At 35.5% G+C, this 72,089-nt stretch overlaps 4 protein-coding genes across 4 annotated transcripts; 2 read left to right on the top strand and 2 right to left on the bottom strand.

Moving 5' to 3' along the window:
• Positions 1-15,442: 15,442 nt before the first annotated feature.
• LOC131621984 (uncharacterized) lies at positions 15,443-17,824 on the top strand. Its single transcript, XM_058893040.1, has 2 exons — positions 15,443-16,264; positions 17,765-17,824. Exons 1-2 carry the CDS (start codon positions 15,443-15,445, stop codon positions 17,822-17,824), a joined length of 882 nt encoding a protein of 293 aa, XP_058749023.1.
• An 8,373-nt stretch (positions 17,825-26,197) lies between these two features.
• On the bottom strand, positions 26,198-28,326 carry LOC131621983 (F-box/LRR-repeat protein At1g67190-like). Its single transcript, XM_058893039.1, has 2 exons — positions 28,205-28,326; positions 26,198-27,950 (listed from the first exon to the last, which is right to left on the bottom strand). Exon 2 carries the CDS (start codon positions 27,882-27,884, stop codon positions 26,625-26,627), a length of 1,260 nt encoding a protein of 419 aa, XP_058749022.1. The 5' UTR covers positions 27,885-27,950; positions 28,205-28,326; the 3' UTR covers positions 26,198-26,624.
• Positions 28,327-46,742: 18,416 nt separating this feature from the next.
• Positions 46,743-50,025, top strand: LOC131621985 (transmembrane 9 superfamily member 5). Its single transcript, XM_058893041.1, has 7 exons — positions 46,743-46,966; positions 47,046-47,086; positions 47,169-47,760; positions 47,869-47,997; positions 48,535-48,691; positions 48,791-49,275; positions 49,362-50,025. Exons 1-7 carry the CDS (start codon positions 46,809-46,811, stop codon positions 49,576-49,578), a joined length of 1,779 nt encoding a protein of 592 aa, XP_058749024.1. The 5' UTR covers positions 46,743-46,808; the 3' UTR covers positions 49,579-50,025.
• Positions 50,026-50,158: 133 nt separating this feature from the next.
• LOC131621986 (uncharacterized) lies at positions 50,159-53,917 on the bottom strand. The gene is made up of 6 exons (XM_058893042.1): positions 53,753-53,917; positions 53,611-53,661; positions 53,477-53,528; positions 52,385-52,443; positions 50,919-50,964; positions 50,159-50,496 (listed from the first exon to the last, which is right to left on the bottom strand). Exons 1-6 carry the CDS (start codon positions 53,828-53,830, stop codon positions 50,381-50,383), a joined length of 402 nt encoding a protein of 133 aa, XP_058749025.1. The 5' UTR covers positions 53,831-53,917; the 3' UTR covers positions 50,159-50,380.
• Positions 53,918-72,089: the final 18,172 nt, after the last annotated feature.

Genomic DNA, 72,089 nt, shown 5'->3' with positions numbered 1-72,089 from the left:
TAGCAGATTATGTGTGTAATGCCTTCGATGATTCATATGATCCAACATCTTCAGGTACTCCTTACCCTATTTTGGATTTTCATTCCTTTTCCCATTTGTCTCCTGCACATCATGCTTTTTCTAGATCTATCACACAGTGTACTGAACCTAAATCTTATAAGGAAGCTAGTATGTTTGAATGTTGGTTAATAGATATGAGGTATGAGTTAGAGGCATTATAGAAGAATGGCACTTGGAAAATTGTAGATTTTCCATCCCATATCAAACCCATAGGAAATAAATGGGTCTTCAAGGTTAAACATAGGGTTGATGGAACCATTGAACGATATAAGGCATGATTAGTAGCCAAAATGAAGGAATTGATTTTTTTTTTACACTTTCAGTCCAACAGCAAAACTGACAACTGTTAGAATGTTACTTGCTCTTGCTTCTATTCATAATTGGCACCTCCATCAATTAGATGTCAATAATGCATTTCTTCATGGATATTTGCAAGAGGATGTTTATATGACAACTCTTGATGGTGTTCATTGTGATAAAACAAATAAAGTTTGTAAATTACTTAAGAGTCTTTATGGTCTTAAACAGTCTAGCATGAAATGGTATGAGAAGTTGACCTCACTTCTAATCAAGGAAGGTTATAAACAATCCACTTCTGACTACTCCGTGTTTACACTAAAATCTAACTCTGAACTTATTGCACTCTTAGTATATGTAGATGGCATAATCATGGCAGGTACTTCACTTGTTGAATTCAAAAGAATCAAAAGTATTCTTAACCATCACTTTAAGATCAAATATTTAGGAATACTCAAATATTTCTTGGGTTTGGAGGTGGCTCATTTTAAATGTGGTATCACAATTTCACAAAGAAAGTACTATCTTGATTTACTTAATGACTCGGGCCTTTTGGGATCCAAGCCTGCTCCCAGTCCCCTTGACCCGTCTGTGAAGCTTCACCAAGACAATGGCAAACCCTTTACAGATATAGCAGCATACGGAAGAGTAATTAGGCGTTTGTTATACCTCAACACCACCCAGCCTGACATTAGTTTTGCCACTCAGAAACTGAGACAGTTTTTGCATGCCCCTACTGTCATACCCCAAAATTTGCCCACTATAGTTGAAGACAATTTTTCTCCTCATGCAAGGTTTTCACTAGATAAAGGCGTCTCCTAGGTGACATGGCCCAAAATTAGGGTTGTAATTCTTTTTAAGGAAACTGAACTTCTAAGGCCTCAAATGGATTTCATGGTATATTATAGGACCCAGGGTACCCTCATCTCATTTCTCAAACCTCGATTCACAAAGTTTCTCGATCAATGGCTCAAAAAGTCAACAGTCGACTATGTTAGGTTAAAAGTCAACTATGATCAAATCACAGTCAAAACTTCTGATTTTTGATCAGCATCAATATTTTGAAGTCGCGTTCATCATTTGATCAAGGGTTGGTCATGACTCATCAAGGAAAGCTCAAAAATCAACAAAGGTCCAAGTTACTAAATTAGGGTTTTGAGGAGAAAGTCAACTGAACTTTGGCTGATCATATCTCCCACATGGTTCATCATAAATTCCCCAACCAAAGCTCATTCTCAAGGAAATTCAATTCTCTACAACTTTGATGTTGGGCCCAAGATCAAGAAATGCTTCCGCATAAGAGATATGGGCCAAAACATTACAGGTCCTTCTAGAAGCTCGCAAAAAGCAATTTTCTCGCACGAGCCATATCATCAAGATAAAATCACCAAATGCAAAAAAGCTTCCAAAGTGGCTTGTAGAGGACGTCTTGAGCTTTCCAAAAAGTCCTTGAACACCTTCATCGGATAAAATTTGAATGAGTTATGATTGGTACAAGTTGGGCGAAATTTGAGAAATGCATAATGCCTTAATTGACAATTTTCATGTTTTTGAGTAATGGGCCATAAATTTTGAATCACCCACGAAATTTCAAGCTTATTAAGGGCCCATTTATCATTGGATATTTATTTTATGATTTTATTACATTTATTTTTGGATTTATTCATTTAAATTCAATATAAATCAAATAAAATCAAAATCAAATCAAATCAAATGGTACAAACTCTAACATTCATTGAACTTAGACCTAATTCTCAATCCAAAGGCCATTTACACGTGAAAAAAAAGGGGATCAAAATAGGATCAATTGGAAAAAGGAAGGTTTTCATGCATATTCAAAACAAAATATTTTCCAATAAAATCTCTTGATTCTTTCCATTCTTTTTCAACCCTAATTTCGTGCCATATATATACATACACTTTGCAGCCTCCAAACTCACGAAACCCTAGCCTCCACAAGTGCTTCAAGCTTACAAAAATCTCAAAGAATTCAAAAATTTCGTATTCCTAGTTGGAGGCTTTTCCAGGATCAAACAACCGTCACAATTTCTTTATCAGGTAACATATATTATCCATGGATGATTAATGCAGCCCCATGACGTATAGAACAATGGATTCACGTTCCTTCCACTTTCATGCATTGTATTTTTGTTTATCGTGTTTTCATGAATATTAACTGAATCTAATGATTTATACAAGTTTGTTGTGATGTTTAAGAAGGATTGGAACCATTAAAACCAAGCTTGTCCGTAAGAATATGAAGAAGCCATGGTTAGGGCATATTCACCATTCACGCTCGTTTCCTATGATAGGGACCGTGTCATGCCAAAATAACGCCACCATTGCGCTTGTCGGCCCCCATTTAATAATTCTGGGCTGCCTTTTTGTTCTTATTATTCGAATTTCGCAGGTTTGAAAAATGTGGATATTTGCTACGGGATACACATGCAGGAATCGTAGCAGAGCTATAGTTTTTTCGTAGCTAATTTATATGCAGGTTTTTAAAAGTGAAAAGGTTGAAGAAGATAAACGCGTGGCATTCTGGCTATTTCTGATTCGCTGTCCGTCGCACGCGGGGCCCATGCAGACTGCCTTTTGACTTTTCAAAATCCATGCGCGTTTTACTATTTAATTATTGATGCGCGACTTTCTAACAGGCAATTGCTGCAGCTTGTTTGGCCAAGAGATGTATTGGTAACTTTATTTTGAGCGCTTCTTTTTTGCTTAACTTATTTTGCTTCTTTTCTAATTAACCTTATAATTAATATCTAACCTTTTTTTTAAATCATTAATAATTCATATTAGGTAAATAACATAGATAATTTGGTCTAAGAATTAGGAGTAATTTTTTATTTATCTTAATTAATTAGTTAATTGATTCTAAGTTAGTAATTAGATTAATTGATTTATTTAATTAGTATAATTTAATTTAATAAAATTTTTAATGTTTTAGAATTTAATTGATGAGATATTTACGATTAATTTAAATTAATCTAAGATTAATTTCAATTAAAATTAATTTTTCACATAATTAACCATCATTTTAATTGTCCCCGATTTCTTCTCTCATCTCAAAATCCCGTGTATGGCGCATGATTGGTTTATTTTATTTAAGATATTAGACTGTACATAGGTGAAAAAATGTAAATATCATAGTGAATATCTTTATGTTTCTGCACTTTTAAATTCCTGTATTTTATTGTATATATTGTGTTAGATGTATGTTTAAACTAGGGCGTGTATGATAAGACAGAATCAAACGCTAGCTCACTAAAAAATACAAGATAAACTATAAATCGAATCGAACACACTTGCACCCACTCATCCCTAGAGTACGCCCCTCTTGGTTGCCTTCGATTAAAAGGTCGAGTCCCTCAAATGTAGAGGTACCTATTAGAAAAAGTCCCTCGATTAAAAATCATCGCAAAGATCATAAGTCCCTCGATGACCCACGATGTTGCCTACGATAATATGATCTAGTCCCTCGAATGGTTGCCTACGAAACGATGATTGTCCCTCCGAATATTGCTAAAGGTACTTCCACTTGTTGCCTTCAAACGACCTCGATGACCCTTCGATGACCCACACGTCCAATATAAACAAGGATTTCCTACTTCTATATAGTATGGATAATCCTAGGAACTTTGAAAAGTATAGAAAAAGACCAACTATTTCGGGTAGTGCTTTAATCTGTCTAGCTCAATAAAAAACATCTTTTCAATACTCTTTCAAAAACTAAGGCTACGCATTTACGCTAAAGTCCTTACGCCCCTTTTTCAACTCAAAACAAACAAACATGAGCTAAGCAAATTAAGAGCCCGTAGATAACTACGGATGAAAAGGGTGCTTACACCTTCCCTTTTCATAACTTACCCCCTGAGCCCGTTTTCTTTCAAAAGGTCTTTTTCTGTACTTTTTACCTTTCCTAACATTGGACAAAATAAAAGTCGGTGGCGACTCATGCTCACCGTAATATTGTTGCATATTAAAAATAAAAGTCAGTTCACCGAGTTACAGAACTGGCGACTCTGCTGGGGAGTCTTTAAGAGGGGTTTACCTTAGGGCTTAGTTCATTATAAATGTTTTTAATTATTTGTTTGTATGCTTTATTCTTAAAGGTTGTTTGGGATTGTTCTGTGTGAAAGATCCTAACCCGGATCTGAGTACCTTAGGAAAATGGCATGAGATCAAGGAGACTGCACAGCGTATACTGATGTGGTTGATCTGATGGTCATCGTTAGTGTGACACATTGGTTTGTCCTGGTGTTCCTTGGGATCCGACTCGAGGAAATGCTTGGCTACTGCGTGGTGTCATTAAGCATTAATTCGCCCCTAGAACCTTAGTTGAATAAAACTTTGGCCTTTTAGAAAGTAGCGAGATGGCTGGTTTTGGTTCCGACTGAAGTTGGTTGATACTCGAAGCTACACTCATATGGACTGGACTTTCGGGACCTTTTAGGTTGGTGATTCGATCGCCGAACTGAGATAAGCGCCTTCGAGAAAGGTCAATGATATGAGCTCCCTAGAACCCGATCTTTTATAGGACAGATTGAGCCAACTAAACTTCAGTGGGAGGGTATGTACCTAATAAACCTCATGCAAGCCTTAAACCTAAGGTTCTTGTGTGACTTGTTTGTGTTTATTATCTACTTGACATCATGACATCATGCGCATATCATTTCACTAACTATTTCAAGGACCGAGGAATTTATCTTTGTTCTCTTTTTGTAGGGTCATGGAAACCAGAAATACTATCCGAGTCAACTTTGTGAAAGTACCTTCCGAGCTGAAAGAATTGGTATCAAAGGTTCCTGGAAATTCTCGTTTCAGCGAAAGACATGGTCATATACTCGATTTGGTTACCTCAGGTTTTGAAGAAGAAATGATGAGTGTGTTGTTTCAATTCTTTGACCCCGAGCATCATTGCTTCACGTTCCCCGATTATCAGTTGGTACCCACTATGGAAGAATTTTCTGAGACGCTTCAGATCCCTATTGGAAATCAATTACCATTCACTGGTTTAGAGAAGATTCTGAAGCCTGAAGTCATTGCCGCTGCTTTACATCTGAAGAAGTCTGAAATTGAGAATAACTGGGAAACAAGGAGTGGGGTCAAGGGCTTCCTCGCTAAGTTCTTAATTGATAAGGCTCGATCATTCTCGGATTCCATGAGTTATCATGCTTTCGAAGACATTTTGGCTTTGCTCGTCTATGGTTTGGTGTTGTTTCCAAATCCTGACCAGTTCATAGACGTGCACGCCATCAAGATATTTTTGACTCACAATCCTGTGCCTACTTTGCTTGGAGATATTCTACACTCACTTCACACTCGTACGATGAAGAAGCGGGGAAATCTCATGTGTTGTATACCTTTGCTGTCTAGGTGGTTTATTTCGCACCTTCCTCGATCGGTAATGAGGAATGACCAAGGCCAGAAGTGGCATCGGAGAATAATGTCGCTTTCTCACTCTGATATTCTTTGGTGTTCTCTGTCCAAGGAAAATGTTGTTATCATCGACCGTTGTGGGCGATACCATAATGTGCCACTCCTTGGCATAAGGGGGGGTATTACCTATAATCCCTCATTGGCCCTACGCCAGTTCGGTTATGCTCGAAGAGATGGTATTCATCATATGCTTATACAAGGCATTGTGTTCAACTATGAGGAGGATCCTCAAGGCCACCATCAGAAGTTTATACGTGCTTGGGACATGGTGAATAGGATTGACAGCAAGAGTTTGGGGCAAAAGAACTCCATTCCTTTAGAGGCTTACCTCAGATGGGTGCGCACTCGCGCTCAATGTTTTGTCATGCCATATCCACATGTCAGACCTGTGATTGTGGAGCCCGAGTATGAATAAGATGTTCCTCAGGTTATTGCTCATCCCGACATGCCTACCGATCTTGAGGAACTGAAGAGATCTTGGATCCAATTGAAGGAAGAAAGGGACACCTTTGAAGCTCAATTCCGCGCCAAAGAAAAGAAAGTATTAGAGCTCACAAAGCAACTTCAGGACGAACAGAGCATCAACATATTCCTTGGGGCAAAGCGAAAGCGTCCATGGGAGACTTGAAGACCTTTTTTATGCTTTTATTTTGCTATTTCAGTTCTTTTCTTTGTAAAGCCTAAAAATGGCAAACAATTTTATGTTTTTTTACATTATTAATGAGAGTTTCTTTCTTGTTTGGTTTAAGCAAATTTAAATTTCGAGGTCCTTGAAAACATTGCATAATCACGCATATCATCCATAAACATTGCATAACAGGTTTCTATGACAAGGTACTCATATTCTCGCTGTTTATTTCAGCTAAGAAAATGAATCCTCTCGAACAATCAGTTAAGGATTTGCAAGTACATAACGCTGAGTTCCAAGCCCTGATCTTGAACCTGGCTAAAGGGCAGGAAGAGCTGAAGACACTCCTTACTAAGAAGGAGAAGAAGGCAAAGAAGCCTGTGGGTGTTCTCAATTTGGGAAGAAGATTCCGAGGCCCTCTTAGAAAGGTCAAAGAAATCGAAGAGGAGACTGAACAAGAGGAAGGTGCTAGTGGCAAGACTGATCAAACGAGCAACAACGGTTCTGGCAAGCAAGACGAGGAAGAGGAGGAGTACTATGATGACGAAGAGTATCCGGAGGATAAGTACAGACAGTTGGAGGAACGAATGAGGGCTGTGGAAATCCAGAAGATACCAGGGCTAGACTTTGAGGAACTAGGGCTCATCTCAGGAGTCGTGATCCCTCCAAAGTTCAAAACTCCGACCTTTGCAAAGTATGATGGAGTCTCTTGTCCCAAACTGCACCTAAAATCATATGTGAGGAAGATCCAACCTCACACCGCTGACAAGATGCTGTGGATCCACTTGTTCCAAGAGAGTTTGTCAGGAACTCAACTCGAATGGTACTATCAGTTGGAGGGTACCAATATTCGTACTTGGGAGGACTTAGTTGTTGCTTTCTACAAGTAATACCAATATAATTCTGATCTCGCACCGACTCGTACACAACTGCAGAGCATGTCCATGGGTCCGAGAGAAAGTTTCAAGGAGTATGCTCAAAAGTGGAGAGACTTGGCTGGCAGAGTTCAACCTTCTCTAACTGATAGGGAGCTGGTAGATATGTTCATGGGTACTTTGACTGGTCCATTTTATAGTTATTTGCTGGGAAGCTCATCAGCTGGTTTTACTGACTTGATATTGACTGGGGAACGTGTTGAAAGTGGCATCCGAAGTGGGAAGATTCAGGTGGCAACTTCTTCTGGCGTTAAAAAGAAGCCCTATAGCGGAAGAACTGAAGCTAATGCTGTGCATGGCCAGAAGGTTCGCAATAAAAATGATAATAGCCAATCTGTTGGAGCCGTCCTAATCTCTACACCAACACCTCGACCAAATCAACAGCAGGGATACCAGCGTAGACAAGATGCGCCCAGAAGGAATTTCACCAAAATCAACATGCCATTATCCCAAGCATTACAATACTTATTAAAGGCAAGTCTGATCATTGTGAGGGACCCTCCAAGGACCACTAATACTACTGCTCCTGGTTATAACCCCAATGCGAAGTGTGCATACCATTCTGATAGCCCGGGACATGACACAAATAGTTGCTGGACTCTGAAAAATAAGATTCAAGACATGATAGATGCTGGAGAAATTGAGTTCGATCCTCCAGAAACTCCCAATGTTATTACTTCTCCTATGCCGAAGCATGACAGAGCAGTCAATGCTGTTGACCAAGAATCTTATGTTACTAATGTGATGAGCCTGACTACTCCACTCCCTGTTATCAAGAAGAAGCTGTTGCAAGCCGGTTTATTTCCGGGTTGTGTCAAAGACTGTTACTACTGCTCGTCTCAGTCAAATGGTTGTGCAATGTTGAAGACTGGCATTCAACACTTGATGGATAATCGAATGATCTTGTTTGAAAGAATGCCTTCTGTGGAAAATGTGTGTGAAGATCTAGCTCAGAATTTGAAATTCGAAGACGTGTCCGTGATCTCTAAGACTCCTGTGAGAATCCCAACCAAGGGCCCCATAAGGATCACTGCTGATCCCAAGGTAGCTCCCTTGATCATTACCAAGCCTGGTCCAATCCCGTACTCCTCTGACAAGGCTGTCCCCTGGAGTTATGGTAATGATGTGTACATCCATGGTGTGAAACAAAAAGCTTTGAATGATGATCCCGTTAAAATTCCCAATCCCGACGTTGACAATATCGTGGGGACCAGTAAGGTTACAAGAAGTGGAAGAATTTTCTCCCCGGAAATTTCTCCAGATGCCAATACCTCAACCCAAGTTCCTATTTCTGATTCAACTGTTGATGTGAGAGGAAAGAGACCATTGCTGGAACCAGTTCAGACACCAGTCGAAGCTACTACTGAAGAAGTCTCCCAGAAAGAAATGGATGAAATTCTAAAGATCATCCGGAAAAGTGATTATGATGTGATTGAACAGTTGGGGCACACTTCCTCCAAGATATCCATGCTATCATTGTTACCTGTTCTAAGGCTCATGCTAAGGCTCTAATGAAGTTTCTAAAAGTTGCGCACGTGCCACAAGAGATTTCTGTTAATCAGTTCGAGAACTGTGTTGCGAGCTTGACAACCAACAACTATCTGGGATTTTCTGATGCTGATTTGACTCCCGCTGGAAAGAGTCATAACAAGGCCTTGCACATCTCCATTGAGTGTAAGGGCACTACTCTGTCTCATGTGTTGGTGGATAATGGCTCCTCGTTGAATGTATTGCCTAGGATGGTGCTGGATAGACTTGATTCAGAAGGGATGATACTGAAACCCAGTAATGTGGTGGTGAAGGATTTCGATGGTTCGAAGAGTACAGTCTATGGAGAGGTTGAGCTCCCAATCAGAGTGGGTTCTCAGACTTTCAACTTCTTGCTCTATGTGATGGATATTCACCCCGCTTATTCTAGCTTGCTTGGGCGCCCGTGGATACATGGGGCAAGTGCTGTGACATCTACTTTGCATCAGAAGCTGAAGTACCCTGCAAATGGCAAGATCGTCACTGTGCATGGGGAAGAAGAGTATGTGGTTAGCTATGTGGATGAGTACAAGTATGTCAAAGTGAACGGCGAATTCATCGAGACTCCTTGCCAGACTTTTGAATTAGTTCCTCATGTTGTCTCTACTGCCAAGCACACTCCTACTGTTCCTAAAGTTACTCGGATCCCTCCGACAATGGCTTCTCTGAAGGATACTAAGGCTGTAGTTGAAGAAGGCGGTTGTACTGTTTGGGGCCAACTCATTGATGTCCCCTACAAGTCTGACAAGCTTGGCTTAGGTTGTACTACTGGAACTCAGAAGAGTAATTATCACGCCCGCCCTGGAGGATTAATGTCTCACTTCGTCTGCAAAGGAGTCACTGCTTTAGAAGATGGGGAGAACAGCTGCAATCTAGACAAGTGGATTTTTCCTACACCTGACCATGGGCTGAACAACTGGAAGACCGAAGATGTTATCTCTATCTCCTTCAACCAGGAGTAATTGCAATTTTTCCTGTTTTTACTGTTTTCTGTTTTGGTTATGTAATTCAAACAATAAACTTCAAAGCCATATGTCTTGCCCGGGGCACAGTGGTCCATTTGTTAGGGCTTGTCATTTCATAATCATATTTTCATTCAAATAAATCATTGGACGTTTCATATTCAAATATTGCGCTCTATGTTTTTGCTTCTTTTTTATATTATTAAATAGCTATGTGTTCTTACACACACCCACATAATGCACTACAGATTCACATCTACTTTGGATCCCATTGATAACGACTCTGCTACTGCCAATTATGACTTTGATAATCCGATCTACCAAGCTGAGGATGAAGGCGAGGAAGATTGTGAAGTGCCTAGAGAACTTGCCAGACTATTAGAGCAAGAAGAAAAGACTATACAGCCACACGAAGAGCCGATTGAAGTTGTGAATCTTGGTACCGACGAAGAAAAGAAAGAAGTCAGGGTAGGCGCTGGGTTGGAAGACAGTGTCAAACAGAGACTGATCCAGATGCTACGAGACTATGTTGAGATTTTTGCTTGGTCTTACGAAGATATGCCCGATCTTGATACTGATATTGTGGTACACCGCCTACCAATCAAGGAAGATAGTCCTCCGATAAAGCAGAAACTACGAAGAAGTAGACCTGATATGGCCAAGAAGATTAAAGACGAAGTTGAGAAACAGTTTAATGCTGGGTTTCTGAAGGTAGTGAGTTATCCACCATGGATCGCCAACATTGTGCCGGTACCTAAGAAAGATGGGAAAGTCAGAATGTGTGTTGACTATAGAGATCTGAACCGAGCAAGCCCAAAAGATGATTTTCCACTGCCTCACATTGATACACTGGTGGATAATACTGCACAATGCAAAGTGTTTTCTTTCATGGACGGCTTCTCTGGTTACAATCAGATCAAGATGGCACCAGAAGACATGGAGAAGAAAACATTCACAACACCCTGGGGACTTTTTGTTACAAAGTGATGCCTTTCAGTTTGAAGAACGCAGGGGCAACATATCAGCGTGCAATGGTAGCTTTATTCCATGATATGATTCACCAAGAAATAGAAGTTTATGTGGATGATATGATTGCAAAATCTGACACAGAAGAGGAGCACCTCGTCCATTTGCAAAAGCTCTTTGACAAATTAAAGAAGTACAAATTGAGATTGAATCCGAACAAGTGCACCTTTGGGGCAAGATCCGGTAAACTCCTAGGTTTTGTCGTCAGCAGTAAAGGCATTGAAGTTGACCCCGGCAAGGTTAAAGCTATTCAGAAGATGCCTGTACCACGTACTGAGAAGGAAGTCAGAGGTTTCCTGGGACGTTTGAATTATATTTCAAGGTTTATTTCTCACCTAACAACCACTTGTGTGCCAATCTTCAAACTATTGAGGAAATATCAAGTGGTAAGATGGAACGATGAGTGTCAGTTAGTGTCATACCCCAAAATTTGCCCTCATATATTTACAAACGCCATTTTATTTCGAATAAATGAATTGGCACAGTTGGTAAGGATTTGAGCGTGAATGGTACAATAGCGCGAGGTCCCGTGTTCGAGTCCCACTACTAACAATTTTTTATTTTATTTGTTACTAATTTAATTTTCGTTTTAAATTACTTTTTCTAAAAATCACAAAAAAATTGTTTTTTATTTGCAATTAATTTTCATAGTTTTTTACTTTTTCCATAAAAAATAGAAAGATTTTAAATTCTACACTTTTACATTTTAGGTTAGTTTTTTTAATTGATTAAATATAATCATAAGAACTCAATTAAAACAATTCCTTTTATTTGGGCTTTTGGTTATTTTTAATTAATTTTGGTCCATTAAATTTAACCTAATTTTGTATATTATAAATAGGAACAAAACCCTGATTTCAGGGGGGATGGATTCACGTACATACACTCTTACAGCTTTTTTTTAACCCTTATATTCTCTCCCTCACGGTACATTACTACCAACACCAGAGACCTAACAATTTTCCAACCTATTCCCACTATTCCTCTCTCACTTTTGAGGCCAATTCCATTCACCAAAAATCTATGCACGTTGAATGCTTTACACTAACTTTTGTCCAACACAATAACAATGACAACCACAGTTTTCTCTCCAAACTGCAGATTCAATCAACACCAGCTTCATACCAACATACAGGAGAAGACCAAAAAACAACACAAACATTATATGGCTTTTTTTTTTTCTTCATAAATTGATATTACTAATATTTTATATATTGTTGGTGTTTTGTTTTGTTCACAGGTGTGGAAGGAATACAAATAAAAGGATCCCAATTCGAGTCGGCCACCTCTGAGTGAAATTCTCTATGACGTGTGTTCAACATCCAACGCAACCTGCAAATTGTCTCCATCAACAAAACTCCAGACAAAAATCCGACAACAAAGTCGCAACCCCAGCGTCCAACCGTAATTCCTCCGATGACGACGCTGAGCCTCGCCAGCAAAACCGCGAAATCATTCCGTTCCAGCCACGTACGTACCAGCTTCCTGCCGCGAGATCCTCTCTCCGACCAATAGATTCGGCAGCCTCCATCAATCTCCGCGCAGCACCGATCCAGAATCCAAACCGACAGAAGCAAGCCGCAAAATCACCACCACTCACGCGATGAGAGGCATGTACCAACGTCACCATCGCTTCTGATCTCCGTCAGCACCGTAAACACCGCGCGGAGCCGCAACCTTACCTTCAGTGAACCACCGCCATGCTCAACCGTAAATCACCATTCCGGATCCATTCACGCAACCACTCCGACCCGCTACGCGTTACTCACCGTTAGCTTTCTTCTCTCTTTTAATTTCATGAGTTATGTTGTTTATGCTTGATTTGTGTGATTTAGATTTGAGAAGGAAAAATTCTGAAACATAAAAAAAAAAAAAGAAAGAGAGATTCACGAAGAAGAATGGAAAAGTATGCTGAATCTTGTTAACATGTGGCTGTTTTCTTTCTTTCTTTTCTTTGAATCTATTTTCTTGCCACGTGTCTCAATTGGGATGGCTAATTGTATTTTTGAAAAGTCAAACTTGGAAGCAATGGAAGAGAGAAGTTGCTGCATATGAGGTTTTGTTCTAAATTCTCATCATTTTATTAATGTGTTAATTTTAGGTGATTAAGTCAAATTATATAACTTTTTTTTCTAAAAGATAGATTAGAGATAAAAGGGGAATTCCCCACGTGATACCATTTTTTTTATATATAGTTTATTTATCCTATTTTATATGTTGTTTATCCAATCTATTTTGTAAGGTTAATTTATTTGTTTAATTTGGTTAATTTATTTATTTTAAGTTATTACTAAAAACTGTAAAAATAAATAAAAATTAGAAAAAAAAGGACATAAGGTTTAGATTTCAATTTTTTATAAATACAAAAAATAATAATAATTTGTTTAATTTTAATTTCCCTTTTTAGCATTTAATACAGTTATTTTTGTATTTCTCTTTAATCAATAATTGTTTATATTTTATCATTTCTCATTTACCAATTTATCCGTACTCCTTATTTTTTCATTTTTATTGCGAGGTACATTCGAGCTTTTGAACTATTCTTGCGAATATTCGCAAATTCATCCTCAATCTCCTACCATCCAGATCTAACGCACAGAAGGTTTACCATATACCCCCGCCACAATGAACCAAAACTAACTAACTTTTCAGGGTTATCAACATGGTTCCTTCCGACAACGCGCCCGATCAAGACTCAAAGCTAAGTACCCTATTTATTAAAATTAAAAGTCTATTTGGTTTATTTTTTTAGGGCTTGTTTCGCCTTCATTCTTCTTTTGCCTCGCCTCTTTTCAGGGTTAACCTAAAGTCATCCTCCGACTACCAACCATATCAGATCAAATGCAAAAAGTTAAGTGCCCTTTATTTAATTACTTATTTCAAATTATTGTCTCGACCTTCTTATTTTGGGGTTAGAGACGTTCGCCTCTGAATTAGCCATACACTCACCCTATTTTTGGTTTGTTTGCCTTTTCAGGGTTCGTTGATCGCCAAAGCTACGAGTTTGGTAACCCTAAGCTCTAATCTTTTATTCTTTCTGTTTAATTATTACTTGTGTCAAACCCTATTAAGGGATCCGCTGGTTACAATTTCCCTCCCCCATATTACTGTTTCTTGCCTTATATTATCTGCGTCGTTAGTAAAATAGGGAGTGGCAACCATGAATTGAATTTAGAATCGCTAATTTACAAGATAATATAATTGAATATAATCACGTGATTGGTGCACACACGCACGCTTTTGGGTAACCTCTCTGTTGCCTTGTTGCCTGTTGCCTTGTTGCCTTGTTGCCTGTTGCCTTGTGTTTTTTTGCAGAATAAGCCAAGTCCCTCGAATATGAGGATACCTCAGCCATGTTGCCTCGATAAAAAGGTCACGACCCTAAATGATGCTGCCTTCGATACACAAATGACCTCGACCCTCGGAAGTTGCCTACGGAAAAAGGCTGAGGTATCTTCTGGTTGCCTAACGAAAATGGCTTATTCTGATTCTTGCCTTAGACTACCTGCCCCTCTATGGCATGGGACAGTCTTATGGTAAAGGATACTTCGATGACCCTTCAACCTCCAAACGAAAGGCTTCCTGCCCTCTTATGGCAAGGATAGACCCTTTCATTCTGAAAGGCTAAAAAGAGACCTATCATCTGAGTTTAAGGTAATTGCCCCTAATTGCCTTGCAATGCTCAAACCTTTTTATTATATTCTTTCTCATAATTTTTCAAAAGGGCAACGCTTATTCACAAGCTAAAGTCCCTATCTCTTTCATCTACATTTTCTAAACAAATGAGCAAGCAAAGCAATTAAGAGCCCATGGAAAACCATGGATGCAAAGGGTGCCTTACACCTTCCCTTTGCATAAATTACCCCCCGAACTCAGATTTCTTAAAAGGTTTTTTTTCTGTTTCTTTTTGCCTTTCCGAATATAGTTTGGATAAAATAAAAGTCGGTGGCGACTCATGCTTAACCGCGACATTTTCGATATAAAAGTCAGTTCACCGTATTACAGTTAGCTTTTGATAAAATCAAGGAGTACCTCCAAGAGCCTCCAATTTTGATGCCACCAGTTGATGGAAGACCTCTGATAATGTACCTGACAGTGTTAGAGAATTCAATGGGGTGTGTATTGGGACAGCATGACGAGTCCGGTCGAAAAGAGCATGCAATATACTACCTTAGCAAAAAGTTTACCGACTATGAAACAAGATACTCACTGCTCGAGAAAACTTGCTGCGCTTTGGCATGGGCTGCTCGCCGATTGAGACAGTATATGTTGAACCATACTACTTTATTGATCTCTAAAATGGATCCTATCAAATATGTATTTGAGAAGCCTGCTCTCTCTGGACGAATAGCGAGATGGCAAATGATATTGACAGAGTATGACATCCAGTATACCATACAGAAAGCAATCAAGGGAAGTGTATTAGCTGATCATTTGGCCCATCAAGCGGTAAATGACTATTAGTCCATGAATTTTGAATTCCAGATGAAGATATCATGCTTGTTACTGACTATGAAGAGCCTGGTCCGGATGAAGGACCTGAACCAGGATCCCGATGGACTATGGTTTTTGACGGAGCTTCGAACGCACTTGGAAATGGTATTGGTGCTGTGATTATCTCTCCCGAAGGTGGTCATACACCGTTCACTGCTAGATTATGCTTTGACTGCACTAACAATATGGCCGAATATGAAGCGTGCATCATGGGTCTCAAAGCCGCAATCGACTTGAGAATCAAATTTCTAGAAGTATATGGGGACTCAGCCTTAGTAATCAGTCAGATCAAAGGAGAATGGGACACGAAACATCCCAATCTCATCCCTTACCATGAGCATGTGTTGACTTTGATCCCTTATTTTGAAGAGATTACTTTTGAGCATATCCCGCGAGAAGAGAACCAGTTGGCAGACGCGCTGGCTACCATGTCATTTATGTTCAAAGTCAGGTGGGACAATGAGGCACCCATGATCCCTATTGAAAGATTGAATGAGCCGGCACATTGTTGTGAGATTGTTATAGAGGAAGTAGACGAGAAGCCTTGGTTCTACGAAGTAAAGAGATACCTCGAAGCTCAGGAATATCCTGAAGGGGCATCCATCAATGATAGGAAATTTCTAAGAAGGTTCTCTGTCAAGTTCTTCCTGAGTAATGGAATCTTATACAAGCGTAATCACGACTCGACCCTGCTTCGTTGTGTGAACAAGAAGGAAGCAGAAGAAATAATGGAAGACATGAATGACGGTATTTTTGGAACTCATTCTAGTGGACATACCATGGCTAAAAGGATCTTGAGAGCAGGCTATTACTGGTCCACCATGGAGACTGACTGCCACCATCATTCTAGGACTTGCCATAAGTGTCAGATCTACGTTGATAAAGTGCACGTACCTCCGATTCCACTAAATGTCTTGACTGCTCCTTGGCCTTTTGCAATGTGGGGCATTGATATGATCGGAGAAATCAAACCTACTGCCTCTAATGGGCATCGCTTTATCCTTGTGGCTATTGATTATTTTACGAAGTGGGTGGAAGCGGCCTCATTTGCTTCAGTTACCAAGAATGTTGTGGCTCGATTCATCAAACATAATCTCATATGTCGGTATGGCATCCCTGAAAGGATTATTACAGATAATGGTACTAATCTGAACAACAAGATGATCACTGAGCTCTGCACGCAGTTCAAGATCAAACATCACAATTCTTCCCCGTATCGACCAAAGATGAATGGCGCAGTGGAAGCCGCCAATAAAAATATAAAGAAGATTGTACAGAAGATGACGGTGACATACAAAGATTGGCATGAGATGTTACCATTTGCTCTTCATGGTTATCGCACTTCTGCACGTACCTCAACTGGGGCAACCCCGTTCTCACTGGTTTATGGTATGGAGGCAGTCTTGCCTATCAAAGTTCAGATTCCCTCCCTGAGAATTATGAAAGATGCAGACTTGGGCGAAGACGAGTGGATCCAGACTCGACTAGATCAGATAAACTTGATTGATGAGAAGAGACTTGCGGCTGTATGTCATGGGCAATTATATCAGAAACGTATGATTAAAGCATTTAACAAAAAAGTCAAGCACCAGGCGTACCAAACCGATGACTTGGTAATAAAGCGTATTATCCTTCCACAAGGTGATCCCAGGGGCAAATGGACTCCTACATACGAAGGACCATTTGTAATTAAGAAGATATTTTCCGGCGGAGCCATGATGCTTACCACAATGGATGGCGAAGATTTCCCGCACCCCGTGAATGCGCACATAGTCAAAAAATACTACGCATAAAATAGACCCGCTAGGTTGACATACCTAGGCAAAAATAAGGGCATCCCAACGAACCAAAAGGGTTCGGGAAAAAATTAGGGATATAAATACAAAAATGTACACCCGGCAAGTCGAAAACCTGAAAAGGCGGCTTGGGCAAAAAAGGGTATCCCGGTAGGCTGAAAACCTGAAAAGGCGGTCTAGGCAAAAGTTAGGGATTAAAGCGTACGACTATGTCCCATTGGATCATCACTCATCAATCCCCAGTTAACTCTGTTACCAAGGTCAAGTTCAAAAGGCACTAATCAATGCAATCGTTTCTTCCAACAAGCAAGGGATGAGATACTCGAAGGCATAATGGCAATAGCTGGGTCGAAACCCAATGAGATCATTTCCACATAGCTGTTTTCCTTATTTACTTTGTACTTATTTTCAAAAAATTGCACGACAATTTCCTCTTACTAGGAATTCTGTCTTCTTGTACTAATTCGCCTGTTTACGGCCTTTTCCCAAATCAATACAAATTGTTTCAAGCTTAATTTTTCACTTTCTCTGTTTTGAATACGCAAGCGTCCAATGATAATTTTGAATGAACATATGCATTTTGAATATGACCAGTGTTTACCAAAAGATTCTTATATTCACAGGAAGCAGGAAAAACAATCGAATAACATCTAAGTCATCCAGATGTCCTCCCAGAGCCAACAGTATGGAAATATCCCCACAAAGCATTCCTCAAGGAATGAATCATTCTCCTACAAGGATGTATGCCCCAAGCATAAATCAAAAATCCCCAACTGAATATTCTTGCAGAGAAGACAGGAATCCACAATACAACTATGTTGTTATCATCTCCAGCGACAAATAAGGATTTATTTTCCCTACAAAGAGCTACTATACAGGGCTATCAATAAGCATCTACATACACATATCCATACATCATGCATCTACCTCCATGCCTCATATGGTGTATCATGGTGAACGCAAACATAACATGCGAAAATTCTCATTTATTTTGAGAACTTCATACATAATACATTACATGCATCATGACATCGCATAAGAAACTAACTTTACCTTTTCAGATCACTTCCCAGTCGAATATCATTTATAGTACCGGGACAATCAAGATAAGGACTTAATCATGGCACTCATTCATGGAAATGGAGCCTGTGACAATGAAGTCATCAATCGATCACGACAATGGAGTCAAAATGATCGCGGCAATAGAGCCACCGACAATGGAGTCACAAATTGATCATGACAATGGAGTCAAAATGATCGCGGCAATAGAGCCACCGACAATGGAGTCGTCATTCGATCATGACAATGGAGTCAGAATGATCGCGGCAATAGAGCCACCGACAATGGAGTCACAAATTGATCATGACAATGGAGTCAAAATGATCGCGGCAATAGAGCCACCGACAATGGAGTCATCAATCGATCACGACAATGGAGTCAGAATGATCGCGGCAATAGAGCCACCGACAATGGAGTCACAAATTGATCATGACAATGGAGTCAAAATGATCGCGGCAATAGAGCCACCGACAATGGAGTCATCAATCGATCACGACAATGGAGTCGGAATGATCGCGGCAATAGAGCCACCGACAATGGAGTCATCAATCGATCACGACAATGGAGTCAGAATGATCGCGGCAATAGAGCCACCGACAATGGAGTCATCAATTGATCATGACAATGGAGTCAAAATGATCGCGGTAATAGAGCCACTGACAATGGAGTCGTCATTCGATCATGACAATGGAGTCAACGATCTAATCTTAATACTTCGGAAATGAAGCCAACAATTCAAGTCAGAAATAATTCAGAGGAGATTGAGGATAAGCAAGTTCGATACAACCTAACGAACGGTTCATTCTGATGTTCTCATCTACTCATCACCTCCAGATACAATTTAACTTTCAAAAGACCGGTGGCATCTTTAAGCCCATCTCCGACAACCTCCTGTCTATCTAACTAATGGCATCTTTAAGCCCATTCAAACCATCGATAACGCTATTCCCTGTACCGGCAAGCGCAAATTTATGGGTATTCTAGTGTTCAATCCTCTTCCACCTTCAGATTCCGATAGGCACACAGGCCAATCTACATCCTCAGGTTTAAGAAGATTGAACAGGGGCAGCTGTCATACCCCAAAATTTGCCCACTATAGTTCAAGACAATTTTTCTCCTCATGCAAGGTTTTCACTAGATAAAGGCGTCTCCTAGGTGACATGGCCCAAAATTAGGGTTGTAATTCTTTTTAAGGAAACTGGACTTCTAAGTCCTCAAATGGATTTCATGGTATATTATAGGACCCAGGGTACCCTCATCTCATTTCTCAAACCTCGATTCACAAAGTTTCTCGATCAATGGCTCAAAAAGTCAACAGTCGACTATGTTAGGTTAAAAGTCAACTATGATCAAATCACAGTCAAAACTTCTAATTTTTGGTCAGCATCAATATTTTGAAGTCACGTTCATCATTTGATCAAGGGTTGGTCATGACTCATCAAGGAAAGCTCAAAAATCAACAAAGGTCCAAGTTACTAAATTAGGGTTTTGAGGAGAAAGTCAACTGAACTTTGGCTGATCATATCTCCCACATGGTTCATCAGAAATTCCCCAACCAAAGCTCATTCTCAAGGAAATTCAATTCTCTACAACTTTGATGTTGGGCCCAAGATCAAGAAATGCTTCCGTATAAGAGATATGGGCCAAAACATTACAGGTCCTTCTAGAAGCTCGCAAAAAGCAATTTTCTCGCACGAGCCATATCATCAAGATAAAATCACCAAATGCAAAAAAGCTTCCAAAGTGGATTGTAGAGGACGTCTTGAGCTTTCCAAAAAGTCCTAGAACACCTTCATCGGATAAAATTTGAATGAGTTATGATTGGTACAAGTTGGGCGAAATTTGAGAAATGCATAATGCCTTAATTGACAATTTTCATGTTTTTGAGTAATGGGCCATAAATTTTGAATCACCCACAAAATTTCAAGCTTATTAAGGACCCATTTTTCATTGGATATTTATTTTATGATTTAATTACATTTATTTTTGGATTTATTCATTTAAATTCAATATAAATCAAATCAAATCAAATCAAATGGTACAAACTCTAACATTCATTGAACTTAGACCTAATTCTCAATCCAAAGGCCATTTACACGTGAAAAAAAAAGGGGATCAAAATAGGGTCAATTGGAAAAAGGAAGGTTTTCATGCATATTCAAAACAAAATATTTTTCAATAAAATCTCTTGATTCTTTCCATTCTTTTTTAACCCTAATTTCGTGCCATATATACATACACTTTGCAGCCTCCAAACTCACGAAACCCTAGCCTCCACAAGTGCTTCAAGCTTACAAAAATCTCAAAGAATTCAAAAATTTCGTATTCCTAGTTGGAGGCTTTTCCAGGATCAAACAACTGTCACAATTTCTTTATCAGGTAACATATATTATCCATGGATGATTAATGCAGCCCCATGACGTATAGAACAATGGATTCACGTTCCTTCCACTTTCATGCATTGTATTTTCGTTTATCGTGTTTTCATGAATATTAACTGAATCTAATGATTTATACGAGTTTGTTGTGATGTTTAAGAAGGATTGGAACCATTAAAACCAAGCTTGTCCGTAAGAATATGAAGAAGCCATGGTTAGGGCATATTCACCATTCACGCTCGTTTCCTATGATAGGGATCGTGTCATGCCAAAATAACGACACCATTGCGCTTGTCGGCCCCCATTTAATAATTCTGGGCTGCCTTTTTGTTCTTATTATTCGAATTTCGCAAGTTTGAAAAACGTGGATATTTGCTACGGGATACACATGCAGGAACCGTAGCAGAGCTATAGTTTTTTTGTAGCTAATTTATATGCAGGTTTTTAAAAGTGAAAAGGTTGAAGAAGATAAACGCGTGGCATTCTGGCTATTTCTGATTCACTGTCCGTCGCACGCGGGGCCCATGCAGACTGCCTTTTGACTTTTCAAAATCCATGCGCGTTTTACTATTTAATTATTGATGCGCGACTTTCTAACAGGCAATTGCTGCAGCTTGTTTGGCCAAGAGATGTATTGGTAACCTAGACAGCCAAGGACCGAGTCCCAGCAGGGACTATATTTTATTTTGAGCGCTTCTTTTTTGCTTAACTTATTTTGCTTCTTTTCTAATTAACCTTATAATTAATATCTAACTTTTTTTTTAAATCATTAATAATTCATATTAGGTAAATAACATAGATAAATTGGTCTAAGAATTAGGAGTAATTTTTTATTTATCTTAATTAATTAGTTAATCGATTCTAAGTTAGTAATTAGATTAATTGATTTATTTAATTAGTATAATTTAATTTAATAAAATTTTTAATGTTTTAGAATTTAATTGATGAGATATTTAGGATTAATTTAAATTAATCTAAGATTAATTTCAATTAAAATTAATTTTTCACATAATTAACCATCATTTTAATTGTCCCCGATTTCTTCTCTCATCTCAAAATCCCGTGTATGGCGCATGATTGGTTTATTTTATTTAAGATATTAGACTGTACATAGGTGAAAAAATGTAAATATCATAGTGAATATCTTTAAGTTTCTGCACTTTTAAATTCCTGTATTTTATTGTATATATTGTGTTAGATGTATGTTTAAACTAGGGCGTGTATGATAAGACAGAATCAAACGCTAGCTCACTAAAAAATACAAGATAAACTATAAATCGAATCGAACACACTTGCACCCACTCACCCCTAGAGTACGCCCCTCTTGGTTGCCTTCGATTAAAAGGTCGAGTCCCTCAAATGTAGAGGTACCTATTAGCAAAAGTCCCTCGATTAAAAATCATCGCAAAGATCATAAGTCCCTCGATGACCCACGATGTTGCCTACGATAATATGATCTAGTCCCTCGAATGGTTGCCTACGAAACGATGATTGTCCCTCCGAATATTGCTAAAGGTACTTCCACTTGTTGCCTTCAAACGACCTCGATGACCCTTCGATGACCCACACGTCCAATATAAACAAGGATTTCCTACTTCTATATAGTATGGATAATCCTAGGAACTTTGAAAAGTATAGAAAAAGACCAACTATTTAGGGTAGTGCTTTAATTTGTCTAGCTCAATAAAAAACGTCTTTTCAATACTCTTTCAAAAACTAAAGCTACGCATTTACGCTAAAGTCCTTACGCCCCTTTTTCAACTCAAAACAAACAAACATGAGCTAAGCAAATTAAGAGCCCGTAGATAACTACGGATGAAAAGGGTGCTTACACCTTCCCTTTTCATAACTTACCCCCTGAGCCCGTTTTCTTTCAAAAAGGTCTTTTTCTGTACTTTTTACCTTTCTTAACATTGGACAAAATAAAAGTCGGTGGCGACTCATGCTCACTGCAACATTGTTGCATATTAAAAATAAAAGTCAGTTCACCGAGTTACACCTAGCATGACACACTTTCATGCAGCTTGTAGAGTGGTTAGATACCTGAAACATAACCCAGGAAGAGGCCTACTTTTTCGAAGAAACTTTGAAGTTCAACACCTAGGATATTCTGACTCTGACTGGGCCAGTTGCCATGACTCCAAAAAATCTATATTGGGTTACTGTTTCTTCATTGAATCTTCTCTCATGTCTTGGCGTGCCAAAAAGCAGCAAACTATCTCAAGATCCTCATCTGAGGCTAAGTATAGAGTTCTTTCTACTGCCACTTGCGAACTGCTATAGCTACTTCACCTGCTTCAGGATCTTCACATCACACCCACGAGACAAGTTGTATTGTATTGTATCAGCTAAAGCGCACTCCATGTTGCTTCCAACCCCGTGTTTCACGAGAGAACCAAGCACCTCGACATTGATTGTCACCTGGTCAGAGAGAAAGTAAAAGATGGAATTCTTCGGCTGTTGCCAATTAATTCCCGAGAGCAACTTGCTGATTTTCTCACCAAGGCTTTGGCGCTTCCAAAGTTCAACATGTTCATCTCCAAGCTTGGCATGATAGACATCTATAATGCTTAGCTTGAGGGAGGCTATTGAGATATATAATGTCAATCTAATCTAGTGGCAGAGATTGCATAGAATTGATCCATTGGCTGTAATTTGTTGATAGCTTTGTGTATATTTTTTTGCACTCTCTTATTGTAATCAAATTGACATATTCGAAATTCAATACACGAGTTTTTTATTCTCCCAACTGTTTTCTATTATTCTCAATTTCATTATGTTAAGAATCTTGTTTCAATACTAACCCTTCTTGGTCGGTGCACATGACAAGAACAAATGCTCTAAGCTCTTGTCTGCTTCCCAACAATGGGGGAACACCAACTGGTGAGTTCCAGACAAGATTCCTCTTTTGGCCAATTCATCTTTTATGGGAAATCTCTCAACTGATGAGCAACCAAAAACTACTTGAAACCTATTAGGAATCTTCAGCTTCCAAATAACATTCAATCCCTTCAAAATTTCTTCATCGATTGAACTACTAGAAGCAGAAAGCTCGGACATACCAATATAACAACTTTTAGCAAAGAATTCACCTTTGTCCCTCCACCGCGCCACCTCATCTTTTTTTATCATACCTGGGCCAAAAAGAGAGAATAATTTCTAGAATGTCTCTTCTTCCGCCTTGCATAGAACATTTCTTTGTAGCTGAATGTTCCAATTCCATGAAAAATCTATCCATGTGCCTTAATCTGCAACGATTGCAAACACATCTAGAAATTGCGATATAAACGAGACATGGCCCAACCAACAGGGTTTCCAAAATAGAGTTTTCATACCATCACCAACTTTATCACTAATCAATCTATTGAACCAGCTACAATCAAGTAAGACACCCAGACTTACATCCAAAATATCCCTCCACCAAATATAAGTTTTTCTGTCTTGCCTGTGGTTTACATCATCACAAATTCTTTGCTGAATGTTCCCATACCTGAAAATTATATAATCTTACCAAATAGAATTTGTGCCAGTCATGAATATCCATAGCCAAACCCCCTCAAAATAGATTTTATACTCCAAAGATTATCTCAGTGACAATCACAAATGGTGACTGTATCGTCTGCGAGTTGAAGTAAATCAAAATGTACCTCTTCATTCAACTTGAAACCTTTGAACTCACCCAAGATGCTAGCATTTTTCTTCAACCCAACTAATCCTTCTACCTCCATAAGAAAGAGATAAGGGGATAGAGGGTCCCCTTGCCTAGCACCTCTCTTAACTTTAAAGTACAATGTCAGGTTGCCGTTCATAAGGACTGGCATAGTACTAGAAAAAAACTAAGGCCTCCATCCATATCAACCAAGAAAAACCAAACCCCATCCTCCTCGTGACATATCTTAGAGAGTCCCAAGATACATTGTCATAAGCCTTTGCAGAATCTACCTTTACCAATAAACAATCCTTCCTGAATCTATTAGCATAATCCACAATCTCATGTACTTACTACTAAGACTCCGTCAGCCATCTGTCTAATAGCCAGAAAAGTAGATTTCCCTTTGGATATGAAATCGCTCAACACCTTTTTGTGACTTAGGATTTCTAATTACTATGTTTGGAGTTTGGTTGCTAGTTGCGATTTTTGCTTAAAGGAATGAAGTGTAAACAAAGATACATAAGGGTTGGCCCGATGTAAAATTTGGACTTAATAATAGACTGAATAAAAGATTAAAAGGGTAACTATAGTCATCAATTGTGGGTTCACCAGATTGACAGTTTCGAAAAACTTAAACTGAGAACCAAACCAAAAAGCCTCAGTTTTCAATGTATTAGTTTTTGAACAAATCATAACAAAAATCAATTTTTTTCAGTTTGGTTTCGTTTGAATTTTTAGTTTAATCGATTTTTCTGATATGTTTATACCCCTATTAAAGAAATGTATTTTGAGAGCTTGGAGCATGGAGAAGAGGAGAAATCAATTAAGAGATTCATCCCTTTCAATTGTAATTTTATTTAGCTTACTTTTCTTCTATTTTATCATGAATCCCTTCAGGAACAAGTGTTTTTAAGACATACAACATTTTCTCATATTTGAAGACAATCCTCAAATTTCGGTGTTAATCCAACAAATTTGTCCTTGACAAATTTTTTTTGTCAAACATTAATCGCAAAAAGTTGTTTGTGGACATGGTAATCTCCATATAAAAAAACGTGAAGATGTAATTATCATTAAAAAAACAAATTCAATAAGATATTTAATTAAATATGTTTCCACTATTTTACTCAAACCAAATGACCTTCAATATTTTATATAGAAAATTTCATTGAAATATTTTCTAGTGGATTGAAATTCATATTTCACTTTGTTTTAAGTAATCGTTAGACAGATTACACAAAACTCAATTATTTAGGCATCAAGTTACATAATACAATAACACAATCATGACCCCTACCGCAATTGTTTTCTCAAGCCAATGAAAGAAACCAAGTTAAACCTAAGAACAATATATGCTTCTCCAAGCCAAATCTCCATGGTTCTCAAATGATCTTGTCTTCATCTCTTTTTTCATTAGATTATATAAAAAATACTCATTTTAGAGAAAATTAGATGAGAAAAGAAGTTACATACAAAATTTGCAGATTCATTATAAACTGTCTTTTGTGACTTCAGACATTCCAGTCTTATTTAAGGGAAAACAAATCGTAAATAAAATCAAACATAGAAGGCTTTTTCAAATTTGGATAGTTCAACCTGGCGTGTTTTCTTGCTTCAGTTTGTTTGTATTCAGAACATAGTCACATTATGATTCAAGTGATTCACAGTCAAACTCAGTTTGTTTCAAATCAAGATATCTATATATCTGACAAAGAAAGAATGACTCCATACATATCATACATCACATCGATGTTAACTAAGAACATCAATATCAGACCTCTGAACAAATCAGTAAAAATGCATCACAAAAATTTACCACAGCAGAAACTGTGGCAATAAGGCACCATATACCGTATAATTATCCATGACGCTGCAGAGAAAAGCACAAGGCATACAAAGAGAAGGAAAGTCGAGGCCATAAATAATGCAATGGAGAAATAGAAAGGATAAACAAAGTTATAAATTGCAGATTCAACTATAGTTGCAGTTGTAACTATTACGGCCGCATTTGCTCCTATTTTTACGAAATATTAAAGTTTGCACCGTAATCACATCCATGATCATAGCCATGGTTAGAATCTGCACTATATGAAACTTCTGAGCAAAATATTCCTAATGGTATAACTTTGAAGGCCTCATAAATGCCACCAGTCATTGTAATATGTAACTACTCAAATCCATTACAATATCTGACAATGTTGAAACTAGTTAATGTTTAATAACTTTTCCTTTGCAAACAAAGTGATCAAATTCCTGATTTTGAATAGGGATTCATACCAATAAGAGAGTAAAGTTGCGCATAAACTCTTGATATATGCAAGTTACCTGCAAATTCGCCAACATAATCAGACTTAAAACAAGAATCCTATTCAAATTTAAAATGTGGATCTACATCTGTGTATCTCCTCATCAGCTCAATCATGGAGGTCGTGAAATTCGCTAACATCTTGCATTCTTCATCGGTCTTCGCCTCGGAAACAATACCATGAATAACTAGCTTCTTGAGAATAGGGCAAAGCTTAAGCAGCCCCTCAACCCACTGTGAGAAAAGATCGTTAATCACAGTCCACCCTAGCTCCAAGACAACAACATTCTCCAGATGAGAAGAGCCTAGTAAACCGTAGTGAAGCACTCCGTCTCTCACATCGTAACTCAGAGATAAATGACTCAGGTGCGGAAAGCAAGTGGCAATTGTTTCCAAATCCACAACCTCGTCCTCATCATCAAACATCACATCCCAAAGCCTAAGCCGCTTTAAATTCGACGACCTCGATATCATCTGGTAAAATTTCGGCCATATAATCGTGAAGTTGCTGATATCCACACTCTCAAGATTATCAACAATCTCACCGATATCAAGATGTATAACACTAACATCGTCAATCCTAAAATTCTTCAACGTCCCCTTTCCAATGAGTTCAAAATCCTCGAGAGCACAATCTTTCAAATACAAACACTCAATCCCATCCGCCTCCAACACAAACTTATCCAAACTGATCGCTTCAACATAAACACTCTTCAGCGTCGAGCTACTCAACTCAACCGTCACTTGCCCATCCGACATCGCAATCTCCGGATTCACAAGCTCCAAAGCCTCAATCCTCGGACAAGCCGACACCAAAAGATTCAAATCCAACGCCGATATCGTAACATAACTCAACGAAAGCGACTTCAAACAAGGAAACCTCTGATAATTCGGCTCAACCCCAACAATCGAATTATGCGACAAATCAAGTATTTCCAGCTTATGCCTACCGCAAATTTCCAGAATATTAACATTCGGCATAGTCTTCACATTATAAAACAACTGCCTCAAACTCTCCCTGGTGTACATAAGCCAAGCAATAACAGCGGAAGCCGAGAACTCATCGACGTCCTCCATCAAAATCGAAAGCGACTGCAACCCCGATATCTGCAATATCGTCTGCGTGATCAAAATCTCGAGACGGGTAGTCGTCAAGTCACGATAAACCGGCCAATCATTGCTGCTAAAAGAGAGTGTATGTAAATGTTTGCAGCATGCAAATCTCCATTTCTTGCATGTTGCTGAGGCTATAACCACATCTCTTGCAGCCTTGAGATGGGACAGTATGTTCCCAATCACTTCAACAGGAAGCTGCTCCATGTGATAGAGATATCACAATACACCTTGCAAATTTCTCACAATTTCACAACACAAACCTTGTGTTAACTGTTGAAAACATGCAAAAAGGGAAACTTTTTTCAATTCTTCAATCAATTCAAAATTTAATTCAACTGGAGATTATGTTGCGATATCAATGATGAATTTATGAGATAAATTGAACGGAAATTAGGAAAGTAATTGAAATTTGATCGAGCATGCAAAATTGGGATTTGGTGAATCGAAATTTGGGATCGGAAATGGAATTATTGAAAATAAATGAAATTTAAGCGATAATAATTGTGGATTAGTAAGATAATTACCTGAAAAATTGGAATCGAAATGAATGAAGATTGATGAACGTTGTTGGGTTTATACAGAAAAGGAAGAAGATCTTTACACGCACGCATTGATGTGAGAAACTGTGACTTACACATTATTACTATTTTATAACAATAATAAAAACTTTTTTATTTAAAAAGTTATTTTTATTGGTTTTAATTGTGTTTCAATAAAAAATAATTTAATTCTTTTATCTCCATAAATGACACATAACTTCTCATAATACATGTCCGCTATTATAAATGTGTAATGCATCACACATCTATGTCTCATTTCCACTTCCATTTTCATTACTCTTCAATGATTTCGTTTTTTACTTCCATCCTCACACTATGGGTGTGTTTGGTTGTCAACAGAAGTTGTAAAGAGAGAAATTGGTAAGAGAGAGTGTGAAAAGAGAGAAAGAGATGAGAAATATGATAAATTTAAGGTATTGTTTGATATAAGAGAAAGAGAAGAGAAATAGAGAAGAGAGAAATTAAATAATTTTTTGAATTGACTTAAAAGTCCTTAATTAAAAATATCTAATAAAAAATATACTTGAAATTATATTATTTTTTATCAAATTTAATTCATGTAGAATAAAAAAAGAATCATAATTTTTATTTAAAAAACAACTATTTAAAAAATATATATTTTTAAAACAAAAACAATTTGACTATTAATTAACGTAAAATATGTAATCAAGTTATTTTATTTTTAATATGATTTTGATTCAATATTAGCTTTTACTTTTTCCATCAAAAACAATAATGTTTCTTTGAGTTATGTTCTCCCCAAACTGAATAGTCTTAACCCATAATTGTTTTACCCATAATTTTGTATATATAACCCGTGGAAATAACTCATAATTGATAATTTCATGGATATATAATTTGTGGAAATTCAATTAAGATGTGAGAGGAATAATTTACTGAATCAATAATATGATTAATAGAAAGTGATGTCTTAGTTTATTTGGACTGGAGGGTGGCTCTAATTGAAGAGAGTTTGTCTGCAATTTTAAAAATAGGCAATCAAATTGAAGAAGAAGACAAGGGCAAATAAGTCAAATCTAATCAATAATCATGTTATCCGCTCTTTCTTCGCTCCTCTGCGAAGAAATAGAAAAGCCGTGGGTCCCATGTGTTTTACTTCTCTCGTTCCTTTTTCTCTTCAAACCAAACACACATAAATTAGGTTCTCTCTCCAACCTCTCTCTCTCTTCAACTTCTCTCTTCCTTACTTCACCCCAACCAAACACACTGTATAAGTTCGAAAAAATATCATCATCTTCAATCCATCAAACACGTGTAAGGTACATCGATATAGATGATATTTGAACTCGTTGTGTTGAGTCTAAAAAGTTAATTTTTACTTTATTGTTATAGCTCTCAACAATATGGTGAATTTTGCTTACTTAACTAACTATTATTCTATTTTTTATTTCTCAAATCATATTGATTTGTTAGAAAGTATTGATGAATATAAATATTTTACTATTATCAAGTTGAAATTCTAAACATATTGTTTATCTCTTTATCTAGATAAGGTATCCAATCTCTTGATACTTTTTACTGATTTCTCATGTAATTTTAATTTTGGCATGATACAGTTATTGTAACTATTATAACAGTTGTTTATTTTGTTTATTCATTTCAATAGGCAATTGTACAACTTCTTAGTTTTTACAATGTATGGTCTGTCCGATTAATTCTTCAATATTTTGGAAATTGATATAACATTTAACAAAGCCCTACATCACCACCACTGATATAACATTTAACAAAGCCCTACATCACCACCACTAATTAAAACGAGTACTTAGACCCGTGCGAAGTACGAGTTAAATATTTTATAAGTAAAACAAATATTTTAAAAATATTTATAATTTAAAAATTTTACTTAAAGTAAAATCACTTTTATATAGATAAAATGTCATTGTAATTAATAATATACATAAAAAAAGTTAATTTAACTATTTTTTTTATAAATTATAAAATAATTTGAATATTTCTAATTTATGTAAATTTTTTAAAAAATTAACTCGTTAAATAAAAAGAGAATCAATCAAGATGATATTCAAATTAAAAATATATATTTGTAATAATTATTATAATAAAGTTTCTCTTTTTATTAAATATAAATTATAATAATGGTCATAAGTAAACAAATTAAAATTTTCAAAAGCTATAAATAAGATGATAAATTAATTAAAACTACTATAAATAAATAAATACGAAATAAATTCTTAAATTTATCATAAATTTAAATTTGGTTAATTATATTTTAATATCAATATAACTAATATATGTCACAATTTTATAAATAAAAAATTGAAATATATTATATCTATTATAAACTTATGTTTCATTCTGATGTTAATAATTGTAGAAAATAATTTTTTAATAAAAAATAATTGACTAATTTAATAGTTTTTAAATAAAAAATTATTTAATAATTATTTAATATTAATTTACTATATATTTGAACAATTATTTTCAATTATTATAATAAAATTTCTGTTTTTATTAAAACTAAATTGTAATAGTGGTCATAAGAAAAAAAATTAAATTCTTAAAATTATCATAAATTTAAATTTAAATTTCATTAATTATGTTTTAATAACAATATATGTAGTATATATTAAAATTTTTAAAATAAAAAAATGAAATATATCCTATATATTTTAAATAAAAGTTGACATATTTTATATAAAATTTGTAAGTTATTGTAATATATATTTTTTCTATTTATTTTTTTTTTGAAAAACAATTCTTTTTTATAATTATCAATCTTAGATTTTAATACAACAATAATTATTTTATAAATATCAAGATTAAATATTTATTGGAGAGAATGAAATGAATGTGATTAAATTATAAATAATTAATGTTATTAAAAAAAATAATTAATGTCATAAATAATAATATATTTTATGAATATTATAATAATGATTCAATGGTTTAAAAGGCACTAAATCAATAGTAAATTATTCGATGTTTGAATTGATAACTTAATATGAATACCATATGCGCTTGTCATATCAGTATCGTGTGTGTTCGGACGAGTACTGGCGTGGTATGTTAAACACAATTTTTTTCTATATTTTTTAAACTAATACAATTAAATTAATTAAACACAATTTTTTTCTATATTTTTTTAAGTGCAATTTTTTTTTTGTAAGTTCATTTGAAGTGAGACAATGAGTACTTTTAATGTTTATTACTAACTAAAATTAAAATACATATATTTGATATATAAATTTTGCTGCAATGAATACTTTTATATGTTTGTGTGAAATTACTTTTAAAAGGATCAGATTTTAATAGTCTTAAAAATTGTTTGAGCCGCAACACTCGAGTCTATCTCCATAGCAGAAGCTCGAGGAGGTGAGGCTGGCTACACCGCCATATCTGGATAAGCTGCCTTAAATCTTGCCCGCAATCCTTCATCAACTAACCCCACACCACTCAATTGTTTTCCAAGAGACATCCACCTGATTGAACAATTGAGAATATTATATCACCTTAATTTTTTTTGGGATGAATTCAAATACTGAACTAATAAAGAACACCATAAACAGCTCAAGATTTCTATGGATGAAATTTCCCCACTAAACAAACAGCTACAACTAGATTAGTTTTTTACTCCAAAAATCATTTTAATTCCAGACAATACTCCACCACAATCAAACAATTTTAAAAATACCATGAGAACTAAAAATACATAACAATCATGATAACAGAAAATCTATCCTGCATGAGTATTGTGCAAGCAAGCGAACAATTCCATCTTTCTAGTTCTTGCAACTCGTCCATTTGCTTCATGAACAAAAGTAAAAAACCTTATTTCAAACAAACAAATGAACAAAATACTTGTCCTGCTCCTACATCAAACATCATGAGGCAAGTAAATTTTGATTTTTATCTTGATCTAAATGTTCGATAATAATCTCATAAATTCAAGTAGTTTGATCAAGATCAGTGGTTGTTTGATCAAGATCAGTGATTGTTTGATCTGGATCCCTTGGATTGTGAATCAACAGAGAAGGACCTGCTCATGATCTTGTGAGATGATCCTAATGATCTATGGCTTGATTTGTGGGACTTTTAGTTTTATCCGATGCTGAAAAATCAAACATAGCACAAACAAAATTAAAAACAACTATGACAAAGAGCTATAAAACATAACTTTGGTAACAAAATCATTTCACAATCAAGACAAATATGAATCAATAAACCTTTACAAATACACTAATAATTTCAAAAAATATAATAGAAAAAAGACAATAAAAAGATAAACTTGGAGATATTGAAAAAAGAACACTAACTTCACAAATTGAAACTCACCCATATCAGATCCATGCCACAGAGAATTCTCAAATTCACGATCATCATCTACCTCATTACCAATATGTGGTTCAATCACACTAAGAGCATTCCTCTGCAGCTTCATTTCAATACCATTGGTAAGAACCTGAAATTTCATGCATCAAACACATTCTAAAACAATCACATAAGAAATCTACCATCTCTAGAAAATAAGACTGATTTAGATCCAACTAAAATATAAAAGTAACAAATTTGACATAAAGATATGATAAACCCATAACTATTTCTCAATTTATCCTACTAAAAGAGTTATGGTCAAATCATCAAGTAGAGATTTTTACTCTTTAAAATAGGAAAAATTTTATAAAACAGGAAAACTTCAAGTTCATAATAATTACCTCTTAATATAACATCATCGTAATTAATTGATAATGATACAAAACATAATAGAGTGAATCAGCGATGAACCTTGATATTCTTTTAGATCTTTTCGTAGAATCTCTTGATTCTTTTCCTTAGCCTGAGATACAAAACAAAAAATAATGAAGATCTTCTAAAAAATGATTTGAATTTCAGAAGATAAGAATGGAAGAGAGCGTAAGTTTGAACCATTAGTTTCCAATAGAGAAGAGTTTCTGATTGAGAGGTATAATCAGATGTTTCCTTTATGATTGAAGAGTTCCTTGTGGTTCTGCAGATATGGAGCAGGGAGAGACAACCAACTAACAGGGATGGAGGAAGAATGAGAGATCTAGATTTTTTTGAGGAGAGGGAGAGGATGAAGATGGAGGAAATGAGAAAAGAATGGTTGTGAAAAGGGGATGGAGGAAGAACGTTAAAGTCTCATTTGCGTTTTGCTTTCCCAGTAATTTCAAAATGATTTTACAACTCTCAAAGTGTCTCTTGAATGTAAGACAATGTATTTGTTCAATATTTGAAAAATAAAAAGTTTAACAATTTAAGTTTGCCCAGATAACGTGACTATGCAATAATTAATTATGGTAAAAAGAAATAGAAAAATTGAGTTAATAAGTAAAAACATTGTATTTATATAAAAAAAAAAATTGTGTATATTCCAAATCCCAAATAACATAATATAAAATGGAAGAGAAATGATTAATAATGGGTTGAGGGAAGAAAAAGTCACCAGACTTTTTGTATTCCACATTAATAAGAGTAATTATAAAATGATTTAAAAATATTAATATGACATTAAAAGAAAGTTTCCTTATATAGAATAAATCAAAATAGAAGAAAGCATGAGACAGTGCCAAGTGGCAAACTTGCTAAAGTTCTCATCTTACTTTTTTCTATTGTATGATTTATCATACTGTATCGACTTTTGTTATCCTCTCAGTTTTTTGTGATGCCTATTTTAGTCTCTATGACAAAAAAAACATATATATCATTTAATGAAACTCTAAATTCTAATAAACTTTAATTGTATGTCTTTTTATATCCACGAGGACATTAATGATGATTCTCTTAATTATCATAATGTATTTTTTGTCTATTTAACTATTCAATACTTTAGAAGTCGCTATAGCATTTAACGAATGACCGTATTAATTTCGGCGAGTATACAGTGTATTCATATAATGAAAGATCTCATTAAAACTTATTGTATCATTTTGACTTTTGCTATTCTCGATGACATTTGTGATGGCTATGTTCGGTCTCCTCCATGACACAAAAACACGAGTATCATTTAATTAAACTCTACACACTAAGATACCTTAAATGTATGCCTTTTACATCCACAAAGACATTAATGGCGTCTTGGAAATGACCTTTTTAGCTCATTTCAATAGGTGGTCGTACAATTTCCGCCGAGTTAAAGAAAGTTATGATTCTAATAACTCCATATTGATCTCAATATCACTGGCATTATACAGTTTCCATGTTTTAGTATCATGACTTTATTTGCTATGATTCTGTCACAGCATGTGTATAGCTGTCATGATAAATTCCTTCCATATATGTTCATTCTTGTAATTAGTCCTAGCATAATTCTAGGATCTCATATGTACTACAACCATGTATATAAACATAGTTTGTCAAATGAATAGATAAGTCATTTTTATACCTTTCTGTCTTGGCATCAGAGCGCTTAAGCTTGAAGGCTCTCGGTCCAATCATGTCATCCGTTGCTAACACAAATCACAAAAATGACCTACCTACAACCGTCTCTGTCAAGCTGGATAGAGATAACTATCTCCTATGGAAGTCACTAGTTCTTCCATTGATTAGAGGTTGCAAACTTGATGGTTACATTCTAGGAACCAAAGAATGTCCTGAACAGTTTATCTCCACAAATGACAAAACTAAGAAAAGCAATCCTGACTATGAAGAGTGGATTGCACATGATCAAGCTCTCCTAGGATGGCTAAGAAATTCAATGGCCATTGACGTTGCAACACAGTTGCTGCATTGTGAAACCTCTAAGGAACTTTGGGATGAAGCCCGAGGCCTTGCAGGTGCTCACACAAAATCAAGAACAATCTACCTCAAATCAGAATTTCATAACACTCAAAGGAGAAATGAAGATGGATCAGTATCTTCTCAAAATGAAGAACCTCTCTGACAAATTAAAGCTGGCAGGATCACCAATCTCCAGCTCGGACCTGATAATTCAGACACTGAATGGCCTGGATGCTGATTACAATCCTGTGGTGGTTAAATTATCTGATCAAATCAACCTTACTTGGGTTGATCTACAAGCCCAACTATTGGCATTTGAAAACAGAATGGAACAACTGAACAATTTCAATAATCTCTCAATGAATGCTTCAGCAAACCTTGCAAGCCAAACCCATTTCAGAAGCAACAAATATGGGACACGAGGCAACTAGAGAGGCTCTAACTTCAGAGGAGGTAGAGGAAGAGGTAGATCTAAACCAACATGCCAGGTATGTAACAAGATAGGTCACACTGCAGTGCAATGTTTTTACCGTTTTGACAAATCATACACAGGCTCAAATCACTATGCTGAGAATAACAAGCAAGAAAATCACAGTGCTTTCATAGCCTCGCCTTACCATGGTCAGGACTATGAATGGTATTTCGACAGTGGGGCTAGCAATCATGTGACTCATCAAAATGAGAAACTCCAAGATCTCAGTGAAAGCAATGGTAAGAATTCTCTGCTAGTTGGCAATGGTAACAGGTTGAGAATATTGGGCTCAGGCTCGACAGAATTAAATAAACTCAACCTGCATAATGTCTTGTATGTTCCTGAAATAACCAAAAACCTGTTAAGTTTATCTAAACTAACTGCAGACAATAATGCTATTGTTGAATTTGATGCAAACTATTGCTATGTGAAGGACAAAATGACAGGGAATGCATTACTAAAAGGGTAAGTTAAAGATGGATTATATCAACTTTCAAGTGCCAACTCCCAAGTCAATAAAGACCCATGTACCTACATGTCAGTCAAGGAGAATTGGCATAGAAAGCTTGGACATCCCAACAATAAAGTCCTGGAAAAGGTGTTGAAGAACTGCAATGTGAAGACATCATCAAATGATCACTTTTCATTCTGTGAAGCTTGTCAATTTGGAAAACTTCACTTGTTACCATTTACATCATCATTTTCTCATGCTAAGGAACCTTTAGATTTAATTCATAGTGATGTATGGGGTCCAGCCCCAATTTTATCTCCATCTAATTTCAAGTACTATGTTCACTTTATTGATGATTTTAGTAGATTTACTTGGATTTTCCCCTTAAAACAAAAATCAGAAACAGTACATGCTTTCACTCAATTCAAAAATATGGTTGAAAATCAGTTTAGCAGGAAAATAAAAATCCTCCAATGTGATGGTGGAGGTGAGTATAAACCAGTTCAGAAAATAGCCATAGAGTCAGGAATCCAATTTAGAATATCATGTCCATATACCTCTCAGCAAAATGGTAGAGCAGAAAGAAAACATCGACATGTGGCTGAACTAGGACTCACACTACTAGCACAGGCCAAAATGCCCTTACACTACTGGTGGGAAGCTTTCTCGACCTCAGTTTTTCTTATCAACAGATTGCCCTCATCAGTTAACCCAAATAAAAGTCCATATTCATTATTGTTTGGAAAGGAACCTGACTATGATGCCTTGAAGCCTTTCGGTTGTGCATGCTACCCTTGCCTCAAACCATACAATCAACACAAACTTCAATTCCACACCACTAGGTGCGTGTTCTTGGGATATAGCAACTCTCACAAGGGATATAAGTGTCTCAATTCTCATGGAAGAATTTTTGTCTCAAGACATGTTGTCTTCAATGAGAATTACTTTCCATTTTATGATGGCTTTCTTGACACAAGGAATCCATTAAAAACTCTAACTGAAAGTGTCCTTATTGTTCTTCCTCCTTTACCTACAGGTACCACTACAAGTCACACAATTGAACCAAGTAACAATGATGTGAACCACCAGGCAGAAGACCTAGCTGTTAATGAAGATCAACCAGTCTTCAGTGAGATCTCTGTCACTGTAGATGATGCAACTTCTCATACAAATGAAACACCAGCAACAACAGGCTCAATACAGGACACAGACCCAGTAGAGGATACATTAGAGGATAATCAACATGTCCAGCAGATACGTACTAGGAGCAAGGCAGGGATCTACAAGCCCAAACTACCTTATATAGGACTGACAGAGACACACAAAGATGATAAGGAACCAGAAAATGTAAATGAATCACAAGTCAAACCAAGGTGGGAAGAAGCCATGGATGCAGAATTTAAAGCTCTAACAGCAAATCACACTTGGACATTGGTACCATTTCAGGGGAAGAATAATATCATAGACTCAAAGTGGTTTTTAAAACCAAGTTCAAGGCAGATGGCTCAATTGAAAGAAGAAAAGCAAGATTGGTTGCCAAAGGTTTTCAACAAACTGAAAGTTTTGAACAATGATGAGACCTTCAGTCCAGTGATCAAATCCAGCACTGTAAGAATTGTTCTATCCATTGCAGTACATTTAAATTGGGAAGTTAGACAATTGAACATAAACAATGCATTCTTGAATGGCAATCTCAAAGAAATTGTGTTTATGCATCAACCAGAAGGATATATAGACTCAACCAAACCTTATCACATATGCAAATTAACCAAGGCAATCTATGGCCTGAAGCAAGCCCCAAGGGCATGGTTTGACAGGTTGAAGGATGCTCTACTAAAATGGGGATTTCAAAACACCAAGAGTGATTTATCACTGTTTGTCCTTAGAGGAACTGACCATATCACACTTCTCCTCATATATGTTGATGACATAATAGTAACAGGGAGCAACAAAAGGTTCCTAGAGACCTTTATCACTCAACTAAACATTGTTTTCTCTCTTAAAGACCTAGATCCTCTACACTACTTCCTGGGAATTGAAGTACACAAAGATACTGGTGGAATGTACCTGAAACAAAAAAAGTACATTAGAGACTTGCTCAAAAGGTTTAATATGGAAAAAGCCTCATCCTGCCCCACACCAATGACAACAGGGAAACAACTAACTGCTGAAGGAGAACCTATGGCCAACCCTACACTATACAGACAAGCAATAGGTGCATTATAGTACCTAATCAATACTAGGCCAGACATAGCGTTCTCGGTTAACAAACTCAGCCAATTTATGAGTTCCCCAACCATAGATCATTGGCAAGGAATAAACAGAATATTAAGATATCTCCATGGAACAACAAATTTATGTCTTGATATCAAGCCCTCAACTGATCTTGATATTGTTGGATTCTCTGATGCAGATTGGGCTACTAGCATATATGATAGGAAATCCATGGCAGGACAGTGTGTGTTCCTTGGTGAGACGTTAATCTCGTGGGCCTCGAGAAAACAAAGAGTGGTGTCAAGGTCAAGTACTGAGTCAGAATACAGAGCTTTGGCTGACCTAGCAGCTGAAGTAGCTTGGATTAGATCACTATTAGGTGAGCTAAAACTTCCTATGCCCAGGAAACCAGTTTTATGGTGTGATAACTTGAGTGCCAAGGCACTAGCATCCAATCCAGGGATGCATGCTCGATCCAAACATATTGAAATAGATGTCCACTACGTACGTGATCAAGTACTTCAAGATCAAGTCACAATACCCTACATACCCACAGCGGATCAAATTGCAGATTGCTTAACCAAACCGCTCACACACACAAGGTTCAACATGATGAGAGACAAACTTGGGGTGACTATGTCACCATCAGTTTGAGAAGGGGAGTTAAAGAAAGTTATGATTCTAATAACTCCATATTGATCTCAATATCACTGGCATTATACAGTTTCCATGTTTTAGTATCATGACTTTATTTGCTATGATTCTGTCACAGCATGTGTATAGCTGTCATGATAAATTCCTTCCATATATGTTCATTCTTGTAATTAGTCTTAGCATAATTCTAGGATCTCATATGTACTACAACCATGTATATAAACATAGTTTGTCAAATGAATAGATAAGTCATTTTTATACCTTTCTGTCTCGCCGAACATGTCTCTTAATGTTATTACATATTGGTTTGAGCTAACGTATACTAAAGTAACCAAACACCCAAGTGTATGTAAAAAAAATCACACAATGAATATCAATGTCTAGTAAAACACATACCACCGACATATCAAATTCTTTTAAAAAAAAGTGAAAAATTTAAAAGAATTTGATATGTCGGTGGTATGTGTTTTACTAGACATTGATATTCATTGTGTGATTTTTTTTACGTACACTTTGGTGTTTGGTTACTTTAGTATACGTTAGCTCAAACCAATATGTAATAACATTAAGAAACATGTTTGGTGCCTCAATAATGTGTCAGTCTCATGACATTTTTATACTATTCAACTTGAAAAAGTCTAAAAGTCCAAAATCATATTTTACCAGTATGGGGTGTTCCATATCTTCCATAGCATATTCATAAAGACATTGTCCTGCAAAGATGTTACCAGTGGTTATTTGTACAAATACACTCTTATACTAATAATTTATAGTTTGTTTCATTGTTAAACATTTGTGATGTAATATGATTGATTACATGTAACATTCACTTTTGGTCAATGATTCTACATATGTTATTATATGAAGGATTTAGTGAAATAACTTTATCAATGACTGTTACAAAGTTAGGGTTGGTTGATGATTGTTGGAATCGATGGGATTTCATGTGTGAATGTGTTAGCGACCCATATATTCACTTTATAATTGGTGGAGACTAAATATGGTTATGTAAAACTCGGCATCTACGCGTTGGTACAACCATCGAACTAGGTGTACCTGAGGCAGCCAACGATGAATATGTTTATTTCACTTTGAAGAATATCACGAATAAGATCCTTTAGTTTGATACTATTCCATTTATATATTATTGTATGTTTCTGAAGTAATGTTTATTTTTCTTAATGTAATTCGCACAATTATCGAATTTATATATAAGAACTATTTTATTCACATTATTGTTGAATGCACAATGATTGATTATCATGAATATCTATTTATAGAAGGGGAGATAACATGGATTTTGTTTTAAAAAATGGGAATTTTATAGCAGCATTAATGAAAAGGCAAATTCAGAATGTTACGATGAAACAAAAAAGTATTATGACTATAGATATTTATCTGCATGTGAAGTTGTGTAGAGAATTTTTTTTATATGGATTACAAAGAACTATTGGTGGAAAGACTAAATTTTCATCCAAAAGACGAACAACATGTCATATTTGAAGGTCATAAACACATTTGTGGTAAGTTCTTGATAACTGATTAAGATAGTGAATCTACTCATTCAACCTCAAATATTGTATACAAAGAAGTTTTTTGAAATGTGTGACATAAATAATTTCAATATCACAAAATTATATGTACTTTTTATATATAGTTAATATATTTTTATCTACTTTTACGATAATCATAATCAAATATATACATTTCAAACCAACACGCACGGGTCAGATAATCTACTATATTTAAATTAATTACAGTAATGTTTGTGTAATAATATGGTGTCAAATCTCTTCTATGATATATATTATTTTATATATATACTCCTAGTCAAAAACGTGTATGTTGGTACGTATATGGGTTATTGTATTATTTATGAGTATTATTATTAGCTAGAAAGTAATGCTAAAACTATGCATAATCAAGTTATAACAAAATTAACAATTTACTATTCATGATAGCTGAGAATGTCAATATAAGAAATACAAAAAATAATATGCATGGTACCATATTTATAATCCATAAAAAAGTTCAATGGAAGCAATATGAATTTCATAGATTTTTTGGTGTTGAATATTACTTTTCATAGTTGAATATATGTGACATCAAGTTCTTGAATCTACAATCTCCATAAAGCAACTTGACCAATGTAATTAATGTTTCAAATTTGCTTTCAACTTCATAATCTTTTGCATCCCAATTTGTTTTCAACACTTCTAAAATTCTTGTACAAAAATGAAGACATGGTTGGATGTCTTAAATAATATAGAATAAGTTAAAAATATGTCAATAACATAATTTAATCCTTTTTGTATCAGGGTTTGAGTACCCCTAGTACTCACTTTCAATATAACCTTGCTTACAAAAAATAAAATAACATAATTTAATCTCATCACTATAAAACTATCTATAATCTACTCTCCCAAAAATAAAATGAATAAGACAAGAGAATTAATTTATTTAAACTACATAAATGATAGCAATATATATTTAAAAAAGTATGATATGAATTAAAGATTAAATAAATTACTTGTTCGATGTTATGAAAAACTTCTTTAAAGACAACTTTTATAGTATTATACAATGGTCATTTGTCTTTGTCATGTATTAAAATCTTCAAACATTGTTTACTCTTCACTCTATAGATGGTCTCACAGAATTGTCCATGACTAAAAATATCTCTTGGTAAATATAATTCAACATAATCTAACTATTAACCTTGAGACTTATTTTATTTCATGGCAAAAGAAAAAATAATTAGAAATTGTCTTTGTATTAGCTTAAATGGCCATGGTAACTATGATGGTGATATTGACATTCTTGGAATGTAGATCACAGTTCCAATGTTCTTTTCTATTATTATTTTTACTTCAATCACATGATTAGTAAGTCTAGTAACAATCAACCTAGTTTTATTACATAAACCTTGAACTTGATCAAGATTTCTCAACAACGTGATTAGAGTCCCAACATTTAGATCAATCGAATGATTTGGAAGTCCAATTGTTTTAAGGCAATTCAAAAACTCAGGTTTTATTTGCTCAAAGGCCTCATTGTCATTAGCTTCATTTTGATCAATAAAATTAGAAATATGATATTCTTTTTCTTCACCTATAAAACATTTATTGTAAAAATGTATTATATTAAAATATTGTGCATAAAAATATGATAGGGTAAATTTTAAATTATCTTTAATCATGTAATTGGCTTAAGAAATAAATACCTGGAATTTTCTTCAACATGTAATTATTAATTTCATCTACAACCTCAATTGTTTGAAGATAAAATATCTCGAATTTGAAGAAAATAACCATTAGTGTAATGTTGCATTAAATCAGAATATGTACTTTGAACAATTACATCAACGGGGTCATTAAATTTAGAAATCAAGAGTTCGTGAGGAATTGGTATTTATGCATATCCATCATTTATCTATACAACTTTTCCTTCTAATCCTTAAAATCCATCATGAAAATATTCTAACTTCTTCTCAGTAGAAATTCGAAGAACCATTTTGCAATTGCGTGTTTTGTGAGTTTCAAAATTGTACAATGATCTTATATATAAGATGCATTTATTATAACTCATCTAAAACAAAAATTATATATATATATATATATATATATATATATATATATATATATATATATATATATATATATATAATATTTGACGAGTTCAACAATAAAATATGCACAAATTCATGATATCCCTGCACGACTACCAATTGAGTTGATCTAACGAAACGATATTAAACCTTTTAATTCTTTAAAAAAAAATTACATTCCCTTAAAACATTCTCTAATCTAAACACACTCTTAGTGTGACAAAACTAATTAGTTTACTTATTTTTATAGAAATCTAACATGTCTAACATATAGATATCACAAATCCGAGCGACCCATTTAACTCAATCCAACTCATATTTTAATTAAATTTGTTCAATTTTACATCGTCCCAAACCAAATGAAGTGGTTTTATTTGAATAAAATATTGTTGATTTTAAATTTTTAAAACTGCAAAATCATTTAATATCGAATTCATTTGGTTGGAGTTTTTAAAAAATTTATCAAATCCAAATCAATAAAATTTGATTCAATAATTTGGATGAAAATCATCCTAACCCAACAAAGGAATAACATTACTTATAATTCATAGTACTCATTAAAAAAACAGTTTACATGTCAGATACTTTTTTTTCTATTTTCCTTTTTAACTATTTTTATTATTATAATATAATATACACCTTTCTTTTCATATGTTTCGAATGTTTTTAGCCAAACCTTTCTAGAGCTTTGAGGGTTAGGAAGTGTGGATTTAGTCCAATATTAACCTTATGCATTTTCCACCTGTGTTACTTTCTTAACACCACTGTTATCGTTTCGATCAACTTTTCTTGTTTTAGGATTTCATACTTTCTTTCTTTATCAATAGTGTGAATAGGTTTTAAGAAAAAAATGTAAAAAAAAAAAGGAGAATAAATCTAACACATCAAATTAAGGAAAAACATGTAAACTGCACATGAGAACAAATATAAAATATAAAATTATAAAAACAAGTAAATAATTCAATATTTTGTTTAATACGTTCACTCGCAAAGATCCTTAAATAAAATAAACCCTAAAATTCAAAAGATTTGAATAACTAATAGTTACTAACGAGAGATTTGTCGTAGAACACAACTTCAACTGCGTTTTTGCTTCTTTTTTGCCCTAGAAAATTTCTCACACAATGATTTGAAGAAGCATAACCCTGGTAATCGAAACAACACAACTGCTGTCATCCCTTTCATGCTTTTCTTCTTTGGAGCAGGCGGACATTCCAACGGTGGAGGTATCCTAAATTTCAGATGGGACGGTGTTTTGAACTCTTCTATGTCATCATCATCTTCTTTCGTCATAAATTTTGGAGTAACAATTGTTAAATTCATGTTCTTGATGTTATCATCTTGTTCTTTTCGTTCACTCATTATTTCATTTACTACAGCATCTTTCTTCTCATCATTAATCTTCATCGTAGAGATTCACTAACAAACCAAACCAAAAAAACCAATAATAATAATAAATATATCACTAAAAGAGAGAACAATTGAAAGCTTATGATTAAAAACAACTTTTGTTTACCTTTTTCCTACCTTTGAGGAAAATTTTCAACAAGTTTTTTGACCTGTTCTTTTTCCCTTTCTCTCTCTTAAGCTTGTAGCTATTTGGAGCTGAATAGGATTAAGAGAGTGACTTGCTTATAGGTAAATGTTTCCTCATATACATTTCTTATTGATTAGCTGTATATATAACTTATCTAGTTTGGTTAAATACACAAGCCCAATATATATCTAGGCATATATATAAATAAAATACCTAGTTTTTTATGTATAATTGTTTCTCAATTATAATATTAATTTAGGTTGTGTCTAAGATGAACCAACAGTAAGTGGTTCACCGTGGACCATGAACGAGAACCCTTAGATGGTAATATATTAATTTTATAGTGAACCCTTCCACACCAAATAATATTTTCTTCATCTCTTTCCTCTCTGCACTTTTCTATGCAAACCTGTTGGTAAGGGTGTCATGGTTTTTCTTTTGAACCCTCGAGACAATAAATATCGATAAAATTGGAAATTATATTAAATTTTAATTATCAAAACTCCTCTTAAATAAAATCAGAACTCCAATTCAAAAAAATCATTCAAAAGTATATCAGATTTATGGATTTTTGCCAGGTCATGGAAGAAGATTGTTGCAAAAGGAACGTGAGTTAGAATATGCTTGGCTATAAATAAATAAAAAAACCGATTTTATTGTTGTTACTAGTAATTACTTGGGGGGTTTGGGTTACCACGGTGGAGAAGGTTGATTATAAAGAATGAATGAATTTATATGAGTATTTATATTTTTATTGCTATCATCTATTTTCTAATCTTTGAAAACATTCTTTTTCGATTAATTTTTAGGTATTTGTAGAAATTTAAAGTTATCGTGAATCACAAATTTTTAGTTAAAAGAAAATAGAAGTAGATATATGAGAGCAGGAATATGAAGGTGTGGAGATGTGGGTATGGGTGATTGGAAATGACAATTATATTTTGTAAATTGTTGTAGAGATGAAGGAGTTATGGGAATTTTATTTAGAAATACGTTTTTCAAAGTGCCTTTTTCAATTACTTGTCTCCGTAATTGATTTGGTTTTTTTGTCTAATAAGATGATTTTAGAAAGTACTGATTATGAAGAGATTCAACGTAAGCGATAGAATTTGAATGGAGGTCATATTTATCGAATTATATTTTTTTAGTAAAAGGATTTGGTGTGATGTTACCTGATGAAATATTGTGAGAGTAGTTAATCCAAGGGTTATAAAATATGGTCCACCAATGAGGAATTTGCTTGCACCCTCATCCTAGAAGCCACCATTAGTTTAAATTGTCGTATTTATACTTTTTTTAATAATATTATTTGAATAATTAGTTATATAAGACAATTAAATTTCATTAAAATATGAACAATTAGTTCTATTATAAAAGCATACTATTTTAAATTTATTGGTTAATCATTACCAAAAACAAAATTTATTGGTTAAAATTAGTTAGTTATAATATATACATCACAAGTTTAAAACATGGATTAAATATATACCATTTATATTTTTTCTTTTCTTAAAAATATAATAAAATTAATTTTAAAAAATAGAGCCATTTCTTCGGAAAAAATAATCAATTAAATACATATTAAAATGATTGGTTAAAAATAATTATTTTTATACAAGTAGTTTTAGTCCCAAAGTTAATGAAATTAATAAAATCTCCAATTCAAAATTTGGAAAGCACTCTTCATGTTTTTAGAGAAATAGAGTGTGGCCGGTGTGGTAAATATTTGGAAAGCACTCTTCATGTTTTTAGAGACTGCACTATTGCTAAAGCTTTGTGGGATAAGGTTCTTCCCATGGCGGCTGTGCACAATTTTTACTCCTTGGATCTTTAGAGTTGGTTACTCTTTAATATGGACGGTACTGCCACTTCGAACTTTAAGGATAATGGTGACTGGCCCGAGTTTTGGGCCACAACTTGTCATGCCTTGTGGGATTGGCGCAACAAGGCTAGGCATGATGATAACTTTCGTAGGCCTGTTGATTTACTCGGTACGATTTCAGCTAGAATTTGGGATTATAACGTAGCGGCATGCAACAATTGTATTATGGTTACTAATAGAATTGAACAGCAGATCAGGTGGTGTGTTCCTGCTAAAGGTTTTGTCAAAAATCAATGTTGATGGTGCTCATTCTTCCAGCGGTGTCTCAGGGTGTGGGGGAATTATTAGGGATGAGAATGGTAAGTGGTGTGGTGGTTTTGCTAAAGGTGTGGGCAATTGCAGTCCCTTGATTGCAGAGCTTTGGGGCATTCATGAAGGTTTAAGACTGGTGGTGGAGAAAGGCTTCAAGAATGTGATTTTAGAATCGGATTCTAAGGAAGCAGTTGATATTAGCAACAAGGCGAGTAGAAACAAGTTGGTTAGCGGCAATCTAATTTGTAAAGTTCATGATTGGATGAGTATGTGCGAGAAGATGGAAATTAATCATGTTTTTCGAGAGATTAATGGCTGTGCAAATTGTCTTGCTAAACATGGAAAAGAGTTAGCTATGTGGTTTGTTGATGATTTTACTAGAGATTCTAAGGGTGTTTTGTACTCTAAAATTGGTTGTGGTTAGTTTTCTGTTTGTTTGGGCTTTTGCCCTCTATGTTATAAAAAAAAATATATATAAGTTTTAGACATAAATTATCCGCAAAATGATGACACGGTAAACTTAAAAATATAGGGGTTGAATTTTCCCGCAACACTTTTTTTTATATTATAGATTTATATTATTTTTTATCAAACAAAACAAAATCTAATTAACAAATCATTTTTTTTTTTTTAAATGGAGAGAATCCTTGAGTTTATATAGCTTTATTTATGATCTCATTGTGATGTCACCTACAACTTGTAACAAGTGAGAGAAGTTATGTTAACTATATTTTGCATTTGACTTATAAAGTTTGACAAAAACATCATCACCATTTGCATCTATGGCTAAACCCCATCACCACATTCTCCTTCTTCTCCTCTTCGCCGCTCTTCAATCTTCTTCTCCCTTCGTTTCTGCTTCACCCTCGAATCACATCTACAACGTTGGACAAAATGTCCCATTTTTTGTCAACAAACTAGGACCCTTCAACAATCCAAGGTCACTTTCCTTCATCCACTTCCATTTTCATTCAATTTTCATTTCCATTCAATTTCTGATTGTCTCATTCTCTTTTCAGTGAAACATATCAATACTATCAATTACCATTCTGCAAACCAGGTAAATCACTCTAATTAGGGTTCAATTTTCATATCAAAATCAAATTTTTTAGGGGTTTTGAAAAAGGATCTGTTTTTCACAGACCCAATAGTGAAAAAGAAAGAGTCTCTTGGTGAAGTTCTCAATGGTGATCGTTTGACCAATGGGTTGTATGAGTTCAAGTTCAGGGAAGACAAGATTGATGAAACATTGTGTCAAAAGAAACTTACGGTTGATGAAATTGGAACCTTCAAGCAAGCTATAAACAGTGAATTTTACTTTCAGTTTTATTTGGATGATCTTCCATTTTGGGGGTTTATTGGGAAGCTTGAAGATGAAAGCTTCACTCATGATGGGGGAGGATCAAAATATTACCTTTTTACACATATTCAATTTGATGTTCTTTATAATGGGGACCGAGTTGTAGAAGTGAAAGCGTTCGGTGATCCGAATCGAGCTGTAGATATAACCAAAGATGTTGACATTGATAATGTTAAGTTCAGTTATTCTGTTATATGGAATGCCACCGAACTACATTTTGAGAATAGGATGGAGAGATATTCGAGAGCTTCGTTGCTGCCTTTGTATCGTCAAGTTCATTGGTTCTCTTTCGTTAACTCCATTGTCATCATTTTGCTTTTGGTTGGTTTGCTTGCCTTGATTTATTCGAGACACTTGAAGAATGATTTGAAAAAGTAACTTTGTTCTCTCTTTTTTGTTGTTGATAATAATTTTACAAGAGTAGAATTGTACTAAGCTATTTTTTAATCTGTTAGGCTAACTATCTTCGTTTTATGATTTAGGTATTCTAGTGCAAATGAAGAAGATAGAGAGGTTGGTTGGAAGTCGATTCATGGCGATGTATTCAAACATCCTCCAAACTCGTCCTTATTGTTTGCTGTTGTGGGAACGGGTACCCAATTGCTAATCTTGTAAGCTACTTTAGTGTTTGAAATTTAAATGCATGCTCAATATATTTTAAATGCCATTGTCATGCCAACAATATATGACAATGATTTGTAGTATATGTTGGTTGATCCATTAAGCTAACGTTCCACCTAGTGGGAAAATGCTATTGTTGTAATCAGAGACCATTGTTGTTAAATAACGACTCTATTGCATAACATAAGTTAAACAAACCGCTATTGTTTTGCAATGTGCTATTTAGTACAAAATGCTTTCGAATAGTGGCCATAGTACTCTATAGCATTGTCGCTTAGTGGAATTTGAACAAACTATTTTTGAAATCCGCAATTGACATCACTGCAAAAGGAAGACTTTGTTACTTGTAAGAAAGTCAATAAACACCTATAAAGGTTAACTTCTGTGTTCCTAACATAAACTCGTTATTGTTTCTCAATCTTTCAATAAAATAATCCTTTTTTTTCCATTTAATTTCTGTGTTCCTAACATAAACTCGATAACTTTTAAATTTGTTCCTCTTTAAACTAGTATGCACTTTTTTTCAGGCTTTGTGTCCTACTGTTCCTAGCATTCATCGGCACCCTCTATCCATACAATCGTGGCGGACTCTCAAATTGTCTTGTCTTTCTGTTCACTCTTTCATCTGTTTTTGCTGGTTACTCAACAGCATCCTTCCATGGCCAATTTGCTGAAGATGGATGGGTAATTCTACATGTATTTCACAAGGAAAAGAAACCGTTCTATTTTTTATTTTATTTCAAGCTTACCGAAATATATTGTGTTTCATGACTATAATTCCAGGAGAGGAGTGTTGGTCTAGCAGGAATTCTTTACATTGGACCAGTGTTTGTTACATTCTCTATCCTCAACATTATTGCAATATCTTACAGAGTTACAGCGGGACTCCCATTGGGCTCCATTATTGTAATTCTTTGTTTATTCGCATTTGTTGCAATCCCATTGCTTGCATTTGGAGGAGTGATTGGATACCGTTTAAGGTCTAAGTTTCAGGTCCCCTCTGCTACAAAGAGACATTCTAAAGAGATTCAACAGCTTCCTTGGTACAGGAGAACGCCGTTTCAAATGTTTATCGGAGGTTTTGTGCCGTTTAGTGCAATTGTCCTGCAATTACATCAGGTGTACGCTAGTATGTGGGGATACAAAATATTCACTCTTCCTGGCATTTTGGTCGCCACACTCATTACTGTCGTCGTGATTATTGCGCTGGTAAATATTGGCTTGACGTACATTCAACTATCCGAGGAAGACCATGAATGGTGGTGGAGGTATGTTATGTTAACATCAATGTTTGTTGTTTGCTTCCATTTAATGCGAGACTTTGTATCGATTTATTTACTTATTTTGTGTGCAGATCTGTGCTCTGTGGTGGTTCACCAGCCATTTTCATGTTTGCATATTGTATCTACTTCTATGCAAGATCAAGAATGAGTGGATTCTTACAACTATCTTTCTTCATTGGCTACAATGCATGCATATGCTATGCTTTCTTCTTGATATTTGGTGCCATCAGTTTCCGAGTTTCGTTGCTATTTGTTCGCCATATATACCATAATGTTAAAAGGGAGTGAATCCTCAATGTCACTCACAAAGCAACATTGGTTACCATTGATGAACTGGCATTCCCTTTGGAAAGTGAAGTCTACACAGTATGATAACAGTTACTTCCCTAGTTGAATTCTTCAACAAGGACATTTTGTGCTCAAATTGTATGCTCTATTGATGACTGAATAGTGAACATTTTGGAAGAGCTTTGGGGTAAGAGATGAGTGGAATCATAGAGGATAGGTTGTTAGTATTGGATGCCTGGTGAATTAAGTTTCAATGTGTTTATGTAGAAGCCAACATGTTTGGTTGCACATTGACACGCCGTCAGTGTGTGTTATAGACCACTAAAAGTGTATTTGGTTCTACAATGACGAAAATTGATTTTCATTGATTTGATTATGTAACATGTAGATTTTAGTCAATTGTGAGTTTTTGATAAAATGATTTATCTTAAGCATTCCCTCGTCAAGTTGAGTGCTTACTTTAAACTGATAAATCATCTCAAACTTGTGTATCATAGATACAACTAATCATATTAAGAATTGCACACAATCTAAAATATTTTTGAGGCGAAGAGAGTAATAAAATTGTAAGAAATTTACCTAACTAGCAGAATGAATCTAATTGAATAACAAAATGGCAGTGTAACAAGCAAAACTATAAGATATTTGATGATGCATTCCACTAGTACTGATTTAGGGAAGTGAAATTACAAATTGGAGCATTAAAGCTGGACTGCAGTATTTACAAGAGAACAACAAAACTTTTTGCACACTTATGGTAGAAGAAAGCCACTATATGCATGTGTATAGGTAGATTTTCATATTAGAGAGTGGATGAAGTTCTTGACTTCTGAATCTTATCGTCTTCTGACGGAGGTGATGATTGTGCCGCGTGGTAAGATGAAGAAACAAGTTGTGCTAAAGCAGGAACAGCCCCACCTGCATTTATTTAAGAGAAAGAAATTGTTATCAATTCAACGACTCAGTAAATCCAATGTTGCCAATCACAAGGAAAAAATGGTTTGTGCAAATTCTGCTATGCTATAACCGCTATTTGACAACACTTTGTACTAAATTGCAAAGCGCAGATCAATAGCTGTTTATTAAAATTCTGCTACACTATAGTGCTATAGCTAATATTTGAGAACACCGAGTAATCCTATATCACAAGGATAAGATAACAAATAGAAAGCTTAGTACTTATTCTGGAACTTGTTTGAAATTTTAGGTGCTGTGTGTATCTTATCAACCTACCAAGTTAAGCATGGTTCAATTTTGAAATTAAAAGTAACGAATGCATATGTATACAGTATACTAGAATATAAGCTAAACAAGATAAGTAAAATACAATCAAAGTTCACCTGCCAGTCCTGCGCATACTGAGGAGAATACTATCACAGGTGGTGTCTGAAATCACAAAATTTTCAATCAGTTTGATGGTAACAAACTAGCAAGTATTGCTGAAATAAGAAAATCTCTTAGTAGGTTTTCTGCTGTGTAAAATTTCTACCATATTGGATACCGATGAATTCTATTTCAAATATTCCATTATGTAAAAGATATCCATATAAACCAAATGATGAGAGCAGCCATATATAAAATCAATTTTAAAGCAACTTTCTATGACAGCAACTTTATGATACAAATTACACAATGAAACAAAGAAATGAATTCAGCAGCAGAATAATAAATATAGAGACAGCCTTAACTCATTGGTAATATAAAAGCATCCATATTACCGATTTACCGTTAGGACAACCAATGATTTTTGCATCAGAACGTGATTAATCCAAATGGAACCAGATATGGTGATCTAAGTTTGAGGAGGCAGCATATTTACCGTTTTTTGAAAAGGTGACTAAAAGCCTAAAATTTCTTGGAAAAAATTCAAAGCCAGCGTAAAATGCAATAGACAAAAAATTGTGTGTGTACAGTATTCGTGAAGAAACTAGAGTGATTAATGCAAGAGAATAGGTTTTTTTATTTTTAGAACAACATATAAGTCTACTTACTTCTATGAGGGTTGAAAGAACTAAATGACTTTTAAACATAAAAGAGAAAGCAAGGGTGTCTAGGTCACATCAGGATTGCGCTCTAAATATCATTGGAATCTTACAGGGTATCTTATCTAGGTCACATCAGGATTACTCTCTAAATATCATTAGAATCTTACAGGGTATCTTATCTATAACTCTCTAAGGATGTCAAACATGAATAAATGATTTGATACCCAATAAGAACTATTTCAGAGGACAAATGATTTCTTTGCAGCTATACACTCAAAAGTTTACAATCAATTTCATCAACTTTCACATTTCATTTGGAGAAAAATATGAAGAGGGTTCGGACACCGGCTAAAAATAAAGGAAGCAGAAGAAGTAAATTATAAAGAAAATATTTCATTATTCATTTACAATAAGCGAAAAATATACAATTGTAGTAATTAAAGTAGCTAAGAATTGTTATAGAAGTTAGTTAGTTGAAGTCGTTATAGAGTATGTGTATAAATAAGAGAGCACGAAGGGTAGAGAGCATCTTTTGTGAAGGGGAAGCTCTTGAGGAGAGATTCTTTCCTATTCTATCCTATTTCTTCATAAAATTGTTATTTTCTTGGAATCCAATTCTGGGGTTCCTACCAGTTTAGGATCCTTAATCTAAGAGTTTAAAGGTAGTGAGTGAAATATGTACCTCACGAAGTCATTAAGTATGAGGAAAAGGTATAAACAAGCAAAAGGAAAAAAAATGTAAAAGGTATACATATAGTAGGAAAACTGATGAAATAAATGGAAAAAAAAAAAAAAGGAATCAAAAGGCTCAAGAAACTTACACCAACGAGAAAATGTACCCACATCGGTCCTTTTACCCATCTATGGACTACTGGCATAACTGCATTATAAATGAAAAGGAAATCCTTATGAATAACAATAATCTAGGTCATTATCATTAACAAAAACAATGCCAATAAAGCTATTATACTATCAGTTTGGAACATGAACAATTTCTGCAACTACAGAATAAAAACAATCAAACTTACACGTTCCTTTCCATCTTAGCTATTTTAATGACAATATTTTAAGTTTTCAAATAGACTGAATCGATAAGATAAATGAACACTCTACTATGACGGAGCTTTGATTTAAAATAAAAAAATAATAGTAATTGTTCCTAACCGCTCAAAAGGCCCAAAGCGACGGGCCCAAGAGCGCCATCAAGCATTAAAACGCATGGAGCAGGTGATCCATCATTCCTCCAGAAACAGACAATTCTGCCCTCTAGACGCGTTGATTACTATTTGATTAGATCCAATGGCTACCCGCATAACGCTACTCACCTCACGCTGACGATTTTAACTGCTCTCACTATATAACGAGAAAAACGCGTCATTTCAGGTATTCAAATTCATTCTCACTCTCACATTCGTCTATATTTCCTCCCTAACATGGGCATTGGAGTGCTAATCTTGCAGATCATCCCCTCCTCCACCACACCTGAAGCACAAACTCACCGTAGAAAGACATTACCTCATCATTTCACCGATCATCTCTAGTTCTAAACCGAACAATAACGATCACAAAATTTTATGCATCATCATATAACATGTTTATTCCATTCTTCAAACATGAACTACCCTTTAGAGCAGCATACTAAGCTACCATCTATATATATCACCGAAACTTCAGATTGATGGTGCGTCTAGTGTCTAACACATGTTGACGTAGGACACCAACCAGTGTTATCTTCAGGGGATTGCAGAAAACAGAAGTTAAATCAAATTCTACTACTTTAGAGTGTTACAATCACACTTAGGACTAAATCACATATTCCAGAACAGTAACAGTTGGCAACAATATCAAGCTGATTCATCACAAACACGCTACATATTTATGTATATATGTATCAATAACATAAAAACACATACCATGATTGAATCCATAAAATGCACTTGCGGTGCCACCAACAGCAGAACCAATCTGCAACAAAAAAAAACAATTAAAACCCTAAAAACGATGAAAAAGCTAAAAAAAAATTGATTGAGAAAAAGAAGAATTTTACCATAGAAAAGCTATCCCTTATAAGTGGTGCAACGGTCCATTTACTGGTTTCCTGCAAAAAAAAAAATTGAAAGGGGGATGAAATCAAAGAAGAAGTGAAATTGAATTGAGGGAAAGAGGTGAAGTTGAGAAGTGGAACATACCATCTCTTTTGAAAGGGGACCTGCGCAATGATGGCATCGAATGTTTTTATCGGAAGCCATTGTTGCTCTGTTCTCCATACAGAAGAAAACAAGCTATGGTTTCGCTAAGCAAAGAAGAAGGAAAAGATTTCTAGAATTATAATTAGGATTAATATTAGGGATAGTGCTTTTATATAAAAATATGCTAAGATGCTTCTCAATTATGTTAACTAGATTGGAACCCGCGGTTTTTAATCATAAAATAAAATGTTTTTGTATTTATTTTTATTTTAAATTTAAGTTTACTTAAATTTAAAGTAAAAATAAATACAAAAACATATGATGTTTCAGTTTAGTTTTCTCCAAAACAAATTTTTGATGGTCGTCTTCTATTTTTTATAATATTTTTTGTTTTTCTTTACATATATGTCATGCATTTGGTTTGTTTTTTTTTTAAATAAGGGGCTGTATTGCAGAGAAAAAACAGTACAAAAAGAGAGGGGGACTATACCAATACCCTCTCAACATCAACCAAATCTAAAGAATGGCAAACCTAAAGAGGGGGCTGTAAATAAGAATGCATTTGGTTTGTTTGCCATAATAGAGATTGAGTTATTTTGTTACAAGTATTTAAACTTTCCTTTTTATTGATATTATTTTTGCTATTTGAATTAGGAGAAGATGATAAATTTGTGTTTGATCACTATTATTAGGTTTGTATAATTAGGGCTTTGTTACCTTGATGACATGTGGTTTAGATTGTTGTAAGGAAATTTCTTTACCCACCTCCCTATTTTCTTGGTCACCTCTGATGAAAAACTCAAAATACCCCTAACTTCGGAAATGCATTTCCGAAATGCTTTTTTTTTCAAAATTTGTCTTATTTCGGAAATGCACTTCAGAAAACACAAAAAAGTGTTTTTGGAGATGCATTTCCGAAAACACCACCTTTTTTGGGTTTCGGAGATGCATTGGTCTTGGAATGTTTCGGATATACAGTTCTGAAAGAATTCAATAATTATTAAAAAATTAAAATCAAGGTAAATCAATACAATTAATAGGTATAAAATCAAGGTGAATCAATAAAATCAAGGTGAATCAATAAAATCAAGGTGAATCAAAATTTACTAAACAATTTTAAAGTTAAAAATTATTTTACTAACTTATATAAATCAAAAACATTTTAATTTCATAAGTAAATTTTGAATTATATATAATTAAATATAAACTTTATTCATTAAATAAAATTAAGACAAAATCTTTTTTTAATTTTTTTAAACTAAATAAAAAATTATAACTCATTTTTAATTATGAATCAGAATAGAAATATATAAATATATAGTAATAATTATTAATTTTGTAAGTGAAATATATAAATATATAATATATAAATATATAATAATTATTATATAAATATATAAATATATAAATATATAAATATATAAATATATAAATATATAATAATTATTATAAATTAAAACATTCATTTTTTTAATTTTTATAATTATTATATAAATATATTTATAATTAATATATAATAATTATTATATAAATATATAAATATATAAATATATAATAATTATTATAATTATTATATAAATATATAAATTAAAACACTCATTTTTTTAAATTTTTTTGTAAATATATAAATATATAAATAAAAAATTATAACTCATTTTGTAGGTGAAAATAAATATATAAATATTTGAAAAAAATATATTTCGGAAATGCATTTCCGAAGCAGGAGTAAAGTGGGATTTTCGCTGGGGTGACCCCCATAGGCAGGTGGGTAAAGAAAAAAACCTTGTTGTAATGGCTTAATATTATTATTACTATTTATTATTATCTTAATTATTCATATTGTGTCAATTATTAAATAATATATTATTTATTGTTACTTATTATTATTATTATAATATTTATAGTTATTATTTATTCTCTATGAGGGTCAAATTAGTAAAACTAAAATTAAGATTTTTGCTTAGTTTTACTATTAAGTTGACATGTGGTTAGGGTTGATATTATGATAACCTTTAATTTATATATATACTAGATCGCCGACCTGTGTTTCGCACGGTTATATTAGAAATAAAACTACATTTTTCTATAATAGTTGATATTTGATTTTCTAATTGCATATAAAATTACATCATAGGCTATTTAAATAAAAATATATTCAAATTTTACTTCTTCATATTATATTATATAACTAAGAAACTATTTTTATAGAAAAAAATCATTATAAGTACATTATAGTTTTGATTTAATAAATTATAGTTTTATTTTCTAAATATTAATTTTTTTAATAATAATCTACTTTTATTTAAAGTATTTGAATAAATTTTATTTTTAAAATCTAAAATAATATTGTATATATTGTTGCACAACTAATAATTAAAAAAATAAAAAATGAGTATGATTGTATTAAAAAGTTTTACTTGTAAATAAGATTATGAAGGCAAATTATAATATTAATCGTGATTTACACATATTTATTTATTAAAAAAAACACAGATGAGAATAAAAGGAGTTAAAATGGATTGATTGTAACGTTTGAATAAAATGATTATAATATTTTATCACACCAACCTTTAAATTACCCACTCGTATATTTCTTAAGATTATTATTTTATTCTTAAAAGGTAAAAAACTCATGTGTTGGATAGGTTTGATTAGAATATATTCAAATAAATTCTTAAAGAATTTATTTTAATTAATTTAATTTATGTCAATTTGATTTTCGAAAATTAGTTATATATAGATTGAATATAGTTTTTTTATGAGTAAAATAATAATTTTGATATATATTATTATAAAAGTTTGCTTTATTGTTTGTTTGAGAATAAAAAAAATTAAAAATTGTCTTTTGAGAAAAACGAATTTTACAATAATAACTTATTAAAAGTTGTAATTAGTCAATCTATTATTTGAGAATAATTAGATAAATATTTTTAATGTTTAAATTAAAAATGATATTTATATTTATTTAATTAAAATAATTCAAATAGAAATTTGAGATTATATAAAAAAATTATAAAAATACTTATATTTATAATGAATTATTGTGTTAATTAATGACATAATAATTAAAATTATAAAAAAAAATCGGTACAAGGGAGGGCCTAAGCCCAAAAAACAAAAAAAAACTACACAGGAACAATTCTAACCCTAGAGCCACCATGAGTATCTCTTTCCATAAGATGTAACAACCACGTTGGAGCATTATTATAAAAAATACTCTCTACTCTCAACTTCTTACCCTCTTGAGCAAGAAGGTTAGCACAACTATTTGCCTCTCGATATATATGCCGAATTTCCACTTTATGCAAATGATGAAACATCTTACTAATGCTAGCTATCAAGCTTCCCCCACCGATGCTACCATTCCTGCCCCTCTTGACACACTCTATAGCTTTGCGAGAATCAGACTCAATAACAACACTTTACACACAAAGCTCAATAGCCATTTTGGTTCCAATGTAGATGCCTCAAATTTCTGCCATTAGAGCACTGCATAACCAATATTTTTGGCAAAACCTCCTAACCATTCACCTTGATTATTTCTAAGGATCCCACCACACCCAGAAATTCCATCACTTCCATGAGCTCCATCAACGTTGAGCTTCACAAAGGGAGTTGCAGGAGCACTCCAATGAACGAGCAGCGGCTCTTGAAATCTCTCCATGGCTTTGTTCCTCAAAAGCATAGCCTGATTGTATTGGAATATTTTATCTTCTATCACTTCTCTAGCCATCACAGGACGAGCATAATTACTATCATGCACTTCTTTGTTTCTCCAAGACCAAAGGGTGTGACAGCTGATAGCCCAAACATTGCACCAATTAGGATGATCTACAATGTTACTGAAAATGTTAAGCTTGATCAACTCTTGCCAACCTGCATGAAAGAAATCATAAGTTAGTGAAACAGGGATAATGTTATCCCAAAAGCCCTTCACGATGTAGTAGTCTCTCAACGCATGCAATGATGTATCTCTAGCAACTCCACACAATTGACATCCATCCTGACCAAAACCAGAAGCATTGATACGGTGATTGGTGAGCAATCGGTCATGATGGAGAATCCACACAAAAATCTTGACTCTTTCGGGAACACTAAGCTTCTAGATACCCTTCCAAATATCACAATTTGAACCATCCCCTCCTTCATCCAAAGCCTTGTACATATAGCTAATAGAAAAGGTGCCATCTTCATCACTAGAAAATACAAACTGATCACTACCATTATCCACCCTAGGAGGGAGAATTGCAGCGATCTTCTGTTGGATATTGTAAGGGAGCCATCTCAAAACACTCCAGTTCCACTCTCCCGAATTATCTACGAGGTCTTTAACAGTTAAATTAGCCAACTCACAAGGAATAGCAGTCCCGGAATCAGCTAAGAGCAAGCCTTTATCGATCCAGCATTGTTCCCACGGATTGATCTTTGCACCATCCCCTATTCTCCAAATGCCCATATCCAATAAATGAGTAGAGGTTCTAACTATATCTGTAACGCCTGGAAAAATAAGTATATGCTTAATTTGGACGTTTGTGACGTTTATTGGAATTTTACCGTTTTTTGAGTCGTTTCAGTCGGTATTAGTTCGGGATGGCGGACTAATATTTAATTGAAGGTTTTCATATTTTTTGGTACTAGAAATATTATTAAGGTAATATTTGGTGTTTTGGGGTTTTTCTGAGCAATTGAGTTTAGACCGTAAAGTAGATATTTTGTTTATAAGAAAAGAGATAAGAGAGATAGAAAGAAAGAAGAAAGAAAAACAGAAAAGGAAAGAAGAGAGAAAGAAAGGGAAGGGAGAAAGAAGAAGAGGAAAAGAAGAAAAAGTGGAGATTGGTGGTTTTTCATCCAAATCGAGTTCCGATCGTCGCTATAGTCGGGTAAGGGGGTGAATCTAATTTATCTTGAATGTATGACTCTTATAGTCTTGTTCTTGTTCTTGTTCTTCTTCTTCTTGTTCAATTTCCATAACTTTCTTGTGTGGTCTTTGTTTGATCTATGTTTGTTTGAGTATGATTGTATGATGATTAAATGATATCCTTGTTGTGTTATGATGATTGATCATGCTTTCTTTTCCATTTCCATGGCTTGATTGAGTTTGAAGAAAATGTTACGTTTTGAGAGAGATTGATGAATCCACCATGAAAAGTTTGATGTTAGGTTATTTCTATGGTATGTATGTGTTGTATTGATGTTATAATGATGTATATGTGTTAGAGAAGTGTTTATAAGAGTTTGGTTGGTGGAAATGGTGATTTTAGGGTTTCTACGAAGCTTAGGTCGACCTACACAGAGGTTTGCGTCGACCTGTGCAGCCTAAAAGGCAAAGATCTGGGTTTTCTGATGAATGCGTCGACCTATTGGGTCAGCGTGCGCATACCCGAGGGTGGCAGGAGTTCAATGCGTCGACCTATGATTTCCATGCGTCGACCTACTGCTTTTTCCAATTTTTGACAGATTTTGTAACAGTCATAACTTTTGATCCGTAACTCCGATTTTGTTGTTGTTCGAAGCGTTGGAAAGCTAAGGAAACAATCTACACCAAGATTTAATGAAATGATTCATAGGATGTAGTCTCCTATTATTTTTATTAGGATTTAGTGGTAGAACTAAGTAGGGTTAACATATGAAGTATGTTTATATTTTCCAAACTTTGAAAAGTCGTATCTTTTGACTCGGGTGTTCGTTTTATGTGTCGTTTGAAATGTTTGGAAGTTATTTCCATGCTCTATATGATGATGTAGGATGTAGTAATGGTTGGTTGATTTTCATAAATGGTTTTGTGAACTAGTGCATGATAAATCATGATGATGTGTTGTGTGAATGTTATCGTATTGGTACGAGGTATGTGATTAGTTGTCGATAACATGAGATCATGTTCATATGTGTTATGTATTAATGAATGTTCATTCTTGATATGTGACGATGTTTGGTTGTTTGTTGTTAACATGATGTGTGGCCTTATGGCAAGTAATTGTTGTTATGAGAATGATGTATTATCATTGTTGAATTGTTGTTATTACAACTTGTTGATGATGTATTGATGAAGTTGTGGGCCGATGGCCAATATTAATTTGATGTGATGCAATTATGCGATCATTTATGCCAATGTGGCCAGTATGTTTTGACGGTGAATGTATGCCGTGTGCTTATTAATGCCTGTGTGGTAATTATGGTGTGATATAATTGATAACGATTTTATTAATTGGTGATGTATCCGTTTGGATAGAATATAAACGGTGTAACTTGAGTATGTGACTGTGTTATATTGTTGATGATGTTGTTGTCATGTAATAGGGTCATATATTTGCACAGCATAACATTTCAATACGTTAATGGCGGAATGCTATTAACAGGTGGCCTGAATTGGAAATTATTACCAGTGAGAGCTTAATGCTCGGTAAAAAGGTGTATTTGCCCGAGTGGCAAGAGGTCATCAGTGGGGGCTAAATGCTCGATGACGGTTAGTCGTAGCTTTCTGCTCGACAAAGGTGTATTTTCCTGAGGGAAAGAAGTCCCAGCATAATGCTCGGCAAGGTGTATCTGTCATAATGACAAGGAGGAGTTTACTCCGGATTTGGTACCACATGCATATGCATAGTCGAGTCTCATTCATCATTGTCTGTCTTTATAATTTATGTTATCATTCATGTGTCGCATTACTTATATATCGATTGTGGTTAAATGAGTGGATTACCTTGTTGTATGATTCTTGATGATACTTGTTGGAATTACTATATTTATCATGCTTCTCATTATAAATTATATTCTCACCCTTCTGCTGATTTGATGCTTGAGTGGCATCCTGCAGATTAGCCGCTTTGGGAGTCTTTTGGATGAGGTAGTTCTCCAGTTGGTCTTGTCGGTCGCTCTGATACGTAACACCGGGTAGTCGGGAGTCTGTTGTTATTTATTTGTATACGACTCTTTTGAATATGTATATGTGATAACGTGCCGTTGTGTATTGTAAACACTTTATTTTGGAAAACTCCTCTTTGAGAGTGAGAGCTATACGTATATATATATATATATATATATGTTCATATCTTCCGTGTGTTATGTATCGTTTTATTGGCAGGTGTTGTATGCTTTTGGCATCGCTGATGTCCGTTTGTTTTCTAGGTGTTTGTTTGGTTACTTAGTGTAACATCCTAATTGTGTTGTATGAAATTTTAATACTCTGATATTTTCTTGCCTAAATGCTTTGGGTAGAATTGGGGTGTTACAATATCCTTCCACAATTGGGAGTCAGAATTCTTAGCATGCATACTTTCACTGTTACTACCATTTAGGTATTTGATCCTCATTATATTACACCACAAATCATCTTCTCCATTTAAGATCTTGCTACCAAGCTTCAGAATACAGGCTTTGTTCATTATGTTAAGGTCTCTAATCCCAAGACCTCCTACACTTTTGGCTCTAGTAATCTTCTCCCAACTAACAGCATGGAATCTCCGTTTATCTTCAGTATCTCCCCATATAAAAGCTCTTTGGATTTTCTGAATATCCTTTATACAAGCTTTAAAGAGAGAATTAGTCATCATTGGATAGACAGGTATGGCCTCAATGACACTTTTTGTTAAGGTTATCCTTCCGGCAAGGGATGGGTTTCTAGCTTTCCAACCAGAAAGTTTACTGGCCACTTGATCAACTAAGTATTGAAAGTCTTGTTTATTGTTGGATCTACCTTTGAGAGGTATACCTAAATATTTTCCAAAACTGTGAGTCTCAGGAAAACCAGAAAGATGAACCAACTTATTCCTCATGCTACAGGACACATTTTCAAAAAATAGAATATTAGACTTCTCCTTACTAATCTCCTGCCCTGACATGCTACAAAATTGATCAAGGGTATTCTTCACACAAATCATTTGTGCCTCATTTGCTTCTCCAAAAATTAGCAAGTCATCAGCAAACATGAGATGCGAAATAAACGTTCCACTACTTCCAATCTGAAACGGCTTCCATTGCTTCATTTGGATAGCATGCTCTATTAAGTGAGTTAACTTATCCATACAAAGAACAAAAAGGTAAGGAGATACAAGATCTCCTTGTCTGATTCCGTGATGGGGACGAAAGAATTCATTCTTATTCCCGTTCCAGTTGACATTAGTTTCAACACTTGAGACACCATGCATAATAACATTCACTATCTCTTTGGGCAATTCAATCTCCTCAAGGATTCGCCAAATGAACTCCCAGTTCAGCTTATCGTAAGCTTTGGAAAGATCAATTTTAATGGTAAAATATCCCTTTCTTCCTTTCTTCTTATGCATGGAATGCATAACTTCCTTAGCTATGATGATATTCTCATGGATTGATCTGCCTGGAAAAAAGCCCGTTTGGAGAGGAGAAACCAGCTGGGATATGAGAGGTTTCAGTCTAGCAACAACCACCTTACTAATAACCTTACATAAGGTGTTACAAAGAGAGATGGGACAGAATTGCATCACTGAACTAGGATGCTCAACTTTAGGAATAAGGCATATATCTGTCTTATTAAACTCTGACGTCCTACTAGGATTCTTCCATACATCTCGAACAAAGCAAATCAAATTTGAGCCTAACGTCTTCCAAGCTTTTTGAAAAAACTCCGGGGGGAATCCATCAGGACCCGGTGCTTTCCACGACTTCGTTGAGAAAAGTACATGTTTCACTTCTTCATCACTAATGTTATCTTTCAAGGACTGTAAGCTCTCCTCATTAAGCTTAGGAAAAGTGATATGAGTTTGGCGCCAGCTGCACCAACTTTGAGGGCAAGAAAATAACTTTTTATAGAACATAGTGACATGAGCTTTTACGTCTTCTTGATCAGTAATCCAGTTATTATTCTCATATTTAAGTGACACTATTTTGTTCCTTCTTCTTCTATATAAGGTCTTCATATGGTAATACTTTGTGTTCCGATCACCATCAGCCAACCACATTGTTCTAGACCGCTGAAACCACATCATTTCCTCTTTACTCAAGATCTCGTTTAATTCCTTCTGCAAATGCTTCTCCAGCTTCCTCATTCCACCATAATTGTCCTTGACCTGAAGTTTAACTTGTACCCCTTCTAGACGTCTCATAAGTCGCTTCTTCATTCTCGTAACTTGGTCAAAAGATTCAAATTTTCATTCATATTTAGATCCATATTTATTTGTATGAGTTATTTATTATTTATTGTTAGACTTCTCAGATTTTAAAATCTATTAACAATTATTATCATAGTAAACTTATGGTATGAGATTATCAAAACACTTTTTAAATTGTGCTTTTGCGGAAATAATTTATGAACTGTGGAAATTTCGCAATGAAAATTGTTTTAACAAAAATTCGAATAGACAATTAGTTGATACCAAAATTATTGATAGCATAACTTACCGTGTTTGGATGAGGCCTCATTTAAGGAAACATATTTGTAAGTTCATGATGCCTTAGGTTTTCTTGGTTTTGTTTGGTGACTGGATCCGTGCAATCGCCTTGTGTGTAAATGTTTTTGGTTTAATATAATATTCATATTTTCCAAAAAAAAAGAGTTTTAAAGCATGCAAATAATATAGTTATAGACATGTACTCACCTGAATGAATATTAAACTTCCTAAGTATTAGTAACGTAATATAATTTTTTCATTATCTCCTTCTCATTCACATGAAAAAAAATCATATTCACATCAACTAATAGTTAGAATAGGAGACTAACAAAATTTATACCAATATAAACGAAAAATATAAAAATTTAAAAAGAATAACTCAAGTTTATATTATGCCATTAAACAAATGGCAAGACACATATGTAAAGTGAAACAAAAACTATTATTTCCGGTTGAATAGGTGGCCAGCAATGGTAGGCTTGATCTTCGGTGATGGTTGAGAGAAAAATGGGGGTTGTACCTGCAAAACACTCTGATGCCAAAGTAAGTGAGGGAACAAAGAGGTACAACAGAAAGTATGAGATTTTGGGTGAGAGAAATGAATTACCTCGCCCTCTAGAGGTAGAGAGCTATTTATAATGGTCTCTTTGGAGTGGATTGGATCCCCTACTTTCATGGGCTTGGGCTCTATTTGTGGCCCAGATTATAAGAGTCTGTTAGACTGGGTCTTGACTGGTCGTGTCCGGGGGAACTAGTTGTTGCCGAGGACGAGATTCTCGCGTGCTCGGTTGGTCATCTGTCGTGCTCGGCAGAGAGGGGACGTGCCCTTGCATGTGGGCAGCGTGTATTGGGTCAATGCTTATTGAGCCCAGTAGTGGATTGGGTCAATTGGAATAATTGGGTCTGTCCAGAACAGGAGCTCCCCAAGTCGTTACTTTCGGGCGTGGAAGTGACAACTTAAGGTAGCCCTCGTCGGGCACATGGTACCGTCCGAGGAGAGACGTGGCCTTCTGCCAGACTGGGAGGCGGTGCTTGAGTGGTCAGAGCGCTCGACGAGGAGTGGAACAGTTGTTTGTATGGAGAAGTGACGTGTGAGTGGATGGAGCGTTAAACGAGGAGCAGAACAGTTGTTTAGGTGGAGAGGTGACGTGTCAATGACATCCTCGAGTTCTGCGTGGCAATTAAGGCGTGATGATTGCTAGCCTAACGGTTAGGGTTTGGGGTTTAATGATAGCCCTGTCTCTTCCTAGGCCCTAAGCGTGCATATCACGTGAGGGCTTCATTGCTTATAAATACTTCAAACCTCTCTTTGTTTGAACTTTTACGCTTCTTTTGAACCTTTTGGTTTCTTGATCGCTCGCCGTTCTCTCTGCCGTACGAGTTCCAAGTTCTCCTTACTTCAACCTTTCCTCAGACCACTCCTGGTAAGTGTGATTCCTTGCCTCTTCTGCGTTACTGCATTTTTCGAGCTTTGATATAGGTTTTCATGTGGTTAGGATAGTTTATATGGCGGTTATTGAAGTCATTTTTCTCGCCGTTATTGGGAGTTAATCCATAGGTTGTTTGTTAGAGACTTGAATTTTTGGCCCCGTAATAGCTGTTATCTCGTGATTGATCTTTACCCACTGCATGAGTTTTTGTTTTGTACCGCCTAGTGAAGTATTGTTTGCAATTTGGGTTTTTTAATGGCTTTTTCGTCTTTGTTTATGGAGATTTGCTTTTTAAGTAGGGTGCCTGCTCGGGGATCCTTGGTCCTCGGGTCAGTTTCACGCCCTTTCACTTGATCAGCAGTGGAAGGGTGGATTTGATGTGATTGTCGATTCACTTGTCTCCTCTGTTTTTCAGGTGATCATGGCTAAATCAGGGGATAATCGGGTGCCCTCTTCTGGCTCGGCGTCGTCTTTCGCCACTCCTCCCGTCCAGAGGAGGCCTACTATGGATGAATGGGCAATAACCGAGGTTCTGAATTCGGAAAGTTACTTCACCATGGACAGTTCTGATGTGCATACTTATGTCGATGGTCGCGTGGATCCGGAGGGAAACTTGGACGCGAATGACTAGGTTGTGTCCGTTCCCGGCGAAGATGAGCGGGTGTGTGATGTATATCCGCCCAGTCTGATTCCTATGCACGAGATCGTTTTCCGGGAGATGAGGTTCCGGGTGCCCTTTACTGATTTCCAGATTTCTGTCTTTAACCACCTTGAGCTTACGCCAAGTCAACTCCACCACCCAAACTCGATTGCCTTTCTCCGGGCGTTTGAGCTTACGTGCCAACACTTTGAGATCAGAGCCACCGTCTCGTTGCTCTTCTACTATTTTATCGTGCAGCGTAAGACAGAGCATGGTCGGTGGGGATGGGTTTCTCTGAAGCAGTCGAAGAAGCTCTTCAAGCCCTTTTCTGACTCCCTCAAGCACTTTAAGACGCGTTACTTCCTTCTCCGACCGCAGTCGACATCCGCTCGGAACTCGGTGTTCGACCGCGTACCGATGTTGGATACTCAGGGACGTCCAGTTAGGAACGAGATTGGTGACCCGAGGATGCAGAGGAGGCCGAAGTTCCGGTTCCAATGGTCATCCGATCATTTTGAGTATTCCAATGACCAGTTTATCACTCGGGTTGGTGAGTTGGGCGAGGATGGTCGAGATGACTTTAAAGTTTTATCTGACTTTGTGCAGAGTTTCTCCCTGGTCCCGAAGGTTGATCGAGCCGGGCACCCGGTAATTGATGAGGATGGGGAGCCAGTAATGGAGCCTTGTTATATTAATGTTAAAGAATTAGTTGAGTGTGGCTCAGTGGAGGATGCCATGGCCCTTCTGGGTACATGCTTTGTGTTATCTTTATTTTTTGTTCAAGTGTATAGCTGATTGTTTTCTATTTTATTGACTAACTTCCTATTCGTTTGCTTTCATAGGATCGATGGCCACCCATCAAGATAGGATCTGTATGCATGCCCAGAGTAAGGCCAAGGGGGCCAGGAGAGGCCCTGGTAGTCGGCTGGCCAACGTGTAGCCCTTTCTGGCCACAGGATCTGGGACCTCCTCGTCTTCCCCGGCTAGTATTGGACCCTATCTTCAGGATGTGTGTGAAAACAAGATTACACTCAAAGAGGTTTTTGATTTATGGCAAACTCAAATGAGCATTCAAACAACAAGGAGGAATCAGAAAAGCAAAGCATTTGATCACTCATGAAAGCACAAGATGATCTACTATGCATACAAGTCAACTCAACACAAGCTGAACATGGAAAATGCAGAAAATCAGCAGTTAGGTCGACCTACTGTCAACCTAGGTCGACCTAAAATGAAGGAAAATCCATATACCTCTGCTAGGTCGACTCACAGACCATTTAGGTCGACTCAAAATGAAGAAATCTTCACATCAGTCTGCTAGGTCGACCTACATGGCAACTAGGTCGACCTGATCTGTGAAAAAGTCCCCAGAATGCATCAGAAAAGGATTCTGGTCGACCTACTCCTTCAACAGGTCGACCTAACTGGGAGAAAAATTCTGCAAGCTCTGTTAGGTCGACCTAAGCACTACAAGTGGTCGACCTAACTGATCAAGAAAGTTCAAAAATCAGTTTTTCTTGGTTCTAACTGTTATGCAATCATATATATTGTGCAAGGGTAATTATTCAATCAACACCAACGACTGAAAGATACACAAACGCTTCTCATCTTCGTTCTTCATCATCTCCAACACAATTACACATAATCATTCTTGCGTTGCGGGTTAGTGATGAGTTCGATAACGTCCATGGAACGGAATTGAAGATTCCTAGTGGGTGAAGGTTCGTGGGGTTTGTTGGTGAATAAAATCTGCGGGTTTTGTCCTCCACGACGGGTGGTTCTTGGGGGTTTTTATCAAGAGGCGTTCATTGAGGATTCGGCTGAGTGTAACGATTGAGGAACGGGGAGTTCAAGGAATCAAGACACTGCAGAAGGGAATCAAAGTGAAGCTCTTGGATAACCTTGATCTGGCTCAAGATTAAGGGGGAAGAAGATTCAAAGGATCGACATAATTGGTTTATCGTTTATCGCTTTGTTATCTTCTTTGTATATACTACTTTCAACATTAATGAAAGATTACCCAATTTCAATTTGGAATTGGGGGCAGACGTAGTCGTAGCGAGGACGATCGACGAACTGCCTAAACAAATATCGTGTTCTTGTCGCTTTTACTTTCTCTTTTACTTTCTGTTCATAATTGGTTATAAGCACCAAGTGTTTGTGTTTTTGCTTGATCCAATCTTACTGCATTGCAAATCAAAGTTGTCAATCTAGAAGTTAATTGGATTTCAGTTGTTAAACGTATTGGTTAGCTATCATATTACTTCACCATCAATTCCACTTATTCCTTGGTTTTGAAACACGTACGATCTTTGCAATAGCGGTCCAGAATAGACGCAAGTCGATTCAGAACCGCTTTCGCTCGAGTCAGTAGAAAAATCCTTAAAAACTTAGAGAGATCTATTCACCCCCCCTCTAGATCCTTAGGCCAGCGTCTAACAAGTGGCATCAAGAGCTCTGGTTTATTCCGTGCTTTGTGAAACACTTATTGGAAAGATGGCTTCTGGACCTAAAGGGGCTCATAATAGAGCTCCAGTTTTCAACGGAGAAAACTACGGCTATTGGAAGGATTGTATGTGTGTCCATATCAATGCAATTGATAGGAACATCTGGACAGCTATTGTCAATGGTCCATTTCAGATCACTATGACAAATGCAGCTGGTGCAGTTGTTCCAAAACCAGAAGATACTTGGAATGCTGAAGATGAAAAGAAATATGCATACGATTGGAAAGCGAGAAATATTCTAATCTCAGCTCTAGGAGTTGATGAATACTATCGTGTTTCCCATTGTAGATCAGCTAAAGCTATGTGGGACACATTGCAAGTTGCCCATGAGGGAACGGATGATGTCAAACTAGCTAGGATCAATACGTTAACTCAAGAGTTCGAACTTTTCCACATGGAAGATGGTGAAACCATCGAAAGCATGCAGAAAAGATTCGTTCACCTGAAAAATCGATTAAATTCTCTTGATAGACCTGTTTCCAATGCAGTTGCTACTAACAAAATCTTAAGGTGTTTGAACAGGGAATGGCAGCCCAAAGTTACAGCAATTAAGGAAGCAAATGATCTCAACACTTTAGACATTACCACTCTCTTTGGTAAACTAGAGGAACATGAACAGCATCTTAAATGCCTTGACATGCATGAGAAGAGGACAAAGAAAGAAAAGAACATGGAGAAAGAGGTAGAGAAGAAGTCAATAGCTCTAAAAGCTTCGAGCTCCAAGACCTCAAAACGAGAGCCAAAGGATAGTGACACAAGTGATGACGAAGACTCCGATGATGAGGAAATGGGACTGTTTGTGCGAAGATACAACAAATATCTAAAGAAAAATGGAGCAAAACATTCCGACAAAGGATTGATCAACTATAGAAAGCAATCAAACATGTTCAAACAAGATGACGACAACAAAGGAAAGATCAAAGGTCTTTGCTTCAATTGTGGGAAAGCCGGTCACTACAAACCGGACTGTCCATACCTTAAGAAAGAAAAGGAGAAGAACCAAAGCAAAGGTCATAACAAATCTAAAAGAGCTTACATAGCATGGGAAAGTGATTCATCTAGTGAAAGCTCGTCAAGTGATGAAGAAGAATCAGCAAACCTATGTCTCATGGCTCATCAAAACAAGAAAAAGAAAGCTGTAAGTCATCTTAAACCTGAACTCGTAGATAAGGTATCTCATTCTCAACTAAAACTTGCTTTTGAAGAATTACATAGAGATGCAATTAAAGCTTTCAAACTTTTGGCCTCAAATAAGAAAATATTTTCATACCTTGAATCAAAAGTTGAGAAAACCGAAAGGGATATGGAAGCTTTAAAACAATCTATGCTAGACATTCAAAAGGACAAAGTTGAATTAGATCCTACATCATGGTTTGGTTGTGAGACATGTCACATTTGGCAAAAAGAAGTAAGAGATCTAAAAGCCAAGTTAGACAAGGCTCTACAACCAAAAGTGACTTTTGCGGTTGATCCAAACAAGTTCAAAAGATCGTATACTCCTTTATATAGTAAATACACTTTTGTACCAAAAGTATCAACTAGCAAAACTCCATATTCTCATCATATTACCTGTCATTATTGTTGCAAAAAGGGACATACCATTGAAAAATGCAAATTTAGGAGAATGTTAGTTCCTAAAGGAGTATTTCAATGGTTGCCTAAGTGCAACAAATTGTGTACTCACCATCCAGGACCCAATGAAGATTGGGGACCTTCCACTCTAATTTAATTTCGCAGGAAAAGTGTCTTGACATCGCCGAACGGTGGTAGTTCCTTGATAGATGGTGCTCAAGACACATATAGGAAGACATACAAATTTTGGTATGTCATCTATGAAGACAGTTTGAAGAATCATACTTGGCAAAGGAAATGTAGGTGTCCTAGCCATAGCAAATGTATGAGATACATTACAAATACAGATATTCCGAGAAACACATAGGACGCAGTACTTGATGTGCAAATTGGCAAGTTGCATTGCAAAGAGATTTTAAACCTATTCTTAGCAGAATATTGTTTGGGACTATGTCCCGCATCCGGGAGAACATCGAGAAATTGATACTAGATAAGCTTTTCGCAAGAATCAACCTGTGAAACATTCAATCAAAACAATTCACTATCAAATCTAGGAGTATGGCACACTGACAAGAAGACTCCACACAATGATGACAAAACACCTACATATTGAGAAAGCGGTAACATGTTTATTGTTCACTTCCAAAAATTTTATTGATGCTATAATATGCTATCAATTAACATGCTTATAGTGACTTCATGTGCTCTTATCTACTCTTCTCAAATACTTATGTATATGTGCTCATCATTTCATTCATAACATACAGTGGCTGTGCATTCAAGCAAATGACAAAACAAAAATACATCATATAGAAGCATTTCTAAGGCATTTTCATCATTGAAAACAACTTAGGTCGACCTACCCTGTATTTGAGTCGACCTACATAAGAAGATTCTTTAGAAAAACCAAAAAGGTCCAGTTGCGTCGACCTACTCACAAATTAGGTCGACCTAATTTGGTTATTTGCATTGTTACTTCTGTTAGGTCGACCCAGCTTCACTTTAGGTCGACCTACTGCGTAAACTTTTCCATATTTGGGCCTGTTAGGTCGACCCGACCCATTCTTATTCATTCAAAACATTCCATCTTTGCATTCCCTCTCATCTTCATCACATTTGGTACGGCTAACCCTAATTCCTCAAACTCTAAACTATCAAAAATCATCCCTCTCTCACTCAAAGCATCTCCAAACATGCCTCCAAAATCAAGAAAAGGAAAGGAAATTGCTTCCAGTTCATCGTCTCAACCGGTAAGTGCTCTTGTTCATCCTGATTGTAGAGAAAACTTTGAGAAGTGGCAGATGAAAAGGAAAATAGTTAAGCAATATACTTATGATCCAAATCTTGTCGAAAACATGAATATCCCTGATGTCGCTGCGTTAATTGAACATCAAAATATTCACCCCTTATTGCAATGTGATACCCCGTACTGTGAGAATACCGTTAGGGCTTTCTATGCAGGATTTACAAAAGGAGACGGTTGTAACTTCCGTTTCAAAATGGGATCTAGATCGCATGTTGTTGACAAACGGGTCTGGATTAGTATTTTTGGTCTGACAATCGTTGGTGATGAACTCCGTATGGTAGACGGGGATGTACCGGGAAACTATGATCATGAGGCCTACATGAAGTCAATCCTCAAAGATCCTTCTGTATTTGATAGACCAAATGAAACAATAACAGCTGGTCATTTGAAGCGAGATCCTAGACTCTTGAACTGGGTAATCTCAAGAATAATTCGACCAAGGGCTGGAGGATATTCGAGAATTGAAAGAAATGAAGTGGTGCTCATGTATCTGCTGCAAAACAGAACCCGTTTACACTGGCCTCACTTCCTTGCTGCTAAGTTTCATGAAGTCAAACAGAAAACTACAGCCCTATGTTATGGTTCAATCATTCAAACAATTGTAAATCACTTTGGTATGCGACTTGATCACCTACACTACACTCGCGTACATCAATCCCAGGAATTCTCACAAACCACCTTGACTCTTATGGGATATCATTGGAATCCTGTGAGAAAGACATATTATCTCATTCAAAAAGGAACAGGGAAGGTCATCTACAACTATGATGATCCTACGGAATTTGGAAACAATGTAGGAAATGAGGAAGAGGGAAACGATCAAGAAATAGCAAATGAGGAGGATCAAACCATGGAAGACATAGCTCATGACACAGATCCAAATTGGCAATATGTTCCATCTCAACAGGAAGAAGTTCCTTGGGGATACACTGCTCCACCTCCTGCTGATCAATCCAACATAATATCTATGCTTGAAGCTATGCAACTTCAACAACAGCAGAACTTTGAAACTCAACAGCTTCAATTTCAAACAATGCAGCAACTTCAACAAGATAGATATGAGGAACAACAACGGCAATACCAATCTTTGTACGGCTTGGTTCAGGAACAAAGGAACGATTTTGAGACGTTTGCATCCAACTCCATATTGAGGCAGAATCAGTTTGAGGAAACGGCATTGCATCGTCATGCTAACATCAGCCAAAGCTTCAACACTCTTAACATGTCAGTGCTGGATTTGTTGGAACAGGTTGAAGAAGATCGACCTCACACACTTCAAAGAGGAAGAGGAAGAAGGGGCAGGCGTTAGGACATATCGTTTATCATATCATCATTTCATTGCATTTCATGCCATTAAGTTTCTTTTGTTTTGTTTTGCTGTTAAAAACATTATATGATGTAGCACTCTATGTTCTCGTTTATAACTCTTTTGAACTACTATGTATGTTATTTGCTTGCTTTAAAACATGATTAGCCCTTATGATTTCACCATTTGCGTGTTATCTATCTCTATGTCTACCTGT

Source organism: Vicia villosa, unplaced genomic scaffold (assembly GCF_029867415.1).
Source record: "Vicia villosa cultivar HV-30 ecotype Madison, WI unplaced genomic scaffold, Vvil1.0 ctg.000020F_1_1_4_unsc, whole genome shotgun sequence".
In the NCBI taxonomy this organism is placed as follows: Eukaryota; Viridiplantae; Streptophyta; class Magnoliopsida; order Fabales; family Fabaceae; genus Vicia; species Vicia villosa.
This window is presented reverse-complemented; position numbering and strand designations above follow the sequence as displayed.

Coding starts and splice junctions, on each gene's coding strand:
- LOC131621984 (XM_058893040.1), top strand. CDS start 15,443: ATGGTTTTTGACGGAGCTTCGAACGCACTTGGAAATGGTATTGGTGCT. Junction 16,265..17,764: donor TCTACGTTGATAAAGTGCAC/GTACCTCCGATT, acceptor GAATATGACCAG/TGTTTACCAAAAGATTCTTA.
- LOC131621986 (XM_058893042.1), bottom strand. CDS start 53,830: ATGGAGAACAGAGCAACAATGGCTTCCGATAAAAACATTCGATGCCAT. Junction 53,529..53,610: donor TAAGGGATAGCTTTTCTATG/GTAAAATTCTTC, acceptor TTTTTGTTGCAG/ATTGGTTCTGCTGTTGGTGG. Junction 52,444..53,476: donor ATTTTATGGATTCAATCATG/GTATGTGTTTTT, acceptor TTTATAATGCAG/TTATGCCAGTAGTCCATAGA.
- LOC131621985 (XM_058893041.1), top strand. CDS start 46,809: ATGGCTAAACCCCATCACCACATTCTCCTTCTTCTCCTCTTCGCCGCT. Junction 47,761..47,868: donor TTGAAGAATGATTTGAAAAA/GTAACTTTGTTC, acceptor TTTATGATTTAG/GTATTCTAGTGCAAATGAAG. Junction 47,998..48,534: donor GGTACCCAATTGCTAATCTT/GTAAGCTACTTT, acceptor ACTTTTTTTCAG/GCTTTGTGTCCTACTGTTCC.
- LOC131621983 (XM_058893039.1), bottom strand. CDS start 27,884: ATGGAGCAGCTTCCTGTTGAAGTGATTGGGAACATACTGTCCCATCTC.